At 41.9% G+C, this 72089-nt stretch overlaps 4 protein-coding genes across 4 annotated transcripts; all 4 read left to right on the top strand.

The window, feature by feature from the left end:
- The first annotated feature begins 39890 nt into the window (after positions 1-39890).
- LOC140542232 (cyclin-dependent kinase 5 activator 1-like) lies at positions 39891-40523 on the top strand. Its single transcript, XM_072665123.1, has one exon. The coding sequence runs from the start codon at positions 39891-39893 to the stop codon at positions 40521-40523; it is 633 nt and encodes a 210-aa protein (XP_072521224.1).
- A 7179-nt stretch (positions 40524-47702) lies between these two features.
- Positions 47703-48335, top strand: LOC140542224 (cyclin-dependent kinase 5 activator 1-like). The gene has a single exon (XM_072665117.1). The coding sequence runs from the start codon at positions 47703-47705 to the stop codon at positions 48333-48335; it is 633 nt and encodes a 210-aa protein (XP_072521218.1).
- Positions 48336-55514: 7179 nt separating this feature from the next.
- Positions 55515-56147, top strand: LOC140542223 (cyclin-dependent kinase 5 activator 1-like). The gene has a single exon (XM_072665116.1). It carries the CDS (start codon positions 55515-55517, stop codon positions 56145-56147), a length of 633 nt encoding a protein of 210 aa, XP_072521217.1.
- Positions 56148-63338: 7191 nt separating this feature from the next.
- LOC140542261 (cyclin-dependent kinase 5 activator 1-like) lies at positions 63339-63971 on the top strand. The gene has a single exon (XM_072665167.1). It carries the CDS (start codon positions 63339-63341, stop codon positions 63969-63971), a length of 633 nt encoding a protein of 210 aa, XP_072521268.1.
- Positions 63972-72089: the final 8118 nt, after the last annotated feature.

Genomic DNA, 72089 nt, shown 5'->3' with positions numbered 1-72089 from the left:
CCTCATTATGATAATTATCAATTATTAATTATACAGGCTTTTGTCCCCTTGGTAACACTTTACTCCCTGCACTAATTATGAAACTATGGGTTTTACACCTAAATAGTGCACATGTTACACAGGGAGCGAATTAAACCGCTGACCAATTACACATTTAGTAGACTATTTCAGAGTAAAATATGTTATTTCACAACTGATATGGTGCACTACAATAGAGAATAAGAAGCAACTAGAGAGTCAGGCTCAGATCAGAGCAGCTGGCATAGATCAGCATGGAACTAAGGATGGTTTTAAAGGTTAAACTAGGAACGTGTATTAACAAGCCTTGTTTGACAGGGTTAGTTAACTGGAAAAGTGCATTTCCTAAAGAAAACTCTGAATGATTGGTAGTGTGATGCTTAGGCAGTCGCTAGACTGTTGCTATTTGGTCACTAGGGTGCTAGGTTGTTGCTATTGTATCCCAGTTGGTTGCAAGGGTGTTCATGGCCGATGTTTCCCAATGGTAAACAAGGGACTCAGATTATAATTTTTTAAATGCTGAATTTAAAGGTCTGTGCATCAAAAATCATGTGACATTTTGGGGTTATTTTGGGGTTAAATTATTGAGCACCATCCATCATTTCAGAGAATACAGTTCCTCTGCTCCACAGCTCAATGCTGGATGAGGCTTTATACCACCCAAGCTCATTCCTGGCATTAGGCTTGCTGCAAATAGGTTCATGTTGAGTCCTATTCTATTGCCAATACTTCTCTATAGGTTCTAGACAAGCTGTGTCAGCAATGGGTGCAACTTAAAGTAGCTAAATGCATTCATGCGAAGGGGTGTCCACAAACATTTGGACATGTAGTGTATTTAAAGAGCAGCACAATTTTATACTGTACTACCCTCCCAGATGTTGTGCCTGATAACATCATGCTAAAATAAGTCACATTTTCAAGAATGCATTGCCAGGATTCTGCATAAGAATTCTGGGATGCTGATAATTCAGTCTTTAGGTGCACAGAGTGACCTGTGGGCAATTTTCATGCATACTCTGAGCTGTGGCCTTATCAGTAAGACACATCCTGCAATAATAGTTAGCACAGAAAGAAATCCACATTGCCATGTATATCATTCTAACCTTAATAGTCACCAGTCATCTATGAAATGGAACCCACAAAGAGGTTGCTCAGAAATGACTTGCTTTCCAGTGTCTGTCAACACTTTAACATCTTAAATAAACAGGCTTAATGTGATACTAGTGCCACACTTCTTGGCATCTCTGTACATATAACTCTGGTGCAATAATGTCCCAACTGTAACAACTGCAATTTCCCTCCTGGGATCAATAAAGTAGTCCTGATTCTGATCTTGAGAACGAAACAAGGCAAAGAGGTTTCTATGAGTTACATAAAAGCATCCAAGTCTATGAATGCATTGTTCAGATCCCGAGGGGGTTGCTGTTTCAAGTTCATCATAATAAACTTGAATTTGTGAGGCTGCCTGATGACTGACTATGACTGCAGACTTTCTCGTTCTTGATAAAATGTCTTCCGTGGGGGTATATATGAAAAAGGGTACTTGTTCTTACAATTGCTATGCCTCTGTTTTCTTCTTGAATCATATCTTACACGTACATTAATTTCACTAGGCTCCCTACTGTAGCTCCCCACCCCCCAACTAAAATTATTTCTCCACTAGCATCCATGTTTAAAGCAGCATTATGTAGCATTTTTACCCTAAAGTAACAACTTCAAACTCATGTTACTGCTTCAATGACGTGTAATAAGGAGAATAGCGAATCTGCCGTTGCTACTCCAGGCTCTGCGCGCTGATAACTGCAAAAGGTGAAGCGGGCAGACCAACATTCACAAGAACTGCATAACACTGCATAACCTGAGTCATATAAGACAAAACAAGACAGTTGCAGTGAACACACACATACACACCAGTGAAACACGCACAGTGGGCAGTGAGCACACATGCCCGGAGCAGTGGGCAGCCATTGCTACGGCACCCGGGGAGCAGAGAGGGTGAAGGGATTTGCTTAAGGGCCCAACAGTGACAGCTTGCAGAGCCTGGGTATTAAACCCATGACCTTGTCATCAATAACCCAGAGCTCAAACCGCTGAGCCTGGAGCTGTAACTGCTGAGCATTATACATAAGCGTAAAATCCTATAATATTATTCCACCACCTCAGTCCACATGCTTCAAAGCTTGAACTCATTTATCTTCTATAGGGGGAGCCCAGAAGCAAGAAATACCAAATCACCTATTCTCTATTAATTACATTAACTGTTAATGTAATGAACTGTCCCTTATCTCCAAGCAAGAACAAAATCCAGGACTGGAAACTGGATTGACTTATTAATAATATATTTCATGTATATTTTAGTACATTTATAATACACTCAGTGTATAATAGTGATGCACTTGCAATATACATTAAATGTGTTTTTATTAACACTTCTATTTTTGTACAATTAAAGTATAATAAGTATTAAATAGTTCAATAAAAAATCATACTTTAGCAATTGCACTGATGATCACTGTTGCTACAAGTACACTTTAGTGCACTGTAGCATAATCAAGTTTGGGCAGCCATGCTGAGCACATATATTAAACTTCTCTGTAGGATATAAACCATGCACTAACTGAATATGCTGAATTGATGTATTGTGCAAACATTTGCAAGGCTATCAGCTATATTCATTATTCATAAACGTTGCCCTCAGTGCAGTACAGTGTTGTCAGTTCTTTGCATACACACTACTCATAGTAACTCATACTGGTGACTCAAAGTATGATATTCAAATAAAGTGTTCTAGACATTTTACTAGTCTAGACAATGAGTAATGACTTATGTGAAGCAAAAATGTGTCATAGAGATCAAGGAAAATCTGAGATACTCTGTAAATTATCATAAAATGATTCATAGCCTGGTATGCACTGATCTTCTAAGCATTTTTTTTCTGTGAAGATACTGGTGTGGCCTGCTTTTTTCTCTAATACACAAGTAATACAACGACATTTAAAGGTTTGTCATGGCAAGAAGTGCCATGCAGAATTTGTGCACCCAAAGACATTTGAGCTCTAAGATAAAATTTACCAAGGTCTCAGACCTTAATTAGCTTGTTTGTTAATTGCAAGTTTGCTCCCCAACAATCAGCAGCCATGGGCTCTTGGAAGCAGCTGCCTAACACTCTGGAAAATAAAATGACTGATGCCCACAAATCAAGAGAAGCCTAGAAGACAATTCTTAGACAAAACTTAGCTACTCACACTAACAGAACTTTTGACCAGGCGCGCCTAAACCTTTGCAGAATCAGTTCTTCTCTTCTATCTTACTTGTTTTTGGAGGTTCACTGTGACTGTCTTTGCTTGAGAACGGCAGGGACATCATATCCGTCAAGCTGGGTAGGATGGGTTTGTTACAGAGGCTGTAAAAACAACATATTTATAGAAACAAAATTATTTATACATATATTTATATAGCAAAATTTGACTACACAAAGACTTAAGTAAAATGACAAAGGATCGATTGGTATAGTTTATGAATAAGCCTATAATGACTCATGTAACAAGAACCATCCTTACCATGCTGAATGACAAAGTAGATCCAAATCTCTCCCAGCCTCTTCTGTCAGTAGCAGTTTGTTCACTGTAAGAAATAAAATAATTTTTGTATTTGTTTTGTCCACAATGTTAATGTAAAAACTTATACTTAACGTATGATGTTCCAGAATATAATTTTTGCCAAAAACCTGTCCAGTCTTCAGTACATAAATAAATAAACACATTTTTATTTATTTATTTCTACTTCTACTGACTTTACAACAACTACACCATCACCAGACAGCCAGCATGCTCTAAGGAAATCTCCCCAGATCCGATACAACAGCTAACATATGCCTGTGCTGACTAGCTGACCAGTAATGATGTGGGGAGGAAGTACCATCCACCCACTCCTGAGAGAGCAAGGCCAATTGCATTCTCACGGACTCCAGCTGTTGACCTGGGATTTGAACCAGCGATCCTGGATTATTTCAGTATTTTAGTCCAATGAACCACTTGTAGCCCAAAATGCATAAATTTAACCATTTAAAGCCCAGTGTGTCATTTTTAATACACATTTGAAATTCTGCAACATCAGTGTGATAATTAAGTCTTTCATTGCATTAAATATGATATACATAACAACAATAATATATAATATGTTCAATAAATAATAATAATTACTACTCTGCAATGGACTGGCGCCATGTCCGGGGGGGTGTTGGGGGGGGGGGGGGGTGAGGGGGGTTGTGCCTTGCGCCCATTAATTTCAGGTAAGCTCCAGACACACTACAGCCCTGATCAGGTTGAAGTGGATTTAAACATGAATGGATAATTAATTACACAGATAAGAAAATAAAATCAGACAATAAAAAACTAAAATAAATGCTGTAACCAATTAATTCTAGACGTATAAAACAAAATAAAAGTCGCAAAATAAGTGTTTTTTTTATAATTGGTCAAAGGGGCAAATAAACTAATAAATAAAAAAATACTATTTTATTTAAGAGTTCAAGCATTAAAGGGTTAAATGTTTAGCATAACAAAGGGCATAACGAAATACCGCTTAAAGGATCCGTTGAACATTGAACTTAAACTTCATTTTTGATCAGGTTGAAGTGGATTTAAACATGAATGGATAATTAATTACACAGATAAGAAAATAAAATAAGATAATAAAAAACTTAAATAAATGTTGTAACCAATTAATTCTAGACGTATAAAACAAAATAAAAGTCGCAAAATGAGTGTTTTTTTTTATAATTGGTCAAAGGGGCAAATAAACTAATAAATAAAAAAATACTATTTTATTTAAGAGTTTAAGCATTAAAGGGTTAAATGTTTAGCATAACAAAGGGCATAATGAAATTCCGCTTAAAGGATCAGTTGAACATTGAACAGCAGTCTTTTCCTTTACTGGACACAGTTAACACGTGTTAACATATCACATGTCAGTTTCATTTTAGATAATGCAAAACTGCAAGCACAAAAATGCCATTTCCAAATGGAATCAGAGCCAAAAGCACTGACTGAACGTTTGCTGGTTTGGAGTATCACGCATGGATCTTCTCAGTCTTCTCTGCGCAAGCGAGAGCATTAAGCAGGGCCAGAATAAAGGTGAGCGGAGACAAAACTTGGAGCAGAGAGCTGGGCTTATCTTCCAGCTGCAGACACTCCATGCAGACTTCGTTCTCCTCTTCTCACAGCCTGAGCTGAAGAGAAGCCTGCGTACCTGTGCAAAATAGGGGGGGGGGGGGGTTTATTATATAATGATGATGATGATAACAGTAAATGTATATTTTAAATGAGGTAGGATGGCATTGTGTATATGCCAAAGCTGAAGTTAATCTAACACCATTTTCCCAAGTATTTTTGGAATATTACTGTTGTAAAAATGTTTAAAGAATATAAAAAAAAGAAGTGAGAAAGAATCTAAAGGTGAAAACCTACAAATGCTTTGGGGCTGGAAGCCTTGCAACCATTGAAGGAACTAGGGACTTCAAAGATGCATCATAACATTTTACAAGAGAATGTAAAAATAATGTAAATCAAGCTGAAGAAACATTTAGTGATGCAACAAGGCAACGACCCAAAGCACACAAGTAAAGCAACAAAAATGGAGATGTCTTGAAATTCCGCATTTTCAGAGTCAGAGTCCTGACCTTAACCCTATTAAGATGCTGTGGCATGACCTGAAAAGCACTGTGTACACAAGACATCCATGAAATACTGATGAACTGAAACATGTCTGCAGGGAGGAATGGTCCAAAACCGCTCCTCAGCACTGAACAAATCTTATTTGCAGCTACCGGAATCATTTAGTGGAGGTGATTGCAGCTACAGTGGGATCTACAGGTCAATAAATTCAAGAATTCACTTACTTTTTCTAGCCTGCACAGTGGATGCTTACTAAATGTGCTCAATAAAGGACATAGACTGTACCACTGTCTACTAACTACAGTGGGGGAAAAAGTATTTAGTCAGTCACCAATTCTGCAAGTTTTCCCACTTAAAAAGATGAGAGAGGCCTGTAATTGACATCATAGGTAGACCTCAACTATGAGAGACAAAATGAGAAAAAAATTCATAAAGTCACATTGTCTGATTTTTAAAGAATTTATTTGCAAATAATGGTGGGAAATAAGTATTTGGTCAATAACAAAAGTTCATCTTAATACTTTGTTATATATCCTTTGTTGGCAATGACAGAGGTCAAACGTTTTCTGTAAGTCTTCACAAGGTTGGCACACACCGTTGTTGGTATGTTGGCCCATTCCTCAATGCAGATCTCCTTTAGAGCAGTTATGTTTTGAGGCTGTCGGCGAGCAACACAGACTTTCAACTCCCTCCAAAGGTTTTCTATGGGGTTGAGATCTGGAGACTGGCTAGGCCACTCTAGGACCTTGAAATGCTTCTTACGAAACCACTCCTTTGTTGCCCTGGCAGTGTGCTTGGGATCATTGTCATGCTGAAAGACCCAGCCACGTTTCATACTTAATGCCCTTGCTGATGGAAGGAGGTTTGCACTCAAAATCTCACAATACATGGCCCCATTCATTCTTTCATGTACATGGACCAGTCGTCCTAGTCCCTTTACAGAGAAACATTCCCAAAGCATGATGTTGCCACCCCCATGCTTCACAGTTGGTATGGTGTTCTTTGGATGCAACTCAGCATTCACTCTCCTCCAAACACAATGAGTTGTGTTTGTACCAAACAGTTCTACTTTGGTTTCATCTGACCATAAGACATTCTCCCAATACTCTTCCGGAACATCCAAATGCTCTCTAGCAAACTTCAGAAGCGCCCGGATATGTACTGGCTTAAGCAGGGGAACACGTCTGGCACTGCAAGATCTGAGTCCCTGGCGGCGTAGTGTGTTACTGACGGTAGCCTTTGTAACGTTGGTCCCAGCTTTCTGCAGGTCATTCACTAGGTCCCCCCCTGTGGTTCTGGGATGTTTGCTCACCGTTCTTGTGATCATTTTGACCCCACGGGCTGACATCTTGCCTGGAGCCCCTGATCGAGGGAGATTAGCAGTGGTCTTGTAGGTCTCCCATTTTCTGATTTTTACTCCCACACTAGATTTCTTCACACCACACTCCTTGCAATCAATTCATGTATGTCACACAGTTTAATCCAGATCCTACACCTTTTTTCTTTTTTCTTCGGTTTAGGAAATTAGTAAAGTTAGATCATCTAATTGTTTCCCAAGTGCAACACTTCATCCCACAGTTTGAAGACTGGACAAACAGTATTTAGGAAAGGGGCTTAGTTCGTCTAGCAAAAGAGACAATGCACATTAATTCAGAGTAATTCAATCTTCATGTCTAGGCTGACAACTCGTTTGTCTAGTTTAGCTTTTAGTAGTTAGTAGTTTCCCTTTAGACAGAGGTTGCAGATTCAGGGGTTCATAGACACAGAGAACTATGGTAAACTGATATGCTGGTGCTGGATACCACTGTTTTAGGGTGCTCCCGTGTCTGTGTTACCTTCTGGCTCTGTCTTTTCAATTAGACTGTCATAGTCAGATCGACTGGAGCTTTATATTATTATTTTTTGTTTGGTTTTGTTGTTCTCTTGTGCTATTACTGGATTTCTGTAAAGCTTTGTGATGTCACATTTGACACATTTTGATTCACCCATCCAAATATTTTACTCAGGGTAAAAGGGTGTGGTGTTTATCAATATCAATAGATAGAGTACCTTTAACAATTCATTTTGTGGGGGGAAACTAATCTAGCTCTTTGTAAAAGTACAAGCAAACTAAAATGCATAATTGAAAGTCAAAACCATAGTGGGGGGCAGGCTCTTACTGAGGTGGTCATGCCCTCTAGTTTTACAGCATAACAACATAGCAATATGTACATATATATCTTTTTAAAAATTACAAATAATTATCTCAAGAATAAACCAGTATATTTAAAGCTTGTTAACTGATCTGGCAAAAAACAATAGCTAGCAAGTAATGTTTTGGTTCTCATGCATTTTGCATTTTGCAAGAAAATGCATTTTTTTTCACAATCATGGATAAAATACATAAAAGTTCAGGATGTTTTTGATGTTCCTTACTTTGTGTGATTACAAAGTAATGCGAAATTTGATAAGTTGTCTCACTGTTACAATTTTAACATCTTAAACTTAGATATAGATTAGCCCTGTGGGCTGTGGAAGCTGTTGTGATGAGTGGTGTCAGCCACACCGCTGGAAACTCCCGAAGTAAGGCAATGCAGGTCCTACAATAGACCTGAAGCATATTTTTGGAGCAAGATGCTTTACTGAGGAACTGAGGAACTGCTTTTCTGTTCCAGTTATCAGATTTGCAGAAGGATAATAATAAGAATAACCTTGTAACCTTGCCCTGCACTCCAATTACAGGTCTGCCCTGGAATGAAATTGAAGTCGGAACCCAACCAGCGCCGACTACTGCTGCTGAACGTGAAAACCAGGCCCAAGACCTTAACACCTCCAAAAGCTACATCACTGAAATTTATTTCAGAGAATGGCTATGAATACGCCACCTGGAGACTAATCTGTTTCACAATAGCTTTACAAAAGCTTTTGGCCCAAAACATAGAGTATATTCCTTAAATAATGAATCCCTATTCACAGCAGAGGTACAGGTGGGACACTGTAAGGTAATCTGCATAAAATGTGAGAGACATATTCATTCAAATAGAAACACATCTACTATGAACAAATCACTCATTAGAAAACAATGCCAAGCCCAACCCGAGCCCAATGCTGTATGTGAAAAATTGGCCCCCATTACAGGTAGCAAACCTCTAACTCCAATATGCTCCCTCAAAAGAAACAAGGCAATCATGCTGCTTGGGTAATACACAGTCTTTCTAGTGGTAACAGAATATTTCAGAAAGGTTACGCTGATACACGACAAAGAGCAGCAGCACTGATATGGAGCTGTCTTTTTTTAATGAAAAATAATAATACTGCTGACTGCTGGATGAATGACTTGGGTGAGTCACGGCATTGATGTGTATAGAATAATATCTGTGACCACTGAGACTGACTCACCTGAAAAAAGATTTGACAAGGGTAACTGAAATTGCATGCAGGGTGAATGTAGAAAATTATATTATGTGTGTGTGTGTCTGTGTGTGTGTACAACAGCTGCATTCGAAATGATTCAACCCTCATTGCCAATGTCATGTTTCCAAATAAACCAATCGAAAAAGTTCACACAAAATAGCACTTTTAATGACAACTGCAGTCTCTGAATTACCCAACCCCTTCATGACAAGCTTCTTTTCTACTTAGTAGGGCCCTCTTCTGCTGTTATGATCCGCTGTAAGCGTGATGCACAGCGTTTCTGAGGAATCTTAGCTTATTCCTCATGGGCAGTGGATTTCAGTTCACTATGGGCATTTTGGCATTTTCACCCTTGTCCTGAATATTTTTGGAGGAGAAGGACCATTTTTGGAGGAGAAGGTTTGATAGCTTCCACACATGCAGCAGACCGAACCACTTGCTTGAAGCGAACCCCGCACCACTGATTTCAGGAGGACCAGAAATGGGTCCTCTGGACTGCTTTCAAACCTGATCAAACGTACAGAACATTCAGAGCAAGCTTTCCTACTGATTGCTGATTGCTGATACAAATGTGCAAATGCACACACACAGCCTGCCTTGTCTCTGTAGATCGGTACAGCCGATAGAGTAGGATTCTTAGGAAGCAGATACACAAAAATCTATAGGGTATAAGGCCCCCTCCCCACAGCATTGAGCTGAGGATCAGTGGGGAACTGTGTTCCTTGGAATGATGGTTAGTGCTCCATCCTTTTGGGAGGAGCTTGGGAGCTGAGGATGAGGTGGGGTGGTGATCATCCAACATCCTGACCTCACTGATGCGCTTGTCACTGAATGTAATTTTCAGATCTTCACAGAAATGCTGATTTTTTAGTACCCTTGAATGAATAAGCAGGTGTCCCAAGGTTGTATGAGCATCTACGAACAGGTAAGAACTTTACTGATTCTCCTTATCTGTGCTGGAACAGTCCTGCACATGTGCTTTTTAGCCCTTATGTTGAAAAATGCTTAATGCTGATCTGTAAACAGTTTGTACTTAATGGCCATCTTGATTGGAAATGTGAATGGTGGGCTATCTAATAACTGCATCCAGCTACTAATGCTCTTGTCACTGAATGCAATCAGATCTTCACAGAAATGCTCCAAAATCTAGTAATCACAGGACAGTAGAGACAGTTACTTCAACAAAAGCAGGATAAACAATTTTTTTAACACTCTTGATTTAAGAAAAAACAATGAATGAGCAGGTGTCCCAATACTTTAGTCCATACAGTGTATCTGAGTTTGCATGACCATCTAGGAATGGGTAAGAATGCTGGGGGAGGGAAAACATCCAGCGATAATACTGGTGGATATAAATTCCCTCGGCTCCAGCGTCAGAGGCGTTTAGACGTGGGTAAAAGTCCCTGTACCACAATTAAGATTACAAAGAAACAGGAATTCCTTTCTTCTGAGTGACATGAAATAAAGGGTTTTGCGTAATATGATCACAAACATGAACTAACAGAGTAAAACATTTGCTCAGTTAGATTGTCACGTCACAATTGATCACTTTAAGTGCTTTCACTGCAGAAGACTTTTGTGAAGAGGAATTCTTTAGACATCAGTCAGTCAAGTGAAAAGAATACTTTTATTCCCCCATTACTTCCAGCCTCACCTGAATACAGCACATAATGAGAAAGGGCCTCTGAAGAAGGCCACCCTTAAATTTTTTCGCTTTTCAAAGAAGAAATGTCAGCAGTGACCTCTAACAGACGCGTGTAGCTCTATTGTCCTGAACCTGCAAAAAAAAAAGGCTGTCATTTTTCCTTCCGTTCCTCTCTGTTGTGTGGAAAGTGTAAGTGGGTGGCACACTGAACATACTGAACATTCCTACGCTGTGCAGTTCTATGAGGATGACAGATTCAGAGTGGTGCTCCTGACTCCTGTCCATGGTGAACAAATGCCCTCTGATACAGAAAAGCCTGTGTAGTGACACCCTGAAGCCAGAAGAAAAGCAGGTGAAGTGCTGCGATTTCTTTTCCGCCTCCTTGGTGGGGCTGAGTTCCCTTGAATGTTGCTTGTATACAGCGGAAAACAGATGATTATGTTAATTATGTATGTGGCACTTTCTGATAGGATCAAATGCTTTCACTGACGGATTTGTTTACGTTCTGGGTCGACAAGGTCAAGCGGTCTTACAATCTCTCTTAAAAGCTGCCCGTGGCCGGACATAGGAATGTGAGTAAATAAGGATGAATGTGAAAGAGATACTTTTCATTTGAACCCTTTATGCTCTGTGACTTTATACCCTAAGGATTTCTAATGGGTAACTACATACAAAGCAGTGCAAACTGGCTAATTTAACAGGTCGTTTGAGAGGAGCAAAACTAGCCCAAAAACTAGCCCGAACTCAACCCCAAACACACACACACACACAAACACACACACATATCAATATATAGCACTAAATGAAGCCACCCCCGCAGGTTATAAATATGTACATAGCCCTAGGTTATCAGGCAGAGGAGGTGGAGTGTGTATAATCTACCAGAATATACTAGATATTATTGAAAAACACTGTAACACCTTCACTTCTTTTGAGATTCTCTACATTAATATATCAAATCCAGCCACAAATAAAAATGCATTCACACTAATTAATATCTATAGGCCTCCAGGGCTCTATTCTGAATTTTTTAAAGAATTTGGTGATTTTGCTGCAGACTTGGCAGTGTGCAGCAAAAAGTTATAATAGTAGGGGACTTTAATATTCATTTTGAAAAACCAGACGATCCATTAACAAAGGTGTTTGTATCAATTTTAGATTCTGTCAGAATCACACAAAACGTAACTGGACCCACACATTACTGTAACCATACCCTAGATTTAGCCCTGACCCTGGGTGTTAGCATTGATCATCTAAATATTGTACCTCAAAGCTCAGTAATATCAGACCATTATCTAATCTCCTTTGAGATACATCTTAGGCAAAATGTTAATTTGGCCCCCAAACACTGTCTAAAGTGCGCAATAACCCCAATGACAGCTGTACAGTTTACTGAAAACCTCCCACCCCTATCGACCTTAGCTTACACTCCATCAGACCAAACGGAGCTAGTTAAATTAACAAACGATCTAGAAAATACCCTACGATCAACCCTAGACAAAGTAGCAGCATTTAAAAGTAAAATGACAAGGCAAAAAAGGCTCGCATCGTGGTACAGTGATCAAACTCGTACCTTAAAACAAACAGTGCGGAAACTAGAGTGTAAATGGCGGACGACCAAACTAGAGGTGTTCCACTCTGCGTGGAAGGACAGCCTTAGTCAATATAGAGAGGCACTCATTAAAGCTCGCTCAGCATATTTGGCCTCGCTGATCGAGAAAAACAAAAACAATCCCAGAGTTCTTTTTAGTAAGATCTCCAAAATTACTAAAAGGCAGATACTCAACCCCAGATTCCAACATCTTTAACTAGTCATGTTTTTATGAACTATTTTAATAATAAAATAGCAAATATAAGACAACAAATCCAACCCTACTTATTAAATCAAACATGGCCTGGTGTAGCTGTTTTAGAACATGACTTAGTTGTAGAACAAAGGCTGGAGGCCTTCTACCCACTTCCACAGCCAGAACTAGAAAAAATTATTTCCTCATCAAATTGTACAACCTGTCCACTCGACCCAATTCCCTCTAAATTGCTAAAAGAAATGCTCCCAATCATAATCAGACCTCTTTTAACAATAGTAAACTCATCCCTTAGCCTCGGGCATGTACCCCAAACCCTTAAAATAGCAGTCATAAAACCTTTAATCAAGAAACCAAACCTTGACCCCAGTGTATTGTCTAATTACAGACCCATCTCCAACTTAACATTTGTATCCAAGATATTAGAAAAAGCTGTGGCCCAACAACTCTGCTTATACCTGAGTAAGAATGACATGTATGAGAAATTCCAGTCTGGATTTAGATCCAATCACAGCACAGAGACAGCCCTAGTGAAGATTACAAATGATCTCCTTCTTTGATCAGCCTCTGATCAAAGCTTTGTATCTTTATTAGCCCTACTAGACCTTAGTGCAGCCTTTGATACAATAGATCATACTATATTACTAGAAAGATTAGAGAAAATGGTTGAAATCACAGGAACAGCCCTATCGTGGTTCAAATCATATCTAACAGGACGCTATCAGTTCGTAAGATCAAAGATTTATCTTCAAATTACACAGAAGTAAGATATGGAGTTCCTCAAGGCTCTATTTTAGGACCGCTACTATTTACATTATACATGTTACCACTGGGCTCAGTTATAAGCAGACATGACGTTAAATTTCGATTTTTATGCAGATAACACACAGCTCTATATATCAGCCAAACCTGACGATAAATTTAGATTACAGAAAATGGAGGACTGTGTAAAGGATATAAAACTCTGGATGTCACATAACTTCCTTCTCCTCAACAGTGACAAAACCGAGGTTCTCCTTTTAGGTCCAGAAGACACTAGAAATAAACTATCCGACTTAATGTTAGACTTGGCTGATGCTTCCATTATTCCTGGTTTAGCTAAAAATCTTGGCGTCATATTTGACGATTTGAGCAGCATATAGCCAATATTAGTAGGACAGCCCTACAGCTGTACAGCTCTACAGGACGCGGAAAAGCTAGTACACGCTTTTGTTACCTCAAGGCTAGATTACTGTAATGCACTTCTATCAGGTTGTTCCAGCAGGAACCTCAATAAACTTCAGCTGGTTCAAAATGCTGCAGCCAGGTTCCTTACTAAACCTAGAAAAGTGGACCATATCAGTCCAGTTCTATCAGCACTTCATTGTCCCAGTTAAATCCCGTATTGATAACAAAATTCTTCTATTAACATATAAAGCCCTACATGGCCTCGCTCCTGAGTACCTGCAGGATCTTATTACATATTACGAACCATCAAGACTACTTAGATCTCAGGGTGCTGGACTCTTACTCGTTCCCAAAATTCAGAAAACCTCAGCCGGCGGAAGAGCCTTTTCTTATAAAGCCCCCCAACTCTGGAATAACCTTCCAGATAATGTTCGGGATTCAGACACAGTTTCAATCTTTAAATCTAAGCTGAAAACTCATCTGTTTAGCTTAGCTTTTGGTAATTAATGTTTTTTAGATAAAGGTTGCAGGTCCAGGGGTTCACGGACAAAGGGAATTGTAGTACACTGAGATGCTGGAGCTGTCGTCTCACTGCTTACACGCAATCACTCAGGTTTGTTGACGGTGGAGCAGATAGATGCAGGCGTTTTCAGGGTGCTCCAGTATCCGTGTTACCTTCTGGCTCTCTCCTTTTAATTAGGCTGTTATAGGATAAAGGATAAAGGTGCACGTATTTGTCACTGTACAGTGTGGACTGTACAGCGAAATGTGTCCTCCGCATTTAACCCATCTGGTAGTGAACACACACTCACACACACACACGTGTTAGGGGCAGTGAGTACACACACACACACCCAGAGCGGTGGGCAGCCAACTCCAGCGCCCGGGGAGCAGAGAGGGTAAAGGGCCTTGCTCAAGGGCCCAACAGTGGCAGCTTGCCGAGCCCGGGAATCGAACCCACAACCCTGTTATCGATATCCCGGCGCTCTAACCGCTGAGCCACCACTGCCCCTAATAGTCAGACCTGCCGGAGTCGTCAGACACACTCTGATACTGCCCAACATTCTCTGCTCTCCATAAAATTCCTCTCAGAACTAACTTTCTCTTTCTCTTTTTACCTTCTCCGAGTAAATGGCCACCCGGCCCGACCTGCTGGAAGATTGCCCACTGAGGTCCCCTCTACCTTCGTCAAACCAGGCCCCTTACCCACCACCACACATAGCAGACCAGCGGCTCACCCGCCTACCACTGCTACCTGCTTAGTGACCTTGTTAAAACCATTTTTAACTATCTGTTATACCTGGCTTGGTAATTTTTATCATTAATGTTTAAATAGCTCTGACCAGAGGAGGATGGGTCGGGTCCCCCTTGTGAGTCTTGGTTCCTCCCAAGGTTTCTTCCTCCAGCTCTGAGGGAGTTTTTCCTTGCCACTGTCGCCGTTGGCTTGCTCACTGGGGGTCTTTGATTCATCATGTCTTACGTTATTTCTTCTTTCTTCTTTGTCTCTGTCTTTTATTAATCACTATTTATGTAAAGCTGCTTTGTGATGACAACAGTTGTAAAAAGCTATACAAATAAATCTGACTTGACTTGACTTGACACTAGAGAGGGAGAAACTGGCCCAGTTTTTGGTTTTGTTTTCACATGATGTCAAAATGACTTAAATAATATATAGCCTGCCTGTTGTGCCCCGACCCTCTGGCCAGGCTCCACATAAGCTCCCACATCTCTTCCTGAACCACTTGAAAAGCCTTTGAAGTGTCCTGGGTCCTTCAGTGATTCTCCTTAGCTGTGCTGGATCAGCCCTGCACATGTGCTTTTAGCCCTGATGCTGAACAATGTTTAATGCTGGCTGACTTAATGGTCATTTTGATGGGAAATTAGCAATAGCAATGTACATCAAGTGCCACAACATCGCAATGACAAAGATTTTAGTTCTATTGGCTCATTCATCAAGAAAAGTTCACAATAGGAAGAACTGTCAGATTAAAATCATAGGCAAAAATAAAAGGCAAGATTTTTTTTGCATAATGGAAATGAAGGTCAGTATAAAATTGGGTTTACAATGGCTTTCAACAGATTTTTTTTTGGGGGGGGTCAAAATTATACTATTATATACTATTTAGAAAAGTATACAGGGTATACATACACATATAGCACACCTAACCTAACGTTAAATGTACCTTAGCAAGCTGTCCCCCTTTTAGAAGCCATTGTCAAGTTTCTGGCAGAATTGTAGTTAGATATCTGACCACTCTTTATAGTAGAATTTGTATAATACAGCAAAATTTCTGTTTTCTGACACAGAACTGACGTTAAGCACAGCCTGGACATTTTCGAATAGGTTCGATAAGGTCCAGACTTTGGTAAAGTTATTAAGCCAAAGGCTTAATGTTAGCCTGTTTTATCTATTCCACAACCGCCTATGGTGTGTGTTTGGGGTCCCAATCCAACTGTGTCCAACTTTCAGTACTACTGAACTCTCTAAATGGGTGTACATATACAGGGTGCCGCAAAAATAAGGAAGCCTCGAGTTTGGTCACAAGCTGTTGCTGAAAAGGGAAACCTGTTAGGCCAAGTGGTTCAGGTCCTCAACAGGACTGTCCTATGAAGACTCCTTTTTAATGGCCTATTGGTAAAACAAATAGAACAGTCTAACAAGGCACTGTGGTGACGTCATCAAAAAGGTCTCACCTCCTACAAATTTCAGAATCTCCAGTACTGGTTGGACTGGACCGCAAGGGTCCAATCGAGTAATTCGCTAATTTAACCCATTGGGATTTCTATCTGTGGGGTCATGTCAAGGCACTTGTTTACTCTGTGAAGATACAGAATACTGTTCACTTCTCAGACTATGCTGTAGCATGTGTGGTGACTATAGTCCAGTCTTTAGGCCTCTGATCTCCTCCCAGTGCAGTCAGGGTCTCGTGGATTGTAAATTGTAAATATGAAACATGTTTAATGACATACAAGCTGAACCAAACTCTTCAGATACAATCAGCAGGACTTCTACACTGTGACCTGAGCCTGAGGTGAATACACACATGAGGAGAACTAACACAAAGAGGCCTAGGTGCACTAAAATAAAACCAGAATTTCTGATTCTCAGATTAATATTTGATGTCTTTCAGGCTAGAGGTATGAATGTAGCAGCGATGTAGCAGTTTGTGAAAAACTCCCACGAGAGTTTGAGGTTAAGAGCTGCACGTCAGGACTGTGTGCATAATGTGAAAGTGTGTGGTGTTTCATTCAGGGCAGACTGTGTAGTGAGGACTTTAATGACTAACAGCGATGAAGGACAGACATATCTGTGAACAAGGTGAGAGACCTCACACATAATGACGTTTTCAGCATCGCTTAGGATTTTTAAAATCCTATAATGTGGGCCAGGCAGAAGAGGGTTAAATACCTCCTGAACGCAGGAGTCAGATGGTAGCGCCCAAAAGGAGGCCTTATCTCTTCTCTCCAGTCCTTCAAACATACACACTCCATCCCTTTATGAAGAGAGGGTGAGGGTGAGGGTGAGGGGGGAGGTTTAAAGGGTGAAGTGTGAAGCACACATACTAATGCACACAGTGCCTATAGAACATTAAGCTTGGGCTTAGTGCCAGAGCTCCGCCATCCACATGAGAGAGACATCTAGCACTTATATCAGCTGCTGCCGTGTTAGTCGCTCCTACACTCCTACACTTTATCCTCCTTCTTAAGAGGAGAAAGTGGCACACCTCACTCAAGAGCCATCCAACATGAGCAGGCGCATATTTACCTTCTGGCATCACATATGCACATTGGGCAATTATTTATAATTTAAGCTCTAATGGAGAATAATGGGGGTGTATGAAAGAGATGGCGCACGAGTGAGTGGGCAGTAATAAACAAAAAAGTGAAAGTGTGCGAGAGAAAGAACGAATGAAAGAAAGAGAGCACTTATCAGCTGTAGTTGTTCTCTTACCGACTGCTGTTAAATGTATATACTGTATATTTATGCTGTATTAAGGTCACTGTTGTGCAAAAACCTTGTATCTCAAAAATGGAAAGTTCACAGGAGAAGGAAAAAGCATAAGTTTAATGTAGGTTTTTCCATAATTCCATCATTTTTCTTGCCACTTGATGTCACTGTGTAAAAGATTGAAATTATGACAAAAAGCGATCAAAAAAAATTAATTTAGAAAAAATCTAAAATGCAGCCATATTTGATTCAACTTAAGGTCATTAAAGTAATGTAAGTTAGGTGTGTGACACATCAAACTGGTGGGGAATTTCACCAAACGAACAGTGGTGCTCTGTTAACTTGTATTTATTATCATGTTCAAACAGTAAAAATTAACCATATGGTCTACAGAATGTACTCAATATGTTGTCCACCATGTTCGAGTGTTAAGGCTATACCTTTCTCCCATTCTTGATGAACGTTCACCGAGGCAATCGCAAGCATCGACAATTCTGTCTTTAAGTTAACAGTATTCTGTACTGATAACTGATTAATGGTTCTTTATTGAAAAAAGAACACCTGTCCAACTGTCAAGCAAGAGGTTGATCAAGAATGCTTTGGGCTTGTGTTGTAGCCAGTGGCATAGGGACCATTTCACTGATAGAAGATAGAATGGATAAGTAAGGCTGCTGCAACTATAATATAATTATCTTAAACACACCTCAAATCCACAATGGACTGTGTTTAAGACACACAAGCCCTTACAGTCCCCTGTCCTAAACATTATAGCAAATCTGTGATAGACCTTAAACCAGCAGTGCAGCAAGACCGAGAACTAGAAGCCTTTTTCAAGGAAGACAGAGCGAAAATCTCACAAACAAGAAACCAACTAGCCAACTAGGTACACAAGACGTTTGGCTACAGAAGGAGAAACCAAAGGGTACCCTCCAAGGGCAGTACACTGGAAGGTCTAACACATGAAGAGAAACATAGATCAGGACTCACAGTAAAGTAAATTTCCTCCTTTTACTAGGATGCAGGAGTGAACAAAGTATGCAATTCTTGTACTTGAAGGTGCAAGTAGTTTTTGTAAGTCGAAAAACTAACCAAGGGGTTGAGGCAGACTGCATGTGCAGCTTGACCTTATTAGGGCAAATCTAACACTCATCATCAAGACAGGCAGGGATCAACACACAGGCAGGCGGGTTCATCGCAGCCATATCCACAGAGATAATCCAAACAGAGCAGGGGTCAGCAAACACGGAAACCAAACAACAGACCACGGCTCAGAGCTCACCGAGAACACACAGAAGCATCCCCAGCGGCCAGGCTGCAGCTGAGGTAGGCCAGAGCTTGCTAGCACCTGTGTACAAACTCTTGTGTACAAAAGAAGGCTCTACCTCAGGTCTCATTCATGCACATTTGAAATGGTGTGAGGAGGCTGTTTTTAAAGGATCCTACACAACAGAACAGAACAGAACAGAGCAGGACAGCCATAACAGCCAAGAACCGCAGCCTAGGCTTTAGGACACAGATAGAGACTTGACAAACATGTGCCGAAATGCAGGGGGTTATATGAGTGTCCTCATTAGGGCAGGACCGACTTCATGTGTGCTGCGTGGTGTGAGTGGGAGGAGCCCAAAAGGAGCCTGGTAGAAAAAAAACAGGTGTGGGAGAAGCAGCTTGTGCCAAAAAATCAGAAATGTTGTCTATACTTAGATTTAACTCAGCAGAGCTTCTGTTCAGAAACCTGCATGTTGCAGTCCTAATTACAAAATCAGTAGGGCTCAGGATTAGTGAAAGATGAAATCTGTTTCCCCCAGATAGACCTGTTTTCTCCCATCACACAAGAGTAATGACGTCACAGAACCTAAAACACAGAGCCCTGCTGGTGACGTCCCATTTTGTAAGGCGCTGCAACAAGTTAATTAAGTAAAGTAAGTGACCACAGTGACTTAGTAAGACGCGGGAATGAGATCATTAAATCGTAACTATAACTTTGTAAAGAACAAGGTGGGAATAAGATCTTGTCTTAATCAGATAGAAGTCAGATAGTTACTAAGTCCTGGCCACAACTCAATTATCTCATTCCAGCACCTTAATAAGTCGTGGCCACAACTCAATTATCTCATTCCAACACCTCACTAAGTCCTGGCCACAACTTAATTATCTCATTCCAGCACCTTAATAAGTCGTGGCCACAACTCAATTATCTCATTCCAACACCTCACTAAGTCCTGTCCACAACTTAATTATCTCATTCCAACGCCTCACTAAGTCCTGTCCACAACTTAATTATTTCATTCCAATGCCTTACTAAGTCCTGGTCACAACTTAATTATCTCATTCCAAAGCCTTAATAAGTCGTGGCCACAACTTAATGCTCTCGCTCCCACGCCGTACTAAGTCATTGCCACGAAAATACAAAATAAGCATTTTTGAATATGTACACTGCTAAAATATTATATAAGTATATATAAGTAATATATAAGTTATTTAATCCCCCACCTATCATGAGTACAAGTATGTGCAGAAAATGCTTAAATTCGATGTTACAACCCTGTAAATCACTGGCGAAAGCCTGAAAACCCCACATTTTATAGATCAGCTAACCTACACTGTTCTCAGCATGCTTAGCCTTTAGCCTTGCCCTTACTTTCTTCCCTTCTGTCCTTTTCTTTTTTTTTTCATGGTTGACAGCTCTGCCTTCAACCCCATCATCCCATTCAGACTGGTCTCCAAACTGACTGGATGCCCACAAGGCTAGGTTCTCTCACCCATGCTCTACACATTGTACACCTACAACTGTTTTGCAGAACACAGCTTCGACACAATCATCAAACGTTTGTCGATGACACAACAATAATCTGCAACATCACCAGCGATGATGAGGGACCATACATGGAGAAAGTGAGGCTCCGTGCAGAGTGATGCACCGCCAACAACCTCTCCCTCAATATCAGCAAAACCAATGAGCTGACTGCTGACTTCAGGAGAGGAAACAGAGTGCACACACACCCCTTGGCATCAAGGAGACGGTGGTGGAGAGAGTGAGCAGCATCTGAGGATCTTACCTGGTCACTCAACACATCACACATCGTCAGGAAGGCACAGCAGCAGTGTTTAAGGTCATGGTTTATCACTTCTATGCACCAAAGTTATTGGAATTCTGGAATTCTGGAGATTAGGAGCCTGACAAGAAAAGGACTTACTGAAATGCAGCTTTCATAAGGTCATGTGCGGTCAACATAAGCTTTTTATGACTGACAAAAGTACATTAATACTTATCAAGTTATATTTTACCAAGTTAAATCTGCTTTTCTCAACATTTAAGACATTTCACCTCAGGTAATGCTTCTAGGGTTACGTCAGCTGTCATGACAGGTTTATGTAGATGTTGTATAGACCAGCAAGACGTGCCATTAAGGGCTTTTAGTGTCATCGGCCAGACTTTGTAGTCACTGTGGAGCTTTACAGAAAGGCTGTGTGACTTGAATAAGAAGGCGGTGTAATGTATTCAGACTCTTTTCCAGGTAAACACACATTCCATTCCAGGCTGCCACATTCCAGAACTAGTTCGAGCCAATTTAGAGAGACAGCAGGGCAACCAGTCTTTTGCAGGAGTCTAATCCAGATGTTCTGAAAGCATAAACTCATTTCTTGAATCTTGTTGGGTTAGCATGGATCTTACTGTGGTGTCTTAAGTGATAAAATGAAGCCTCAGACATGGGTGTGAAAGAACTCTCTTATACAGATGTCACTGCTTGTTAGATGTTATTATTTATGGCTAAAAGTGAGAAGCTATGTATGTGCAAGTTGTGCAACATTATATTTTTCCATTTAGGTTGCAACAGCTGCACCCACCCATAGAGTGTTTTTAAGGTGAAGCATTCTCTATTCTCTGGGTGATCTCATGGAATTTCCACCACATATCTCTGAAGTGATATACCAACATCCAGGGTAACATCAATGTTTTTCTCCTTTCACCTTGTACCAGCTAATAGACGCCTGTGCCGGCCAAGCCAACATCACCTAAGAGTGATGAGGCGAGAGGATGCCATCTACCCATCCCGATTTCAAGCCAGAATATGCGACTGGCGATCAGCTGCTATTTCTCTAATTAGCTGATCCTGAGAGGCAATCGGATGATTTTTGTGAGTTAAGGATTCCAGCAGCTCTGCTCATGGCTGCAGACACTCATTAACCCCTTAAAAAGCCTATGGCCTGCCGAGGGGCCAAAAGTGTTATTACTTATTAGACTCTAAGAATGACTAAAGGGGGTGTGTTTTAGTGGTAACGTGATGTCAATGAATACCCTCTATTGGCGGGATAGGTATCCCCCAACCCAAAACAAACAAACAAACAAACAAAAAAAAAACACTGATCTCCTGTTAAAAAGGACAGCGAAGTGATCCTCTAGATCAGTTACCCTATATTACTGTTAAGAGGGACAGCAGAGTGATCCTCTAGATCAGTTACCCTATATTACTGTAAAGAGGGACAGCAGAGTGATCCTCTAGATCAGTTACCCTATATTACTGTTAAGAGAGACAGCAGAGTGATCCTTTAGATCAGTTACCCTATATTACTGTTAAGAGAGACAGCAGAGTGATCCTTTAGATCAGTTACCCTATATTACTGTTAAGAGAGACAGCAGAGTGATCCTTTAGATCAGTTACCCTATATTACTGTTAAGAGAGACAGCAGAGTGATCCTCTAGATCAGTTACCCTATATTACTGTTAAGAGGGACAGCAGAGTGATCCTCTAGATCAGTTACCCTATATTGCCGTTAGGAGGGACAGCAAAGTGATCCTCTGTATCCGCTAACCTACATGACCGTTATGAGGGACAGCAGAGTGATCCCCTAGATCAGCTAACCTACATGACCGCTATGAGGGACAGCAGAGTGATCCTCTAGATCAGAGAGCATGCATTATCATTATGAGACACAGCAGAGTGATCCTCTAGATCAGAGAGCATTCATTATGACCACAAGTTATTCCTAATGTTTGACAGCCGAGTGATCCTCTAGATCAGCTTGCCTACATTATTGTTATGAGGGACAGCAGAGTAATCCTCTAGATCAGCACCTTATCCTACCTGATTACAGTCAGAAGAATAAAATTCTCACAGCATTTAGTGTAATGCTGCACATCATACATAAGCTACCTAAAATGTCAGCCCCATCTAAGATTGCCTTCCCACGTCGCAGCCAGCATGATGATAAATGTTGAAGAAAGGACAATTTGCTATTCCATTGTATGCTATTGTTAAAAAGGCTATTGTGAAAGAAAGAGGAATCAGAGCTGGATTAGCTCAGACAGAGTTCTGTGAAGCCCTGAAGCAAACTGCTTGATTGTGCTTGACTGTAATTAAATTTAGCCTAGAGGAATACATTACTTGACATTAAAATCCTGTATGTAAGATAATTTAATACTCAAGCTCTCAAGTCCTCAAGCTCTGTGCTTCATCTTTTCATCTCGAGTGAGGTTTGTATTTACCTCAAAACACCACCATCCAGCAATTACACAGAGCCATAATAATGCTGTGCTAAGGTATAACTGAAATGTCCTGAAACTAAACTGGCCAAGAAACCTGGATTGGGTATATATTTTTAAATATATGTACATATATGTGAGCATCATATATTGGGCACACAGGAATAATATACGGATCAAACATATTTTTTTATCAGTAGGTAAAAAATATGTACAGATGTACATATATGTAGTAAACATGAGTCAATTTCAATTAAGATATATGTATGACACATATCGTCGCTGTCCCAAACAAATCTGCATTTTGTAATTTTTCACAATTTGAATGTGACTGAGATATATATATATATATATATATATATATATATGCCCCCCCCCCAAAAAAAATATATATATATATTGTTTATTGCCATTATTATGATGAGGCAAAGGCCACAATTCACAGCTCTTATGCTTTAAAAAAATGGGGCAGTGATGGCTCTGTGGTTAAAGCACTGGGCTATTGGTGTCAGGGTTTGGCAAGCTGCCACCGTTGGGCCCTTGAGCAAGGTCCTTCATCCACCCAGCAATGGCTTCCCACATGCAATGGCACGTGTGCTCACTGTCACTGTGTGTGTGTGATCACTAGTGTGTATGTGTGTGTTCACTGTTGGGTTAAGGATGGAGGCCAAATTCCATCTGCGTCCACTGATTGTGCACTATATATTAAGGTGCATTGTGGGACTGTTACCTGGCACTGAAAATTCACCACTATGTTTTCGGACACCCCCAGCTAACATGCCCACATGAGGCCTGTTTAGTAAGCCCATATAAGGGCTGTAACAATGGGGCCTATTTGAGAACCCCAACTGGGTCCCAGAACAAACCCACTAAGAGACCTCCTTACTTTCATCACTTTCATCCTAAACAGCTCCTTGTCATAAGAACGCGTACCATCTGTCTTCCTCTCAAACATTCTTAAGCATTCTGTCTACAATAAACTGCAGAACAGAACACCCTCCAGTAACCTCAAACCAGACTCCTGTCTGTCATCACTGTTCTTGAATCTGCAATAGGCAAGCAGCTTGGTGTGAAGTAATCTAGTGTGGGAGCAATAATCAGAAAATGGGAGACCTACAAGACCACTGCTAATCTCCCTCGATCAGGGGCTCCACGCAAGATGTCAGCCCGTGGGGTCAAAATGATCACAAGAATGGTGAGCAAAAATCCCAGAACCACACGGAGGGACCTAGTGAATGACCTGCAGAAAGCTGGGACCAATGTTACAAAGGCTACCGTCAGTAACACACTACGCCGCCAGGAACTCAGATCTTGCAGTGCCAGACGTGTTCCCCTGCTTAAGCCAGTACATATCCGGGCGCGTCTGAAGTTTGCTAGAGAGCATTTGGATGTTCCGGAAGAGTATTGTGAGAATGTCTTATGGTCAGATGAAACCAAAATAGAACTGTTTGGTACAAACACAACTCGTTGTGTTTGGAGGAGAGTGAATGTTGAGTTGCATCCAAAGAACACCATACCAACTGTGAAGCATGGGGGTGGCAACATCATGCTTTGGGGCTGTTTCTCTGCAAAGGGACTAGGACGACTGGTCTGTGTACATGAAAGAATGAATGGGGCCATGTATTGTGAGATTTTGAGTGCAAACCTCCTTCCATCAGCAAGGGCATTGAAGATGAAACGTGGCTGGGTCTTTCAGCATGACAATGATCCCAAGCACACTGCCAGGGCAACAAAGGAGTGGCTTCGTAAGAAGCATTTCAAGGTCCTGGAGTGGCCTAGCTAGTCTCCAGATCTCAACCCCATAGAAAACCTTTGGAGGAAGTTGAAAGTCCGTGTTGCCCGCCGACAGCCCCAAAACATCACTGCTCTAGAGGAGATCTGCATGGAGGAATGGGCCAACATACCAGCAACGGTGTATGCCAACCTTATGAAGACTTACAGAAAACGTTTGAGCTCTGTCATTGCCAACAAAGGATATATAACAAAGTATTGAGATGAACTTTTGTTATTGACCAAATACTTATTTTCCACCATTATTTGCAAATAAATTCTTTAAAAATCAGACAATTTTTAAAGAATTTAAAAATTCAGATTTTCTGAATTTATTTTTCTCATTTTGTCTCTCATAGTTGAGGTCTACCTATGATGTCAATTACAGGCCTCTCTCATCTTTTTAAGTGAGAGAACTTGCACAATTGGTGACTGACTAAATACTTTTTCCCCACTGTATTTTCCACCATTATTTGCAATAAATTCTTTAGAAATCAGACAATGTGATTTTCAATTTTTTTTCCCCACTGTATGTATGCCACAGAGGGGATTCAACTCTTCCCCATGTAGACTTTCCACTGGTGTCCCACAAAGCTTGGTGCTGGGTCCTCCTCTTTTTTCATTCGACATTTGATCTCTGGGTGCAGTAATGCGTTCTCCTAGCTCCTTTCCCAACTTCTGACTTTACAGGTCTCGTCACATATCTCGTCATGGATCACAGCCCATGACCTGAAGCTCAACCCCAGCCAGACTGAGCTGCTGCACATCTTTAAAACGACCGCCTCAATGTGATCTTGCCATTTCTTCCAATAGCTTCAGCTGCTGGCACCAAGGTGGTGGAACCTCCCCCTGTGCGTCCGAACATCCCAGCTACTTGATGTATGTCTGCATCCAGCCATTGAGTATTTTACAGATTCCGTATCTAGGTCTCCATCTTTTAGCCTATTTACACTAGCTAGGGATATTTTATAAGTGGACAGACAATATCCAGACAAACATGTGTGATTGTAAAAATGATACATGTCAGTAATTACAATATTAGAACAAAAGAAATTCACTGGGGAAAACTGTACAAATTAAAAGGAGGCCCTAGGACCCTGCTGGATACAAGACGGCCATGGAGGAATACAGGTTCAGTATGGCATCCTGCGGCACATCTGCCCACAGATGTTGCAGCTGCGCCTGTAGATCCAGCACACTCGTCGGTCACTGGAGATGGCGTCCCAGCGGGTCCCACAAATGCTTGGTTGGCGGTAAATCTGGTGACTGGGTAGGCCAAGAAAATGTTGTGTGTTGCTTGTTGTGTATTGGTGAGCATTGTCCTGCTGAAAAATGACAGTTGGAAGCCCTGCCATGAGAGGCAACACGTGTGGCCGCAGGACGCCCTGCACATATCGCTGATCTGTTAGTGTCCCTCGTATCACTACTAGGGGTGACCAATTGTCTTAGGCAATGATCCCCAGATCATGGGGCAGTGTGTCGCTCCACAGCAAAGGCAGGATTGATTGTGCACCATGAGGCCTCCTTATTCAACCTCGACTGCATTATTTTCCTCATTTTTTTACTTCAAATAAGAGAATCTGATGTAGTGTCTCAACATTATTTATTGCTATAGCTTGTACATTGTTTTGTAATGGCATAAATGAATGTAGTTAAACAGCTTCAATCTCATAATTCTGTAGCAGCATTATCTGCCATTTACCCCCCCCGATTCTGCCAAAGGTCTTTTATATAACATAACATTTTATATAACATAACTTCTTTCAGTGTAAATGTTCCCGAGTTGTGTGTGTAAGTCAAAGAATTCACACCTATTTTATTTTAATCTCTCTCTTGGTGACAGAAATGTAGCACCAGTTTGAAGCATGTAAACAACTCAGAGAGCGCTGGCCAGGCTGAAGCATGGCCGCCACATGGGGTTTTAACACACTGTTACAACTAAGCCTCCCAATGTAAACAAAGATAAGAGGCATCAACAGGTGAAATGGCAGGTAAATAAAATATATTCCTGTTTTATCACGCTGATAATAGATGATCCTACAATTTCGGAACAAAATTGTATGTATCATGTCCAGGGGGTATTACTGCCAATGATTCCGGATAAGCTCCGGACAAGGGTTGGGCGGTATCCACTTTTTTAATATTGCCATACAATCTCAAAGTATTACCACGGTATGCCGTTTTAACCGAGTCGAGGGCTATAAGTTGCATTAATATTAAATGGTAACATCATATCACAACATATCACATCAATTTAGTGGATTAATGGACAATCAAATAAAAGAAGGCGACTTATTAAAGGGTTGAAAACGTTATGCGAGGTCAGTAGAATTCCAGCCTCAGCAAATCATATATATATAGTGAATTACAAGCAAATCTGTACCTCTAGGCACGCATGCTGCGTTTATCACTGACACCGAAATTCCATTCAGCAATAGGGAACAGCTGCCCACCTGTACAAACCGTGGACTGTGATTGGTTGTTTGGTAGGGCTGCACCAAATGACTATTTTGACACTTAAATAATTTATCAATTATTTAAACGATTAATCAATCATGCTTACTTACTTAATAAAGATAAATACAGTGTTTTAATGGGCTTTAATGTTATGTTATGTTTTTGCTGTCAAAATTTTAAACCAAGAATGTGCAAAGCAGCAACAATAACTAAATTGGTTTCCCCCTAATTATTCAAAACAGCATAAAAGAAAAAGGGAGACAAACATGAGACAGTATTTTTGGCTTCCATTTTACTGTTTTTTTTTTTTTATTAGTATCTAGAGTTATTGCTTTGTTTGTATTAGTGACTTTTATTTTGACACGGTCTGGCCGGAGTGCCGACCTGACTGACAATGTTTTGTTAAAGGGCGGGGCATTATCTGTACACAGACGCCGTGCTGGTTGTTACGAGAACCCCAGCTGATACTTCACGGAAACAGTTCCTAGTCAGCGAGAGAAAAAAGCGCAATGATATCACCAAACTAATCGATTATTAAATTCCTTGGCAACTAATTTGGTCGTTGATTTTAGCTGATTAGGTCGATTAGCTGTTGCAGCTCTATTGTTTGGCATACCACTCGAATGGCCTCTTCCTGTCAAAGTAGGCCAGTTATAGCGACACATAGTGTAACAAAAACAAAAAAAAAAAACACCAAAAAAACCCACCAAAAACTCTGATAAAAGGTAAGCAGCTGTTTTAATAGCTGCTTGAGCCAAACAGCTCTTCTGCTTTGATAGCCTGCTGTTATTGTAATTGTAAGTTGCACGGCTGGATCTCTGATTTGCTTTGTGTAACTGTCAGGCTGCACTAAAATTATGCTGCATGCAACTCAAACATTGCTCCTAATGGCATGGGGACAGTTTCACAGTCAGCCTAATTTTTCTCTTCATTTTTGCCACGCCGATTCTTATACTTCAAAGAGGATTCTTCTATGGCCTGTGGATTCATTCAGGACTTAATGGCAATATGGCTGACACTTCTATCTTGAAAGACTGCATTTGATGTTACACAGGTCGGTGCATGTAGTGATGGGAGTCTTGCCCAAGGGCAGTAATCGGTAAAGTGTGGTGTGCTCGCCCAACTGGGGAATCCAACCCTAGCCTCCCACAGGAAGGCGGTGCCATTACCCACCAATGCGTTTGCAGGAGGGAGGTAATTAATGCGCCTCCTCTTATTTCAGGAACATGTATCTCACAAAAACACACTAGCATCTTTCTAAAGCATTAAAAAAGTGCAATTTGCCTGCAACTCTGTCTGTTTAAACTAAGAAAGCCTTCACTGCCTTTTCCACTTCATCAACTGAGAGCCGTCACACCAGCTTTGGTGCTCAATGTCAGGGCAATAAGAATAAAGGCTGTGGAAGTGGGTCGAGACAGCAGTGCTAGCTAGCAGGAAGGGATGAATGCGATGTGACTTGCCAGGAGCCTCTCCTGCTGCGTACGCACTTGACATACAATATGAAGCCTGCATGGGAGGCCGCTGATGGAGAGGGTTCACAATAAATAAAGCCTAGACTAAAATGCTTCCTCTCTCCCACTCTCCAGCTCTACTTCTCGCTCACTTGGCGAGAAAGAGAAACAGTGTTAAGCCTTACATTCCTGGAGTAATTGGACCCAGAAGTCTGAACTGGTGGGAATGGACAGGGATGAGCAAAGTAAAAGTTAATTAAGATTAAGGGGATGAGTGAGGCCAAACTGAATTTGTTATGTAAATGGTAGACACTCTTATTATTAAACGCTGAGAGGGAAAAAAAAGTTTGAAAGCTCTGGAGAAATGTGAAATCTTCCTCGGCTGGGTTCGGAAGGTGAAGAGGTTTCTTTCACCCCCAGCTGATAGACCGAATAGACTCTTAGACTCTCACAGAATACGAGAGTGCCCTGCAAGAAATGAGATCTTGCTGAGTGAGAACGATATATCTCAGCATGTCTACACCTCAATACAGCTAAACTTTTTGATATTAAACTTGTTGTAAGAATATCAGATCATATTTATTTAACTTGTCTTTTACTTTTATTGTTTTTAGGTTTGAAGACAATAAGGCATTCAAAGACTGTATCACTCATAATCCCCAGCTGTGTCTGAATCTGAATCTTAAAACCCTGACGCTGGCCTACAAAGCCAAGAACGGACCAGCCCCTCCGTATCTAATGGCAATGGTCAAAAGCCGATCCGCACCAAGAGCCCTTCGAGCTTCAAGTACGGCTCGGCTCGACCCACCATCCCTCAAAATCCGTGGAAGACAAGCGTCCAGGCTTTTTTCTGTCCTGGCACCAAAGTGGTGGAACGAGCTGCCCCTGGATGTTCGAACGGCCGAGTCGCTCGCTGTCTTCAAACGCAGACTGAAGACCCACCTCTTCAGAGAGTACTTGGACGAATAGTTCTATGGTCGCCTTATTGTATTGTGTTTAGCAATGTCTAAGCTTGGAGGTATCTTTTGTATTAGTCTATTCTAACTAGCTGAGGTTTTCTTGGGTAAATAGCAAAGCACTTTGTAAGTCGCTCTGGATAAGAGCGTCTGCTAAATGCCGTAAATGTAAATGTAAATGTAAATGTGGCCTATTCACTATCCGCTACATGGAAAAAAAAATCTAGCTCACTATACAGTCATGGCCAAAAGCTTTGGCACTTTGACACAAAGTTTGCTGCTTTAAGTTTTATGGTGGCAATTTGCATTAACTCTAGACTGTGAAGAGTGATTAGGCGAATTGCGATTAATTGCAAAGTCATCTGAAATCAATCCACTGCATTTCAGCCCTGTCACAAACCGGCCTGCTAACATCATTCACTCAAATCATCCTGGACTTCAAGGAGAGAAGTTCAACAGCAGTGAAGGAGGCTTCAGGGCACCCAATAAAGTCAAGCAAGTGCCAGTCTCCTAAAGAGGATGCAGCTACGGGGTCGGGTCTTTACCAGTGCAGAGCACTGCACGCACAGTGAGGTGAAGGCTTTTGGAGGATGGCTTGATGTCAAGAAGGGCAGCAAAGAAGCCAAGAACAAAACATCAAGGACAGACTGACATTTTGCAGGAAGGATAGGGAGTGGGCTGCAGAAGATTTTCTATGATGAAGCCCCCTTTAGACTGTTTGGGGCAACTGGAAAAATGATCGTCCAGAGATTAAAAAAGGTAAGCGTGAAAAGTGAGTCCTGTGTCATGCAAACAGTGAAGCATCCTAAAACCATTCATGTGTGGGGTTGCTTCTCATCCAGGGAAGTGGGTTCGCTCGAACACTGCCATGAGTAATGAATGGTCTCGAACCCTCCTCCAACAGCAACTTCTCCCAATGATCCAGGAGCAATCTGGTGATGAACAATGCTATTTCCAGCATGACGGAGCATCGTGTCATAAGGCAAGAGTGGGTCCATGGCCAGGAAACTCTCCAGATCTCAACCCCATTGAGAACCTGTGGTCAATCCTCAAAAAGAGGGTGGTTGCCATCAGTTGAGATTTTGCACTGAAGCTGATTTCCAAAATGGCAAGACCAACTGCAGATGTCTTCAAAAAGAAGGGCCAACACTGCAAATGTTAAGTTTTTTGCTTAAACTGGATGTAAACTGGATGTATTTGTCAATAAAACGGTTAAAACCTATGAAATGCTTATTACTGTACTTCAGTATACCATATAAACGTCTGACTAAAGGATTAATAAAAAAAACTGAGGCAGTACACTTTGTGAAACACATCCCTTGTGTCAGTCTCAAAACTTTTAAAACCATGACTGTTTTAAGCGCTATTGTAGGGAACAGAATTTGACAAGAAATTTGACATGATGGTTTCTGCCAGATTGCTACAGCGGATTTCAGGAAAAACGTGGTTCAAAACCACCATAATGCAAATATCAAAAGCAGCTGCTGATGTTTAGCATTTCAGTAACAGTAAAGAAAACCAACCTGGCCTAAATGGCCTAAATATAAACTGTCGATACCATGTTAAGTCCTTTGCCGCTTTTAGTGTCGGGAGCATTGGCGGTGCATTCCTCAGAGTTACGAATGGGTGGGTTAATTGGCAGTACCAAATTGGGAGGAAAAAGGAAACATTCAACAGACATTATACAATACAAATAATAACAATAATAAGCTAAACACTTTTTGATTTATTAGATATATCAACTATTTCTAAGAGGGTTTCACATCCTAAAATAGGCCAAATGGCAAAAATGCAACATCTGATATAATTTTGTTTGTGCTTCGGCGTTAACAAATGTCAGAACGACTTGGATGGTAAATGCTTTAACAGACTGATGCTAAACTTTTCCTTTTTTGATCAAAGTTCGGCTACTTGTTCGAGCATACGGCCATTTTGTGATGAAATCAGGTGTAAAACTACAAAGAAAAGTCTTTGGAAAGAGCACTTCAAACCGAGCTTACGTAAGGACTTTTTGAAAGGAAAATGAATTCTTTTGAAAAACATGAGACTTGACTTGAATATATTGACTGAAGCTGTGGCTGAACTCACATCTCAGAGGACCGTTCCATGTATATCAATATCATGCAGTATTTCTTATGTTTGCACTTGAGGCTAACAAAATTGCCCTCTATAGACTAAAAAAAAAAAAGTGTTCCCAACCAGCCTCATTCTATACCGTTGCGTAAAGATGTGTCTCAAGGGCTCCTTAGTGCTTAACAGTTCCCAGCTGGAGTCTAAATCTCTATTTATCGTTATTATTATTATCATTTCAAGTCTAAAACAAGTTTTCATCTTCAAAGTTCGTCCTAGTTTGGCCTCTTGCCCTCCTCTGTATTAATCACTGATTAGGAATAGAGGTCATGTGTGTCTAGCACATGTGCTGGATACATATATTCCATGAGTGGGAGCGTGATTTCCGTTTTGCTTAGCATGAGGTTCCTCTGCCCTTGTGGATGACAACAGCTTGATGTGTGGCTCCAAGGGTGCCCGGTCCACCAGGAGTCTTATGACCTTGTGTGTGCTAATTCCAAGGCATCCCTATTGAGAACTCTGTTCCAGCTGCCGGTCGACATACTCGTCACCCATTTTTAAGGCTGGATGTCTGGATAGCACCACAACGTCTGCTCCAGGCAGGCTCCACTCCACTGAGGTGCCCGTGCTGACTGTGAGTCATTACTTTGAGTCTAAATGTGTCTGGCTTGTCGGCAGAGCTTTACCTCACAGAGAAGCTGGAGACAAGTTTCTATCTCTGCCTGTTATCAAGACATTTTAAACAAACACAGCATTACAGGCATCCTAGGAAAAGATAAGCAAAAAAGTGCCCTGCGGAATTATTGACAGTCTTGGCAAAGATACTAGTATTAGGCCGGTTGAGGCAACATTCAAATCAAGCAGTCAATCAATAAATACACAAGGCAAGAACCGTTAAGATTGAGCAAAACTTTCTCCAAGGATCAGAGTTAAATCGTTGCAGGATTTGGTTTTATTCTAGGGTCACCCCAGGCGTCATGGAGTCTACAAAGTATATGAAACAGAGGCTCCTCATGCTAACAGACCAGAGCAAAAACATACACACCTGGAATTCACTAAACATCACAGGGACTCGAAACTACTGAAACTGGGTTACAGTAGTTTCGACTATGGTCACATAAGGCAAATATACAGTGGGTTTAGGGTAATAGCTCTGCAAGCACCTCTTTGGTATTTTTGCTCTGTCACTTCACAGCTAACAATTGCCTGTGCTGGCCAATATTTCTTCAAGAGTGATGAGAGAAGAGAGCACCATCTACCCACCCAGAGAGAGAGAGAGAGAGAGAGAGAGAGAGAGAGAGAGAGAGAGAGAGAGAGAGAGAGAGAGAGAGAGAGAGAGAGAGAGAGAGAGAGAGAGAGAGAGAGAGAGAGAGAGAGAGAGAACTTTAATGAGATTTGTTTCTGCCCCTTTCTAATGTTTTTAAACATATGTTAGTCCATAACGGCTAATTAATGTAAACACCAATATATAATCAGCCAGAACATTAAAACCACCAAAACAGATAGACTCACCTTGCAGTGTGAGTCTAAAATGCAAATGAGTCTGCAGTTAAAAGGAAGCGCTTGTAGCTTCTTAGTGAGCTGTCAGACGTGGCTAATTAAGGGAAAACATGGCCCCAACAACAGATTTGTCAACTGAAATCATGGAAAGGATTATAAAACTGCGTCAAGAAGGGAACACTACGCAGAGGGTGGCAAAATATGTTGGTTGTTCAAAGTCAACTGTTTCAAAACTCAGGTGCAAGTGTAAACAAAATGGGGAAGGTCATAAAAGCTAAAATTTGGGGGGAATCAAACAGACATCAAAGCGTCAGGACTTTTAGAAACTCTGTTACTGAAAATAGAAAACGTGCAACGAAACAAATGGGGGACAGGAGTCAGTGTCCGAGACGGGACTGTAAGAAATCAGCTGGATAAAATAGAAAAGCCAAAGGAAAGCCAGCACTAACCCCTAACCTGAAAAACACAAGGATGCAGTGGGCTGAAGAGAAGCCTTCATGGACTGCTGGTGATTGGATGAAGGTGATGTTCAGTGAAGAATCTGCATTGGCCAAGGAGAGGGGCCTGAAAGTTCGGTCTGGTGCCATCCTAAAGAAACACATAAAGAAGAAGTTTGAAGAAGACACTCACTTATTAACAGTACATCAGATAAATGACCAGGGCAGATTGCAGTTAGAGAATTTTCGATTCAAATCAAAATGATCTGATATTGATTGGTATAAGCCAGAGATCGATCTTTAAAATTAGCATACTCACCCCAACCCCCCCCATCCGCAGCCCCCCCTATGCGTCACAAGTTTACTTAAGTCGACAGACAGAATCGCCCTTACTTAGAGCAAAAGGATTCATACCCAAACATTACGGCTTACTATATCGATGACGAACCGAGACTCACATCTTATGTTTTACAGACAAGTGCAACTGAATCCAGTTACACAACCAGTAAATTACCTGAACTACTGCCCGAAGCCGTACAAGAGTTTGCAAACAGAGACCCAGCTATCATTACAGACAACGTGGATGTTTCTCGCCCACACACTTAATTTAGCCTCACAGCCAGCTCTCAAAAGTTCACCTTTTGTGCGTTTGCTTGGCCGAGTGAGACGCACTGCATCATTTACTCATCGTAGCACTACAACAAGCTACAAACTCAAAGGGTTCATATAAATGCTGTATTTTTATATTTTAACACTTCTTATTTTATATAATCTTTTTAATAATGGTAGGTTGAGTGTTCCTTATACATGTACAACATTAGTTATCTGAAAATCAAAAAAATATTCAATATACAAACAAAACATATTGTAACTAAAAATATCCCTAGATGAATCAATATTGAATTGAATACAATCGAATTGAGTTGGGAAATCAGTGGTGATACCCAGCCCTAACTGCAGTCATTACCTCAAGGGTCAATGCGAAGATGTACACTGAAATTCTGGACAGTTTTCTCATTCCATTGATAGATATTATAGGCTTACAGATGTCATTTTTCACAATGATAATGAACCACTGAGTTCTTCTTTGAGAAGTCTCATTAGGATACCACCAGACCACAGTTCCAGCACCATCCCATTGGCCATAAACATAGTGTATAATATAGTATAGTGTGTGTGTGTGTATAAAGTATATGTATCATATAAGCCAACATGTATATATTCAGTATTTCTATTTTTGGAAATATCTGTGTTTTTTTACTACCATTAGGGACTATACACCTTTACCCCTGTGTAATGTCACTTCACAATAAGCGTGATTTGATTTGAGCATATCAGCTCAATGACATGGCCAGCAAACTGTCCGGCCCTTAATTCGATTGGACCTTCATGATGGAAATGGAATAAAAATAGTCTATGAAAAGTTTCCATTCTGCAAATCTGTTCTGTCAACTGCTGTTCGAGAGCTGGAACCAGCCATTTTCATTACTGATGGCCATGCCTCAAATAATTCAGGCCTCATAATGTTTCCATTCTGTGATTCCATAGTTTCCCCCTTTAGTTCATCTTTAAAAAAGGTTTTTTTTTTTTTTACAACAATTTCATTTAATTTTTGAAGGAATATCACAAAGCCAGAGTGTTCAGCTACTGGCCAAAATTGTTTTGCATCATACATTTATTTGTTTGCTATGAAGTAAAAAAGCTGCCTGTAAATCCTTTATCAATTTGGCCAGGGGATGTAGTCATCACAATTAGTCCTCGGTCTACCCTGTTATAAGTCCTTGAGGAACTTTTGGAGAATCTTTCTGTTATGGTGTGGTGTGGGGTTTGGATTCAAGTGCAGTTTAAACTTTTTGATTTCTTATTATTAAATGAAACTGCCCCTCTTATGGTGGTGACTGTTGGGCTTGAACTCCCAACCTTTGTATTTCCACTGCGCCACCACAGCTGTGAGAGGTGGGCAGTATAAAACACTGATCATAAGCAACATAGAAAACGGCTGGAAAACAAACCAGGAGCGATGTTTACTCAAACAAAAGACAACAACTCAAATGCTTTTCTCTTTTAACCTCAGCTTTTCGCTGTTCACAACATAACATGTTTCCTCTTTTCACTTCAGCTTCTCTTCTCTGTTCACAACATAAACTGTTTTCTCTTTTAACTTCAGCTTCTCTTCGCTGTTCACAACATAAACTGATTTCTCTTTTAACTTCAGCTTCTCTTCGCTGTTCACAACATAAACTGTTTTCTCTTTTAACTTCAGCTTCTCTTCGCTGTTCACAACATAAACTGTTTTCTCTTTTAACTTCAGCTTCTCTTCGCTGTTCACAACATAAACTGTTTCTCTTTTAACTTCAGCTTCTCTCTTCGCTGTTCACAATATAAACTGTTTTCTCTTCTAACTTCAGCTTCTCTTCGCTGTTCACAACATAAACTGTTTTCTCTTTTAACTTCAGCTTCTCTTCGCTGTTCACAACATAAACTGTTTCCTCTTTTTAACTTCAGCTTTTCTTCGCTGTTCACAACATAAACTGTTTTCTCTTTTCACTTCAGCTTCTCTTCGCTGTTCACAACATAAACTGTTTTCTCTTTTAACTTCAGCCTCTCTTCGCTGTTCACAACATAAACTGTTTCCTCTTTTAACTTCAGCTTCTCTTCGCTGTTCACAACTTAAAACCACTGTTACCATTCGCCCCTCTACAAGGGTGCGACGGGGAATTGTGTTTGGCTGGGTATATTTAAACCGTGCCACACAGGTGGGTCTGGTCAGCGTTGATTACCGCTGGGGATTCTGGGGCTTGGAGTTTTTTGCTCCAACCCCACCAGCTTTCATACTTTGTTGGCCAGGCCCCCTGCTGGTGGCTTACGGTACATGCTGATGTAATGACTGTAATGACCCCTGTAATGATGATCAATGCTTTCCTGTATTTACAGGAAATATCTTGAGGATATATCAATATATCATAAGAATGCATTAATACAGGTTTTCAGGATTCAGATGAAGAATATGTTTCTGCTTAGTTATGGTTTAATAGAAGGTCAAAGTCATCAGTTCAGCCAATCCTGTTAAACAGACGTACGACTGTTAAACACTACTGGCCACAATAAGAAGCTGTAACTACACTGTAACAACCAGCAGGTAAACCCCAGTAACCCTCATTTGTCCAGACACAGACCTACATCCCTTCTAGAAAACAACACACATTCAGGAAGGTAAACTACTACTGCAGATGGAGGAGTGAGGAGGAGTGAGTCTCCAACTAAGATCAAGATGACAACAAACAGTCCTCGCTCTGAAAGTCCGCTCAGTCTCCAGTACTTCACCTGTGCAAAGCTACAGCCCAGTAACCCCCCCCCCCCCCCCCCCCTTGCTGGCAGCACCACAGTTTAACCAGTGGCTGCGTTTGGGTCTACACACATAGAGAGGGAGTTAACTTCAGTAATGTGTTCAAGAGACTAGAGGATTTAGTCACTTAGTGCCAGTTAGAATATGGGGTTTGTCCAGGGGTGCCCAAACTTCTGCATTAGACTGTACTCTGAACTTTCGATGCAGTTTATGATTTTATTGTATTCCATAAAGCTGCAGCTGGTTTTCAAACACATCTTATATATACAGTATAAACAGTGCATTATTCACATACAGAGCTTCATTTCTGAGCTACAGGATGTGTTATTAACTGCTTATAAAACTGGGGTAGTGGTGGCTCAGCGGTTAGAGCACTGGGCTACTGATGTGTGTGTGTGTGTGTGTGTGTAGTAGTAGTAGTAGTAGTGGCAGCAAAGAGAACGGATACACTGATACCATGAAGTTTACTGATGACCCACTTTTTTTTTACGTTTTTTTAACTAGTTATAACCATTAAACAGACATTTTATGAACTTTTACATTTACAGCACTTTCTCTTATATATATATATATATATATATATATATATATATATATATATATATGCAGCACAAAAACTTACGAGTTCCAAAGTACGACCTTCCAACCTGGACAGCATCTGAGTTTGGAAAGCCGCAGCACACCTGGCCGCAATCAGCACGCGCACTGCTGCAGCATTTAAGGTGGAATTGAAAAGAAAGGTGTTTTAATAGACCACCAGCCTTTCATGTGGTGGGGTGCTGAATTTAACAGAGCGATTTAATATAATCTTTCTCTCCCTCCATCACCAGTCACCAGTCCACCTGATGATGTCAAACACTGTATTCACCCACCTGAGGAGTGTGTCAGTCCCGCTGACATCACCTATAGTGCAGTTGTGCAGGCTTCTTATATTCAGTACTTTTAAGAATCCCAGTAAAACCAACATACACCTGACCTTACCAGTCTGACAGGATTACTGGTTTCCGATTTCTGATGTTTAGATCCACCTTAAGCGCTGCAGCAGCACCACCCTGCTCCCTTATTTAACACCACGCCCACAACCCAACAACTCAGTTCTGTTCAAACTGTAGGAAATGATTGAACTTACTCAATATTCATTTTACTTCCAGCACAACTACATCCCATAATAAGGCGGAATCTCATGGCAGCCATGTTTGTTGTGGCTTTCCAAACTCAAACTCCTATAATCCTTTGCGGAGAAAGCCTCCATCTGTGCAGCTTCAACAGTGCAGCTTATTGATCATTACTTTAAAAATATGATTTCATTTGAAGGTCGTATTTTTTGTATTTTTATTTTTTAAGATCTGTTTTTGTCCTGTGTGTGTTTTTATTTTTGTGTTTGGCTAACAATGTTTTAATATCTCCTTTTTACATGTTATTTTGTATTGTGTCACTTTTTATTTATTTATTATTATTATTATATTTATTTTCTCAATATTTTTTAATTTTTGGGGTTGTTTTTTTTGTGTTTTTTTTTTTTTTTTTTTACTTTTTGGTTTTGTGCTACAGGGCCACCGTAATAATGATTCAAATGTTCTATAATATTAAAGTAATGTTATCTTGTATCTAATAAAACTTTACTGACTGATTATAATGAAGGAAGATCAAAGAATCTTTATGTTCATTTAAAAACAAACAGTGGAACTCTGAGCACGGCAGAATTCCATCATCACCATGGCAGCACTATGAAAACACCTGCCTTTCAGCATCAGATCAGACCAGCGCTTTACTGAAGCAGTGATACCCACGATCTACAGCTCTCTCTAACTCAGCTCTCTAACTCTACTCTCCAACTTCACCAACTTTCAGCACACTTCACCAGACACTCTACAACTGCTCCACCCTTCAGCACACTTCACCAGCCACTCTACAGCTGCTCCACCCTTCAGCACACTTCACCAGACACTCTACAACTACAACCTTCACACGTGAGTGTTTCCACATCTCTTCATTAAGATGTTTCTTTATTTCTCTGTTAAAATCATAAACATACGACACAGATCACAGATCTATTGAAGCACTAATGATACTCTTTTAAACTGGGAGGCTGTTATTATTATTATTATTATTATTATTATTATTATTATTATTATTACTATTTATATTATTATTGTTGTTGTTATTATTAAAAGGTGAAAATGAGTCCAGTTCAGTATACAGGAGTTAAGTTAGCTGCATGTAAAGCAAGTTGATGTGAAATGAAGTGAGATTATAGTGATTGAAGTGGATCTGGTGAAAATTCATGATTTTTTAATGAGACTATGTAAATATTTGATGTTTTATTAAAAACAAAATAAATCCCTCTACTAGAAGGTGCTGTTATGGAGATATGAGGTTTTTGCTGGTCAGAGATGGTATATTACATCAAACTCTTTAATAGTAGAAAAGTGAAATGAGCTTTTCCATGATAGGAGTCCTGTAAGATCAGCACACCCAGATGTTTAACTGTAAACTGTCCTCATGTAATCCCACACAGAAAGCTTAGGTCAGGTGTAATGGGAGCTGGGATAGAATGAAACTGTGCTCCAGAAATACTGAGTTACTGATCTGTCAGGAAACTGGACTTTATCTGAACAGGTTCCATCTCAACTTCATTCACATCCAGTTCCACTCCAGCTACACTACACCAACAGCATTCTCCACCTTCTACACCACACACTCCCTCCACATCCACTTCCACCCATCTACATCTACAGCAGGAGGATCATCTACGTCATCATTTACGACATGGCCAGTTCATCTCGACGCGTAGAGGACGTCATTCGTGGACAGGAAGAAAAGAAGACCCGGGGCACGAAGAGGTCTGCCGTCCAGCTGTTACCTGCTCCCACTGACGCTAAGAAGAAGAAGACCCTGAAGACTTCAGCGACCACAGAGGCCATCACGCACGAGAGGGTGCTCAGGAACGTCTACTCTCCTCAGCTGCTCCGGTTGCTAGGCGAATTCCTGTGTCGCCGCTGCACCCGCATCAAGGACCTCTCTCCTGATGACCCACCAACTTGGCTCCGTGACGTGGACGAGCTCTACATCTTGGTCAGAGGGTATCATCGCCGTATCATCTGTCCAGGCATCGTGGTCTTTCTCTACATGCTGTGCCGTGACGCTGTCTCGGCGGAGGTGGCCAGCACGGAGGAGCTGCGGGCAGTGCTGCTCACCTGCTTGTATGTCACCTGTTCATACATTGGCCATGCGCTCAGCTACACAACGTTTCCTTTCATGGTGGAGGTGAACAGACACGCATTCTGGAAGCGCACTTTGGACATCAGCCAGCGCCTGAGTCAGCAGATGATGAAGATCAACACCTCCCCGCAGTTCTTCGCCCAGGTCTTTTCTGACCTGAAGAAGAGGACGGACCGCTGAAGGAGCCAGTTGAGGAAGGAAGTAACGGACAGGATTCAAAGAGGATGGGACAAAATAAACTGAGTTAACAATTTTCTAATTAACGCTTAATAGAAAACTCTTAACTACTAAATTATTACTACTAGAAATAAACGCTTATTACGAGTAGAGGTTACAAACTAACCAACATTTGCTGGACAGAGGAGGGGCCCAGTACAGGCACTAGGACAGGACAAGACCAGGCTTGGTGGACTGGACAGGATCGGACAAACAAGACACAGGATGGTGGACCAGGGACAGGACACAGAGGACCGAGCTCACACAGTCTCAATGACTGGATGGACAGGAAACTGGTTGGCTGGCAGGACAGGAGTCTTCCAAGCACGTACAGCTGTCTAGTGAAGTGTCGTCAGCGACAGTTCAGGAAGCTGCAGTGTCTGGCTTCATGTGTCTTGGAGGCAGCACATGCTAGCCTTCACTCTCCCAGCTTGGAGCAGCGTATGTGATGGGAGACGACTGCTGATGCAGCAAACCTCCACCTGCAGTCCGGCATTGAACTCTGTGATCTACTGTTAGCTTTTAACTCCTTAAACTCTTCACATAGACACACACTTCAGACACAGACAGTAAAGGAGGATTTCTGAAGGACAGAAACGTGGACTGAGATGAGGACAGAGACTGAATGGAACAGCATTGGATACAGAAAGATCAGGACAGGCATGGTAACATGGATGGGAGCATGGATAAATGACGGGACCGGACACAGACTGGATACTGAAAGTGGACCCAAGGACAAGACATGGACTGGACACAGGTGGATCAGGTTTTGGCAGCAAACTGAGGACAAGGATAGTAAGACATAGAGACACTGGATGGTAGACCAAAGACAGGAGACAGAGGATAGGATTGATGCAGAACATGAGACAGGGGGGATGGAGACTTGATGACTGGCTGAAGCGGAAACCCGTTGGCTGGCAGGACAGGAGTCTTCCAAGCACGTTCAGCTGTCTAGTGAAGACAGTTCAGGAAGCTGCAGTGTCTGGCTTCATGTGTCTTGGAGGCAGCACATGCTAGCCTTCACTCTCCCAGCTTGGAGCAACGTATGTGATGGGGCACGACTGCTCATACAGCAAACCTCCACCTGCAGCCCGGCATTAGACTCAACAATTTAGGAGGAGGATTTCAACAGGACATCCACATGAACATACACAAAAGAAGACCCAAGACAGGGATAGTATCGTGGGTGGGAACATGGACAATTATGAGACTGGACACAGACTGGATACTGGAACTAGACCCAAGGACAAGATATGGGCCGGAGACTGAGGTGAGATGGCCTCCGGTAGACCTGGAATGGCTTGTGGACCTAAACGGACATAGAGACAGGAGACAGGACAGACACAGAGGACGTGGCAAATGCAGAGACATGAGAATGGACGGCTGGCTTGACAGAAAAATGAGTGGCTGACTGATCAGGAGATGGAAAGCCAGCTGGGCAGCAGGACAGGAGCTGCTGGCTGAGCGAGACAGGAGCAGTAGAGTGATGTCACCTTGAATCAGGAGCCAATCAGGAGTGGCAGCTTCAGTCAGTTGCAGGGAGACTGGAGTGACCGTAGGAAGGGGGACTGGAGCAGCTGCAGCAAGGCCGCACCTTCAGGCATGAGTAGAACTGTGGTGCTGTGTCTTTGTAGCGAGCAGTCTCTTTGACAGCGGTGCTTCAGACCACAAGGGGAAATGGTGACCACCAGGACAAGTCAGCCGTAAGGAGAGGATCCTCTGCACTCTGTACACATCAGTCACTTTCCAAAACTCCAATAATAATAATTATATTAATAATATTCAATAATATTAATATTGTGCCACTCAGACAGCATTACCCATAATTATACAGTATTTTATTTATTAGAAATATTTAGTTATTTAACATGCATAACAATCTTCCAATAAAATGATATTAATGCCATAAAAACTGCCTAGTGTATTTATTAAGACTCACAGTGTCAAAAAGAAACAATGATTTTCTGTAATTTAATATAAACATTAATCAATAATCTCATATTAATCAGTAATTATTGATCAATATACTCAACATATTAAATGTAGATATGTGCTTATTAAATGAGATTTACAGTATTTTTACATTTGAATATCAATGTATTTAAAGCCATGTTCCAATACAGTAAATACTAGTAGATTGATTATAAGCTTATTAGGTTTATTAGAGGCTTTTCCCCCAACAGACACAAACATAAACACAACATAGATAAGTAATTACCAAGCAAACATACACACTACACAGATCTAACTAAATCAGCACAGGGTACGGCAGAGAAAGGGGAGGAGCCTGACCAGGGAATCTCACTAGCAGGAGGCCAAACCCCCACACCACCCTTCTTCACCATGTGCTACTGAGGAAGTGACACAGCTGTCTTAGGGTTGGCCCTGTCATCAGCAAATCCGCAGTTTGGAACCCAGCAATGCTACAGCCCTCCGTGGCCTGGAGGATAAGAGCTCGCTGGGTGAAAAGGATGTTCCCTCTCCCTCTAACTTTCAAGAAGACTAGAGCTAAAGGGAACGGCAGCACCAGAGTCCTCCTCATGGCAGCCAAAGGGAGGTTTCTCTGCTGGATCTCTAAACCTTCCTGTCTTGGGGAGCAATTATTAGGGTCAAATGTTTTAGCTCTGTCTGCAGATTCTTAATAAACTGTAAAATCTATTCAACCTAAAACTCCTCTGTGTGGCCTCTGTTTATAGGGTGAATAACTCCACCATATAAGGGGTTAATCATTTGTGTTCTATTTGGTTTAGTTTGTAAATGAAATCAATTCCTGTTTGTATCAAAAAGGCAAATATTCTAGAGGGGGTGTGGCCAATACTACAAGCTTTAATGGGCAGAACAGATGTAGGTTTTTAACAATGGGAAGGTTAAGAACTATTTACTTGGCCTTTTACTGTTAAATACAGGTAACCTAGTCTAATGTGATCTTAGCTGAAGGCTACACTGAATAATAAACAGGGACAGTGCAGATGAGATAACATCAAAATGCTAGCTAGATATGAGCCTAGAGTATTGGCCCCAAGCACAAACACAGAAAACAGCTGTTAGCAGATGTACAGTGTGTCTGAATGTTATCAGGGTTTGGGAGGTCAATTCTAAATCTTATAGAAACTATCTGGCAGGACCCCTAGATTGTCATCATGGCACCCGTTGGGGAAAGACTGCCCAAGAGGGCACAATGTGGGGGTGTCTGTAGAGGACGGTGTAGGGGTCACTGTAGGGGACAGTGTAGGGGACACTGCAGGGGTCACCGTAGAGGTCACTGTATCTTATTTTCCTCAGTGTTTTTTATCCTCTCTGCATTGCAAGAGCACTTCATTGAGTTTTTTCACTCAGAAGTGAATCTCAGACGGCACTTCATGAGTTTTTACAGAAAGGAACCTGTAGGGATCACCAGGTTTATCCTGTTGTGAAGGCACCTACAGAGCACCCCATCCCATTTTCTCCACTGAAGGGCCTCCATTAGGAATCATCCTCTCATCCTCACACGTGTCCAGACACCCTTCATCACAGCACTGCATCACATTTTCTCCACTGTAGGGAATCTTCTCCATTAAAGGAGCTCCTAGTTGGACACTTCATCATGTTTTCTCACCTGTAGGAGAACCCTTTACACCACTGGATCACATTATCTCTATTGGAAAGGGCAGCCTATGGGACACTGTGAATAAGGGGGGACATGGAGGGCACTTCATAATGGCCCCGTTCTGTTGGAAGGGCTCCCAAAGCAGGGCACTTTTTGAGACCCTCCTGAGTCTGCCAATGATTTGATTGTGGGAATATAGCCTTGGAGGGAGTGGGGGGGGGGGGGGGGGGGTCTTATATTAGAGCAGTACTTTCTTTCTCTGTAAAATAATTTAAATATAAGGATTCTGTCATTATTTAGCTACTACTGAATTAATACTACTACTATTAATAATAATAATAATAATAATAATAATAATTAAAAATACTACATGATACTTATATAGTGCTTTTTTAAAAATCCAAAAACACTGAAAGATGAAACCCCAGAGAGACTGATAATACAGCACACAACACCAATAGACAAACACAGAAGCACAGGGACAATCAGCACTGGAGGAGATAGCGTAGAGCTTGAGAAAAAGCTGGGTTTGAGGTTTGTTTAATAGAATAGTTAACAGATCAGCTGACGAGGAGCGTAGAGTACGGGTAGGTGTGTAAGGAGCAAAAACAGAGAGGAAGGAGTGAAGTTTTTAGAGGAAGCGAGCAGGAGAGCTGTGAAGTGGATGCGCTACCTGAAAGAGAGCCGGTGGAGATCATGGAGAACAGGAGTGAGGTGGTCATGAACAGAAGTACGACTGAGAAGACAGGCAGCGGAGCTCTGCACCATCTGAAGTTCATGAAGAGGTGAAGAGCTGATTCTAGCCCAGAGGTCTAAAGAAGAGACTAAAGATGAGAGCATGAATGAGAGATTCAGTGATTTTCTGTATTTACAGGCAACAGCTGATGTGCAGGTTAAGCACCATGGACAGCATCCTATGATCTTTTGAGAGGAACCTGACTTTCAATGTATTAGTGAAGACAGCCGGTCCCTGATCACTCTCTTTCTTTACTAGGCCGTATTGAACGTATACGTATGAAGGTTTTGCCCAGGCTGCTTTACTTATTTCAGATGTTACCAATTAAAGTCCCACAGTCTTCATTTGACCAGTTGGATAAACTGATCTCTAAGCTCATAGTTGGTCTCCAGTCAGAGTTGGTATCGGTATTGTGAGAGAAAAAAGTGGTACCGGTGCATCCCTAATTAAAGGTGGAGACCAAATTCCATCTGTGAGCAAAACTAATGGTAAATATGGTTGTCTTGTCTAAAATTATACCAACATGATTCAAAAAGATTTCAAATATCAATAATAATAATAATAATAATATTAATAATAATAATAATAATAATTTACTGTGGCTCTGAGGAATAAAAGCACATCATTAAAATATAGCCAAACAAATACGATCTACTATCTACATCTACAAAAAAGAGCTCTTCCCTATTAAAACAAGCCCCTCTCATGATAAAAACACTGTCCTCCTGCTGCACAGATGGGGCAGCATGTCTCCCAGAAACAAACAGCACCTCTGCAGAAAGCTGCTGCAATCCAAACCAAAGGAGTTCAGGCTAACTGCTAAAGCTAGCACGAGTCCTGCTGCCTTTAATATGGGAAATCTGATGTTCAGATCCACCCTAAATGCTGCAGCAGTACCACCCTGCTCCCTTATTTAAGGTGGAGGGGAGGAGTCTGGCTGCAGTCGCTCTCTCTCTCAGCTGATTGGCTAACTCGCTGTTCAGAGATCAGATTTTAAACAGAACACAAGCAAATAGTTCTCATATTAAGACTGTACACACACACACACACACACACACACACACACACACACACACACTCTCACACACACACACTAACACCACGCCCACAACCCAACAACTCAGTTCTGTTCAAACTGTAGGAAATGATTGAACTTACTCATTCATTCATTTTCCTTCCAGCACAACTACATCCCATAATACGGCAGAATCTCATGGCAGCCATGTTTGTTGTGGCTTTCCAAACTCAAACTCCTATAATCCTTTGCGGAGAAAGCCTCCATCTGTGCAGCTTCAACAGTGCAGCTTATTGATCATTACTTTAAAAATATGATTTCATTTGAAGGTCGTATTTTTTGTATTTTTATTTTTTAAGATCTGTTTTTGTCCTGTGTGTGTTTTTATTTTTGTGTTTGGCTAACAATGTTTTAATATCTCCTTTTTACATGTTATTTTGTATTGTGTCACTTTTTATTTATGTATTATTATTATTATATTTATTTTCTCAATATTTTTTTATTTTTGGGGTTGTTTTTTTTTGTGTTTTTGTGTTTTGTTTTTTTTTTACTTTTTGGTTTTGTGCTACAGGGCCACCGTAATAATGATTCAAATGTTCTATAATATTAAAGTAATGTTATCTTGTATCTAATAAAACTTTACTGACTGATTATAATGAAGGAAGATCAAAGAATCTTTATGTTCATTTAAAAACAAACAGTGGAACTCTGAGCGCGGCAGAATTCCATCATCACCATGGCAGCACTATGAAAACACCTACCTTTCAGCATCAGATCAGACCAGCGCTTTACTGAAGCAGTGATACCCACGATCTACAGCTCTCTCTAACTCTACTCTCCAACTTCACCAACCTTCAGCACACTTCACCAGACACTCTACAACTGCTCCACCCTTCAGCACACTTCACCAGCCACTCTACAGCTGCTCCACCCTTCAGCACACTTCACCAGACACTCTACAACTGCTCCACCCTTCAGCACACTTCACCAGACACTCTACAACTACAACCTTCACACGTGAGTGTTTCCACATCTCTTCATTAAGATGTTTCTTTATTTCTCTGTTAAAATCATAAACATACGACACAGATCACAGATCTATTGAAGCACTAATGATACTCTTTTAAACTGGGAGGCTGTTATTATTATTATTATTATTATTATTACTATTTATATTATTATTGTTGTTGTTATTATTGTTGTTATTATTAAAAGGTGAAAATCCAGTTCAGTATACAGGAGTTAAGTTAGCTGCATGTAAAGCAAGTTGATGTGAAATGAAGTGAGATTATAGTGATTGAAGTGGATCTGGTGAAAATTCATGATTTTTTAATGAGACTATGTAAATATTTGATGCTTTATTAAAAACAAAATAAATCCCTCTACTAGAAGGTGCTGTTATGGAGATATGAGGTTTTTGCTGGTCAGAGATGGTATATTACATCAAACTCTTTAATAGTAGAAAAGTGAAATGAGCTTTTCCATGATAGGAGTCCTGTAAGATCAGCACACCCAGATGTTTAACTGTAAACTGTCCTCATGTAATCCCACACAGAAAGCTTAGGTCAGGTGTAATGGGAGCTGGGATAGAATGAAACTGTGCTCCAGAAATACTGAGTTACTGATCTGTCAGGAAACTGGACTTTATCTGAACAGGTTCCATCTCAACTTCATTCACATCCAGTTCCACTCCAGCTACACTACACCAACAGCATTCTCCACCTTCTACACCACACACTCCCTCCACATCCACTTCCACCCATCTACATCTACAGCAGGAGGATCATCTACGTCATCATTTACGACATGGCCAGTTCATCTCGACGCGTAGAGGACGTCATTCGTGGACAGGAAGAAAAGAAGACCCGGGGCACGAAGAGGTCTGCCGTCCAGCTGTTACCTGCTCCCACTGACGCTAAGAAGAAGAAGACCCTGAAGACTTCAGCGACCACAGAGGCCATCACGCACGAGAGGGTGCTCAGGAACGTCTACTCTCCTCAGCTGCTCCGGTTGCTAGGCGAATTCCTGTGTCGCCGCTGCACCCGCATCAAGGACCTCTCTCCTGATGACCCACCAACTTGGCTCCGTGACGTGGACGAGCTCTACATCTTGGTCAGAGGGTATCATCGCCGTATCATCTGTCCAGGCATCGTGGTCTTTCTCTACATGCTGTGCCGTGACGCTGTCTCGGCGGAGGTGGCCAGCACGGAGGAGCTGCGGGCAGTGCTGCTCACCTGCTTGTATGTCACCTGTTCATACATTGGCCATGCGCTCAGCTACACAACGTTTCCTTTCATGGTGGAGGTGGACAGACACGCATTCTGGAAGCGCACTTTGGACATCAGCCAGCGCCTGAGTCAGCAGATGATGAAGATCAACACCTCCCCGCAGTTCTTCGCCCAGGTCTTTTCTGACCTGAAGAAGAGGACGGACCGCTGAAGGAGCCAGTTGAGGAAGGAAGTAACGGACAGGATTCAAAGAGGATGGGACAAAATAAACTGAGTTAACAATTTTCTAATTAACGCTTAATAGAAAACTCTTAACTACTAAATTATTACTACTAGAAATAAACGCTTATTACGAGTAGAGGTTACAAACTAACCAACATTTGCTGGACAGAGGAGGGGCCCAGTACAGGCACTAGGACAGGACAAGACCAGGCTTGGTGGACTGGACAGGATCGGACAAACAAGACACAGGATGGTGGACCAGGGACAGGACACAGAGGACCGAGCTCACACAGTCTCAATGACTGGATGGACAGGAAACTGGTTGGCTGGCAGGACAGGAGTCTTCCAAGCACGTACAGCTGTCTAGTGAAGTGTCGTCAGCGACAGTTCAGGAAGCTGCAGTGTCTGGCTTCATGTGTCTTGGAGGCAGCACATGCTAGCCTTCACTCTCCCAGCTTGGAGCAGCGTATGTGATGGGAGACGACTGCTGATGCAGCAAACCTCCACCTGCAGTCCGGCATTGAACTCTGTGATCTACTGTTAGCTTTTAACTCCTTAAACTCTTCACATAGACACACACTTCAGACACAGACAGTAAAGGAGGATTTCTGAAGGACAGAAACGTGGACTGAGATGAGGACAGAGACTGAATGGAACAGCATTGGATACAGAAAGATCAGGACAGGCATGGTAACATGGATGGGAGCATGGATAAATGACGGGACCGGACACAGACTGGATACTGAAAGTGGACCCAAGGACAAGACATGGACTGGACACAGGTGGATCAGGTTTTGGCAGCAAACTGAGGACAAGGATAGTAAGACATAGAGACACTGGATGGTAGACCAAAGACAGGAGACAGAGGATAGGATTGATGCAGAACATGAGACAGGGGGGATGGAGACTTGATGACTGGCTGAAGCGGAAACCCGTTGGCTGGCAGGACAGGAGTCTTCCAAGCACGTTCAGCTGTCTAGTGAAGACAGTTCAGGAAGCTGCAGTGTCTGGCTTCATGTGTCTTGGAGGCAGCACATGCTAGCCTTCACTCTCCCAGCTTGGAGCAACGTATGTGATGGGGCACGACTGCTCATACAGCAAACCTCCACCTGCAGCCCGGCATTAGACTCAACAATTTAGGAGGAGGATTTCAACAGGACATCCACATGAACATACACAAAAGAAGACCCAAGACAGGGATAGTATCGTGGGTGGGAACATGGACAATTATGAGACTGGACACAGACTGGATACTGGAACTAGACCCAAGGACAAGATATGGGCCGGAGACTGAGGTGAGATGGCCTCCGGTAGACCTGGAATGGCTTGTGGACCTAAACGGACATAGAGACAGGAGACAGGACAGACACAGAGGACGTGGCAAATGCAGAGACATGAGAATGGACGGCTGGCTTGACAGAAAAATGAGTGGCTGACTGATCAGGAGATGGAAAGCCAGCTGGGCAGCAGGACAGGAGCTGCTGGCTGAGCGAGACAGGAGCAGTAGAGTGATGTCACCTTGAATCAGGAGCCAATCAGGAGTGGCAGCTTCAGTCAGTTGCAGGGAGACTGGAGTGACCGTAGGAAGGGGGACTGGAGCAGCTGCAGCAAGGCCGCACCTTCAGGCATGAGTAGAACTGTGGTGCTGTGTCTTTGTAGCGAGCAGTCTCTTTGACAGCGGTGCTTCAGACCACAAGGGGAAATGGTGACCACCAGGACAAGTCAGCCGTAAGGAGAGGATCCTCTGCACTCTGTACACATCAGTCACTTTCCAAAACTCCAATAATAATAATTATATTAATAATATTCAATAATATTAATATTGTGCCACTCAGACAGCATTACCCATAATTATACAGTATTTTATTTATTAGAAATATTTAGTTATTTAACATGCATAACAATCTTCCAATAAAATGATATTAATGCCATAAAAACTGCCTAGTGTATTTATTAAGACTCACAGTGTCAAAAAGAAACAATGATTTTCTGTAATTTAATATAAACATTAATCAATAATCTCATATTAATCAGTAATTATTGATCAATATACTCAACATATTAAATGTAGATATGTGCTTATTAAATGAGATTTACAGTATTTTTACATTTGAATATCAATGTATTTAAAGCCATGTTCCAATACAGTAAATACTAGTAGATTGATTATAAGCTTATTAGGTTTATTAGAGGCTTTTCCCCCAACAGACACAAACATAAACACAACATAGATAAGTAATTACCAAGCAAACATACACACTACACAGATCTAACTAAATCAGCACAGGGTACGGCAGAGAAAGGGGAGGAGCCTGACCAGGGAATCTCACTAGCAGGAGGCCAAACCCCCACACCACCCTTCTTCACCATGTGCTACTGAGGAAGTGACACAGCTGTCTTAGGGTTGGCCCTGTCATCAGCAAATCCGCAGTTTGGAACCCAGCAATGCTACAGCCCTCCGTGGCCTGGAGGATAAGAGCTCGCTGGGTGAAAAGGATGTTCCCTCTCCCTCTAACTTTCAAGAAGACTAGAGCTAAAGGGAACGGCAGCACCAGAGTCCTCCTCATGGCAGCCAAAGGGAGGTTTCTCTGCTGGATCTCTAAACCTTCCTGTCTTGGGGAGCAATTATTAGGGTCAAATGTTTTAGCTCTGTCTGCAGATTCTTAATAAACTGTAAAATCTATTCAACCTAAAACTCCTCTGTGTGGCCTCTGTTTATAGGGTGAATAACTCCACCATATAAGGGGTTAATCATTTGTGTTCTATTTGGTTTAGTTTGTAAATGAAATCAATTCCTGTTTGTATCAAAAAGGCAAATATTCTAGAGGGGGTGTGGCCAATACTACAAGCTTTAATGGGCAGAACAGATGTAGGTTTTTAACAATGGGAAGGTTAAGAACTATTTACTTGGCCTTTTACTGTTAAATACAGGTAACCTAGTCTAATGTGATCTTAGCTGAAGGCTACACTGAATAATAAACAGGGACAGTGCAGATGAGATAACATCAAAATGCTAGCTAGATATGAGCCTAGAGTATTGGCCCCAAGCACAAACACAGAAAACAGCTGTTAGCAGATGTACAGTGTGTCTGAATGTTATCAGGGTTTGGGAGGTCAATTCTAAATCTTATAGAAACTATCTGGCAGGACCCCTAGATTGTCATCATGGCACCCGTTGGGGAAAGACTGCCCAAGAGGGCACAATGTGGGGGTGTCTGTAGAGGACGGTGTAGGGGTCACTGTAGGGGACAGTGTAGGGGACACTGCAGGGGTCACCGTAGAGGTCACTGTATCTTATTTTCCTCAGTGTTTTTTATCCTCTCTGCATTGCAAGAGCACTTCATTGAGTTTTTTCACTCAGAAGTGAATCTCAGACGGCACTTCATGAGTTTTTACAGAAAGGAACCTGTAGGGATCACCAGGTTTATCCTGTTGTGAAGGCACCTACAGAGCACCCCATCCCATTTTCTCCACTGAAGGGCCTCCATTAGGAATCATCCTCTCATCCTCACACGTGTCCAGACACCCTTCATCACAGCACTGCATCACATTTTCTCCACTGTAGGGAATCTTCTCCATTAAAGGAGCTCCTAGTTGGACACTTCATCATGTTTTCTCACCTGTAGGAGAACCCTTTACACCACTGGATCACATTATCTCTATTGGAAAGGGCAGCCTATGGGACACTGTGAATAAGGGGGGACATGGAGGGCACTTCATAATGGCCCCGTTCTGTTGGAAGGGCTCCCAAAGCAGGGCACTTTTTGAGACCCTCCTGAGTCTGCCAATGATTTGATTGTGGGAATATAGCCTTGGAGGGAGTGGGGGGGGGGGGGGGGGGGTCTTATATTAGAGCAGTACTTTCTTTCTCTGTAAAATAATTTAAATATAAGGATTCTGTCATTATTTAGCTACTACTGAATTAATACTACTACTATTAATAATAATAATAATAATAATAATAATTAAAAATACTACATGATACTTATATAGTGCTTTTTTAAAAATCCAAAAACACTGAAAGATGAAACCCCAGAGAGACTGATAATACAGCACACAACACCAATAGACAAACACAGAAGCACAGGGACAATCAGCACTGGAGGAGATAGCGTAGAGCTTGAGAAAAAGCTGGGTTTGAGGTTTGTTTAATAGAATAGTTAACAGATCAGCTGACGAGGAGCGTAGAGTACGGGTAGGTGTGTAAGGAGCAAAAACAGAGAGGAAGGAGTGAAGTTTTTAGAGGAAGCGAGCAGGAGAGCTGTGAAGTGGATGCGCTACCTGAAAGAGAGCCGGTGGAGATCATGGAGAACAGGAGTGAGGTGGTCATGAACAGAAGTACGACTGAGAAGACAGGCAGCGGAGCTCTGCACCATCTGAAGTTCATGAAGAGGTGAAGAGCTGATTCTAGCCCAGAGGTCTAAAGAAGAGACTAAAGATGAGAGCATGAATGAGAGATTCAGTGATTTTCTGTATTTACAGGCAACAGCTGATGTGCAGGTTAAGCACCATGGACAGCATCCTATGATCTTTTGAGAGGAACCTGACTTTCAATGTATTAGTGAAGACAGCCGGTCCCTGATCACTCTCTTTCTTTACTAGGCCGTATTGAACGTATACGTATGAAGGTTTTGCCCAGGCTGCTTTACTTATTTCAGATGTTACCAATTAAAGTCCCACAGTCTTCATTTGACCAGTTGGATAAACTGATCTCTAAGCTCATAGTTGGTCTCCAGTCAGAGTTGGTATCGGTATTGTGAGAGAAAAAAGTGGTACCGGTGCATCCCTAATTAAAGGTGGAGACCAAATTCCATCTGTGAGCAAAACTAATGGTAAATATGGTTGTCTTGTCTAAAATTATACCAACATGATTCAAAAAGATTTCAAATATCAATAATAATAATAATAATAATATTAATAATAATAATAATAATAATTTACTGTGGCTCTGAGGAATAAAAGCACATCATTAAAATATAGCCAAACAAATACGATCTACTATCTACATCTACAAAAAAGAGCTCTTCCCTATTAAAACAAGCCCCTCTCATGATAAAAACACTGTCCTCCTGCTGCACAGATGGGGCAGCATGTCTCCCAGAAACAAACAGCACCTCTGCAGAAAGCTGCTGCAATCCAAACCAAAGGAGTTCAGGCTAACTGCTAAAGCTAGCACGAGTCCTGCTGCCTTTAATATGGGAAATCTGATGTTCAGATCCACCCTAAATGCTGCAGCAGTACCACCCTGCTCCCTTATTTAAGGTGGAGGGGAGGAGTCTGGCTGCAGTCGCTCTCTCTCTCAGCTGATTGGCTAACTCGCTGTTCAGAGATCAGATTTTAAACAGAACACAAGCAAATAGTTCTCATATTAAGACTGTACACACACACACACACACACACACACACACACACACACACACACTCTCACACACACACACTAACACCACGCCCACAACCCAACAACTCAGTTCTGTTCAAACTGTAGGAAATGATTGAACTTACTCATTCATTCATTTTCCTTCCAGCACAACTACATCCCATAATACGGCAGAATCTCATGGCAGCCATGTTTGTTGTGGCTTTCCAAACTCAAACTCCTATAATCCTTTGCGGAGAAAGCCTCCATCTGTGCAGCTTCAACAGTGCAGCTTATTGATCATTACTTTAAAAATATGATTTCATTTGAAGGTCGTATTTTTTGTATTTTTATTTTTTAAGATCTGTTTTTGTCCTGTGTGTGTTTTTATTTTTGTGTTTGGCTAACAATGTTTTAATATCTCCTTTTTACATGTTATTTTGTATTGTGTCACTTTTTATTTATGTATTATTATTATTATATTTATTTTCTCAATATTTTTTTATTTTTGGGGTTGTTTTTTTTTGTGTTTTTGTGTTTTGTTTTTTTTTTACTTTTTGGTTTTGTGCTACAGGGCCACCGTAATAATGATTCAAATGTTCTATAATATTAAAGTAATGTTATCTTGTATCTAATAAAACTTTACTGACTGATTATAATGAAGGAAGATCAAAGAATCTTTATGTTCATTTAAAAACAAACAGTGGAACTCTGAGCGCGGCAGAATTCCATCATCACCATGGCAGCACTATGAAAACACCTACCTTTCAGCATCAGATCAGACCAGCGCTTTACTGAAGCAGTGATACCCACGATCTACAGCTCTCTCTAACTCTACTCTCCAACTTCACCAACCTTCAGCACACTTCACCAGACACTCTACAACTGCTCCACCCTTCAGCACACTTCACCAGCCACTCTACAGCTGCTCCACCCTTCAGCACACTTCACCAGACACTCTACAACTGCTCCACCCTTCAGCACACTTCACCAGACACTCTACAACTACAACCTTCACACGTGAGTGTTTCCACATCTCTTCATTAAGATGTTTCTTTATTTCTCTGTTAAAATCATAAACATACGACACAGATCACAGATCTATTGAAGCACTAATGATACTCTTTTAAACTGGGAGGCTGTTATTATTATTATTATTATTATTATTATTACTATTTATATTATTATTGTTGTTGTTATTATTGTTGTTATTATTAAAAGGTGAAAATCCAGTTCAGTATACAGGAGTTAAGTTAGCTGCATGTAAAGCAAGTTGATGTGAAATGAAGTGAGATTATAGTGATTGAAGTGGATCTGGTGAAAATTCATGATTTTTTAATGAGACTATGTAAATATTTGATGCTTTATTAAAAACAAAATAAATCCCTCTACTAGAAGGTGCTGTTATGGAGATATGAGGTTTTTGCTGGTCAGAGATGGTATATTACATCAAACTCTTTAATAGTAGAAAAGTGAAATGAGCTTTTCCATGATAGGAGTCCTGTAAGATCAGCACACCCAGATGTTTAACTGTAAACTGTCCTCATGTAATCCCACACAGAAAGCTTAGGTCAGGTGTAATGGGAGCTGGGATAGAATGAAACTGTGCTCCAGAAATACTGAGTTACTGATCTGTCAGGAAACTGGACTTTATCTGAACAGGTTCCATCTCAACTTCATTCACATCCAGTTCCACTCCAGCTACACTACACCAACAGCATTCTCCACCTTCTACACCACACACTCCCTCCACATCCACTTCCACCCATCTACATCTACAGCAGGAGGATCATCTACGTCATCATTTACGACATGGCCAGTTCATCTCGACGCGTAGAGGACGTCATTCGTGGACAGGAAGAAAAGAAGACCCGGGGCACGAAGAGGTCTGCCGTCCAGCTGTTACCTGCTCCCACTGACGCTAAGAAGAAGAAGACCCTGAAGACTTCAGCGACCACAGAGGCCATCACGCACGAGAGGGTGCTCAGGAACGTCTACTCTCCTCAGCTGCTCCGGTTGCTAGGCGAATTCCTGTGTCGCCGCTGCACCCGCATCAAGGACCTCTCTCCTGATGACCCACCAACTTGGCTCCGTGACGTGGACGAGCTCTACATCTTGGTCAGAGGGTATCATCGCCGTATCATCTGTCCAGGCATCGTGGTCTTTCTCTACATGCTGTGCCGTGACGCTGTCTCGGCGGAGGTGGCCAGCACGGAGGAGCTGCGGGCAGTGCTGCTCACCTGCTTGTATGTCACCTGTTCATACATTGGCCATGCGCTCAGCTACACAACGTTTCCTTTCATGGTGGAGGTGGACAGACACGCATTCTGGAAGCGCACTTTGGACATCAGCCAGCGCCTGAGTCAGCAGATGATGAAGATCAACACCTCCCCGCAGTTCTTCGCCCAGGTCTTTTCTGACCTGAAGAAGAGGACGGACCGCTGAAGGAGCCAGTTGAGGAAGGAAGTAACGGACAGGATTCAAAGAGGATGGGACAAAATAAACTGAGTTAACAATTTTCTAATTAACGCTTAATAGAAAACTCTTAACTACTAAATTATTACTACTAGAAATAAACGCTTATTACGAGTAGAGGTTACAAACTAACCAACATTTGCTGGACAGAGGAGGGGCCCAGTACAGGCACTAGGACAGGACAAGACCAGGCTTGGTGGACTGGACAGGATCGGACAAACAAGACACAGGATGGTGGACCAGGGACAGAACACAGAGGACCGAGCTCACACAGTCTCAATGACTGGATGGACAGGAAACTGGTTGGCTGGCAGGACAGGAGTCTTCCAAGCACGTACAGCTGTCTAGTGAAGTGTCGTCAGCGACAGTTCAGGAAGCTGCAGTGTCTGGCTTCATGTGTCTTGGAGGCAGCACATGCTAGCCTTCACTCTCCCAGCTTGGAGCAGCGTATGTGATGGGAGACGACTGCTGATGCAGCAAACCTCCACCTGCAGTCCGGCATTGAACTCTGTGATCTACTGTTAGCTTTTAACTCCTTAAACTCTTCACATAGACACACACTTCAGACACAGACAGTAAAGGAGGATTTCTGAAGGACAGAAACGTGGACTGAGATGAGGACAGAGACTGAATGGAACAGCATTGGATACAGAAAGATCAGGACAGGCATGGTAACATGGATGGGAGCATGGATAAATGACGGGACCGGACACAGACTGGATACTGAAAGTGGACCCGAGGACAAGACATGGACTGGACACAGGTGGATCAGGTTTTGGCAGCAAACTGAGGACAAGGATAGTAAGACATAAAGACACTGGATGGTAGACCGAAGACAGGAGACAGAGGATAGGATTGATGCAGAACATGAGACAGGGGGGATGGAGACTTGATGACTGGCTGAAGCGGAAACCCGTTGGCTGGCAGGACAGGAGTCTTCCAAGCACGTTCAGCTGTCTAGTGAAGTGTCGTCAGCGACAGTTCAGGAAGCTGCAGTGGCTGGCTTCATGTGTCTTGGAGGCAGCACATGCTAGCCTTCACTCTCCCAGCTTGGAGCAACGTATGTAATGGGGCACGACTGCTCATACAGCAAACCTTCACCTGCAGCCCGGCATTAGACTCAACAATTTAGGAGGAGGATTTCAACAGGACATCCACATGAACATACACAAAAGAAGACCCAAGACAGGGATAGTATCGTGGGTGGGAACATGGACAATTATGAGACTGGACACAGACTGGATACTGGAACTAGACCCAAGGACAAGATATGGGCCGGAGACTGAGGTGAGATGGCCTCCGGTAGACCTGGAATGGCTTGTGGACCTAAACGGACATAGAGACAGGAGACAGGACAGACACAGAGGACGTGGCAAATGCAGAGAGATGAGAATGGACGGCTGGCTAGACAGAAGAATGAGTGGCTGACTGATCAGGAGATGGAAAGCCAGCTGGGCAGCAGGACAGGAGCTGCTGGCTGAGCGAGACAGGAGCAGTACAGTGATGTCACCTAGAATCAGGAGCCAATCAGGAGTGGCAGCTTCAGTCAGTTGCAGGGAGACTGGAGTGACCGTAGGAAGGGGGACTGGAGCAGCTGCAGCAAGGCCGCACCTTCAGGCATGAGTAGAACTGTGGTGCTGTGTCTTTGTAGCGAGCAGTCTCTTTGACAGCGGTGCTTCAGACCACAAGGGGAAATGGTGACCACCAGGACAAGTCAGCCGTAAGGAGAGGATCCTCTGCACTCTGTACACATCTGTCACTTTCCAAAACTCCAATAATAATAATTATATTAATAATATTCAATAATATTAATATTGTGCCACTCAGACAGCATTACCCATAATTATACAGTATTTTATTTATTAGAAATATTTAGTTATTTAACATGCATAACAATCTTCCAATAAAATGATATTAATGCCATAAAAACTGCCTAGTGTATTTATTAAGACTCACAGTGTCAAAAAGAAACAATGATTTTCTGTAATTTAATATAAACATTAATCAATAATCTTATATTAATCAGTAATTATTGATCAATATACTCAACATATTAAATGTAGATATGTGCTTATTAAATGAGATTTACAGTATTTTTACATTTGAATATCAATGTATTTAAAGCCATGTTCCAATACAGTAAATACTAGTAGATTGATTATAAGCTTATTAGGTTTATTAGAGTCTTTTCCCCCAACAGACACAAACATAAACACAACATAGATAAGTAATTACCAAGCAAACATACACACTACACAGATCTAACTAAATCAGCACAGGGTACGGCAGAGAAAGGGGAGGAGCCTGACCAGGGAATCTCACTAGCAGGAGGCCAAACCCCCACACCACCCTTCTTCACCATGTGCTACTGAGGAAGTGACACAGCTGTCTTAGGGTTGGCCCTGTCATCAGCAAATCCGCAGTTTGGAACCCAGCAATGCTACAGCCCTCCGTGGCCTGGAGGATAAGAGCTCGCTGGGTGAAAAGGATGTTCCCTCTCCCTCTAACTTTCAAGAAGACTAGAGCTAAAGGGAACGGCAGCACCAGAGTCCTCCTCATGGCAGCCAAAGGGAGGTTTCTCTGCTGGATCTCTAAACCTTCCTGTCTTGGGGAGCAATTATTAGGGTCAAATGTTTTAGCTCTGTCTGCAGATTCTTAATAAACTGTAAAATCTATTCAACCTAAAACTCCTCTGTGTGGCCTCTGTTTATAGGGTGAATAACTCCACATAAAACCATATAAGGGGTTAATCATTTGTGTTCTATTTGGTTTAGTTTGTAAATGAAATCAATTCCTGTTTGTATCAAAAAGGCAACTATTCTAGAGGGGGTGTGGCCAATACTACAAGCTTTAATGGGCAGAACAGATGTAGGTTTTAACAATGGGAAGGTTAAGAACTATTTACTTGGCCTTTTACTGTTAAATACAGGTAACCTAGTCTAATGTGATCTTAGCTGAAGGCTACACTGAATAATAAACAGGGACAGTGCAGATGAGATAACATCAAAATGCTAGCTAGATATGAGCCTAGAGTATTGGCCCCAAGCACAAACACAGAAAACAGCTGTTAGCAGATGTACAGTGTGTCTGAATGTTATCAGGGTTTGGGAGGTCAATTCTAAATCTTATAGAAACTATCTGGCAAGACCCCTAGATTGTCATCATGGCACCCGTTGGGGAAAGACTGCCCAAGAGGGCACAATGTGGGGGTGTCTGTAGAGGACGGTGTAGGGGTCACTGTAGGGGACAGTGTAGGGGACACTGCAGGGGTCACCGTAGAGGTCACTGTATCTTATTTTCCTCAGTGTTTTTTATCCTCTCTGCATTGCAAGAGCACTTCATTGAGTTTTTTCATTCAGAAGTGAATCTCAGACGGCACTTCATGAGTTTTTACAGAAAGGAACCTGTAGGGATCACCAGGTTTATCCTGTTGTGAAGGCACCTACAGAGCACCCCATCCCATTTTCTCCACTGAAGGGCCTCCATTAGGAATCATCCTCTCATCCTCACACGTGTCCAGACACCCTTCATCACAGCACTGCATCACATTTTCTCCACTGTAGGGAATCTTCTCCATTAAAGGAGCTCCTAGTTGGACACTTCATCATGTTTTCTCACCTGTAGGAGAACCCTTTACACCACTGGATCACATTATCTCTATTGGAAAGGGCAGCCTATGGGACACTGTGAATAAGGGGGGACATGGAGGGCACTTCATAATGGCCCCGTTCTGTTGGAAGGGCTCCCAAAGCAGGGCACTTTTTGAGACCCTCCTGAGTCTGCCAATGATTTGATTGTGGGAATATAGCCTTGGAGGGAGTGGGGGGGGGGGGGGGGGGGGGTCTTATATTAGAGCAGTACTTTCTTTCTCTGTAAAATAATTTAAATATAAGGATTCTGTCATTATTTAGCTACTACTGAATTAATACTACTACTATTAATAATAATAATAATAATAATAATAATTAAAAATACTACATGATACTTATATAGTGCTTTTTTAAAAATCCAAAAACACTGAAAGATGAAACCCCAGAGAGACTGATAATACAGCACACAACACCAATAGACAAACACAGAAGCACAGGGACAATCAGCACTGGAGGAGATAGCGTAGAGCTTGAGAAAAAGCTGGGTTTGAGGTTTGTTTAATAGAATAGTTAACAGATCAGCTGACGAGGAGCGTAGAGTACGGGTAGGTGTGTAAGGAGCAAAAACAGAGAGGAAGGAGTGAAGTTTTTAGAGGAAGCGAGCAGGAGAGCTGTGAAGTGGATGCGCTACCTGAAAGAGAGCCGGTGGAGATCATGGAGAACAGGAGTGAGGTGGTCATGAACAGAAGTACGACTGAGAAGACAGGCAGCGGAGCTCTGCACCATCTGAAGTTCATGAAGAGGTGAAGAGCTGATTCTAGCCCAGAGGTCTAAAGAAGAGACTAAAGATGAGAGCATGAATGAGAGATTCAGTGATTTTCTGTATTTACAGGCAACAGCTGATGTGCAGGTTAAGCACCATGGACAGCATCCTATGATCTTTTGAGAGGAACCTGGCTTTCAATGTATTAGTGAAGACAGCCCGTCCCTGATCACTCTCTTTCTTTACTAGGCCGTATTGAACGAATACGTATGAAGGTCTTGCCCAGGCTGCTTTACTTATTTCAGATGTTACCAATTAAAGTCCCACAGTCTTCATTTGACCAGTTGGATAAACCGATCTCTAAGCTCATAGTTGGTCTCCAGTCAGAGTTGGTATCGGTATTGTGAGAGAAAAAAGTGGTACCGGTGCATCCCTAATTAAAGGTGGAGACCAAATTCCATCTGTGAGCAAAACTAATGGTAAATATGGTTGTCTTGTCTAAAATTATACCAACATGATTCAAAAAGATTTCAAATATCAATAATAATAATAATAATAATATTAATAATAATAATAATAATAATTTACTGTGGCTCTGAGGAATAAAAGCACATCATTAAAATATAGCCAAACAAATACTATCTACTATCTACATCTACAAAAAAGAGCTCTTCCCTTTTAAAACAAGCCCCTCTCATGATAAAAACACTGTCCTCCTGCTGCACAGATGGGGCAGCATGTCTCCCAGAAACAAACAGCACCTCTCTGCAGAAAGCTGCTGCAATCCAAACCAAAGGAGTTCAGGCTAACTGCTAAAGCTAGCACGAGTCCTGCTGCCTTCAATATGGGAAATCTGATGTTCAGATCCACCCTAAATGCTGCAGCAGTACCACCCTGCTCCCTTATTTAAGGTGGAGGGGAGGAGTCTGGCTGCAGTCGCTCTCTCTCTCAGCTGATTGGCTAACTCGCTGTTCAGAGATCAGATTTTAAACAGAACACAAGCAAATAGTTCTCATATTAAGACTGTACACACACACACACACACAAACACACACACACACACACACACTCTCACACACACACACACTAACACCACGCCCACAACCCAACAACTCAGTTCTGTTCAAACTGTAGGAAATGATTGAACTTACTCATTCATTCATTTTCCTTCCAGCACAACTACATCCCATAATACGGCAGAATCTCATGGCAGCCATGTTTGTTGTGGCTTTCCAAACTCAAACTCCTACAATCCTTTGCGGAGAAAGCCTCCATCTGTGCAGCTTCAACAGTGCAGCTTATTGATCATTACTTTAAAAATATGATTTCATTTGAAGGTCGTATTTTTTGTATTTTTATTTTTTAAGATCTGTTTTTGTCCTGTGTGTTTTTATTTTTGTGTTTGGCTAACAATGTTTTAATATCTCCTTTTTACATGTTATTTTGTATTGTGTCACTTTTTATTTATTTATTATTATTATTATATTTATTTTCTCAATATTTTTTAATTTTTGGGGTTGTTTTTTTTGTGTTTTTTGTGTTTTTTTTTTGTTTTTTTTTACTTTTTGGTTTTGTGCTACAGGGCCACCGTAATAATGATTCAAATGTTCTATAATATTAAAGTAATGTTATCTTGTATCTAATAAAACTTTACTGACTGATTATAATGAAGGAAGATCAAAGAATCTTTATGTTCATTTAAAAACAAACAGTGGAACTCTGAGCGCGGCAGAATTCCATCATCACCATGGCAGCACTATGAAAACACCTGCCTTTCAGCATCAGATCAGACCAGCGCTTTACTGAAGCAGTGATACCCACGATCTACAGCTCTCTCTAACTCTACTCTCCAACTTCACCAACCATCAGCACACTTCACCAGACACTCTACAACTGCTCCACCCTTCAGCACACTTCACCAGCCACTCTACAGCTGCTCCACCCTTCAGCACACTTCACCAGACACTCTACAACTGCTCCACCCTTCAGCACACTTCACCAGACACTCTACAACTACAACCTTCACACGTGAGTGTTCTTCATTAAGATGTTTCTTTATTTCTCTGTTAAAATCATAAACATACGACACAGATCACAGATCTATTGAAGCACTAATGATACTCTTTTAAACTGGGAGGCTGTTATTATTATTATTATTATTATTATTACTATTTATATTATTATTGTTGTTGTTATTATTGTTGTTATTATTAAAAGGTGAAAATCCAGTTCAGTATACAGGAGTTAAGTTAGCTGCATGTAAAGCAAGTTGATGTGAAATGAAGTGAGATTATAGTGATTGAAGTGGATCTGGTGAAAATTCATGAATTTTTAATGAGACTATGTAAATATTTGATGTTTTATTAAAAACAAAATAAATCCCTCTACTAGAAGGTGCTGTTATGGAGATATGAGGTTTTTGCTGATCAGAGATGGTATATTACATCAAACTCTTTAATAGTAGAAAAGTGAAATGAGCTTTTCCATGATAGGAGTCCTGTAAGATCAGCACACCCAGATGTTTAACTGTAAACTGTCCTCATGTAATCCCACACAGAAAGCTTAGGTCAGGTGTAATGGGAGCTGGGATAGAATGAAACTGTGCTCCCGAAATACTGAGTTACTGATCTGTCAGGAAACTGGACTTTATCTGAACAGGTTCCATCTCAACTTCATTCACATCCAGTTCCACTCCAGCTACACTACACCAACAGCATTCTCCACCTTCTACACCACACACTCCCTCCACATCCACTTCCACCCATCTACATCTACAGCAGGAGGATCATCTACGTCATCATTTACGACATGGCCAGTTCATCTCGACGCGTAGAGGACGTCATTCGTGGACAGGAAGAAAAGAAGACCCGGGGCACGAAGAGGTCTGCCGTCCAGCTGTTACCTGCTCCCACTGACGCTAAGAAGAAGAAGACCCTGAAGACTTCAGCGACCACAGAGGCCATCACGCACGAGAGGGTGCTCAGGAACGTCTACTCTCCTCAGCTGCTCCGGTTGCTAGGCGAATTCCTGTGTCGCCGCTGCACCCGCATCAAGGACCTCTCTCCTGATGATCCACCAACTTGGCTCCGTGACGTGGACGAGCTCTACATCTTGGTCAGAGGATATCATCGCCGTATCATCTGTCCAGGCATCGTGGTCTTTCTCTACATGCTGTGCCGTGACGCTGTCTCGGCGGAGGTGGCCAGCACGGAGGAGCTGCGGGCAGTGCTGCTCACCTGCTTGTATGTCACCTGTTCATACATTGGCCATGCGCTCAGCTACACAACGTTTCCTTTCATGGTGGAGGTGGACAGACACGCATTCTGGAAGCGCACTTTGGACATCAGCCAGCGCCTGAGTCAGCAGATGATGAAGATCAACACCTCCCCGCAGTTCTTCGCCCAGGTCTTTTCTGACCTGAAGAAGAGGACGGACCGCTGAAGGAGCCAGTTGAGGAAGGAAGTAACGGACAGGATTCAAAGAGGATGGGACAAAATAAACTGAGTTAACAATTTTCTAATTAACGCTTAATAGAAAACTCTTAACTACTAAATTATTACTACTAGAAATAAACGCTTATTACGAGTAGAGGTTACAAACTAACCAACATTTGCTGGACAGAGGAGGGGCCCAGTACAGGCACTAGGACAGGACAAGACCAGGCTTGGTGGACTGGACAGGATCGGACAAACAAGACACAGGATGGTGGACCAGGGACAGGACACAGAGGACCGAGCTCACACAGTCTCAATGACTGGATGGACAGGAAACTGGTTGGCTGGCAGGACAGGAGTCTTCCAAGCACGTACAGCTGTCTAGTGAAGTGTCGTCAGCGACAGTTCAGGAAGCTGCAGTGTCTGGCTTCATGTGTCTTGGAGGCAGCACATGCTAGCCTTTACTCTCCCAGCTTGGAGCAGCGTATGTGATGGGAGACGACTGCTGATGCAGCAAACCTCCACCTGCAGTCCGGCATTGAACTCTGTGATCTACTGTTAGCTTTTAACTCCTTAAACTCTTCACATAGACACACACTTCAGACACAGACAGTAAAGGAGGATTTCTGAAGGACAGAAACGTGGACTGAGATGAGGACAGAGACTGAATGGAACAGCATTGGATACAGAAAGATCAGGACAGGCATGGTAACATGGATGGGAGCATGGATAAATGATGGGACCGGACACAGACTGGATACTGAAAGTGGACCCGAGGACAAGACATGGACTGGACACAGGTGGATCAGGTTTTGGCAGCAAACTGAGGACAAGGATGGTAAGACATAGAGACACTGGATGGTAGACCGAAGACAGGAGACAGAGGATAGGATTGATGCAGAACATGAGACAGGGGGGATGGAGACTTGATGACTGGCTGAAGAGGAAACCGGTTGGCTGGCAGGACAGGAGTCTTCCAAGCACGTTCAGCTGTCTAGTGAAGTGTCGTCAGCGACAGTTCAGGAAGCTGCAGTGGCTGGCTTCATGTGTCTTGGAGGCAGCACATGCTAGCCTTCACTCTCCCAGCTTGGAGCAACGTATGTGATGGGGCACGACTGCTCATACAGCAAACCTCCACCTGCAGCCCGGCATTAGACTCAACAATTTAGGAGGAGGATTTCAACAGGACATCCACATGAACATACACAAAAGAAGACCCAAGACAGGGATAGTATCGTGGGTGGGAACATGGACAATTATGAGACTGGACACAGTGGCTGACTGATCAGGAGATGGAAAGCCAGCTGGGCAGCAGGACAGGAGCTGCTGGCTGAGCGAGAGAGGAGCAGTACAGTGATGTCACCTAGAATCAGGAGCCAATCAGGAGTGGCAGCTTCAGTCAGTTGCAGGGAGACTGGAGTGACCGTAGGAAGGGGGACTGGAGCAGCTGCAGCAAGGCCGCACCTTCAGGCATGAGTAGAACTGTGGTGCTGTGTCTTTGTAGCGAGCAGTCTCTTTGACAGCGGTGCTTCAGACCACAAGGGGAAATGGTGACCACCAGGACAAGTCAGCCGTAAGGAGAGGATCCTCTGCACTCTGTACACATCTGTCACTTTCCAAAACTCCAATAATAATAATTATATTAATAATATTCAATAATATTAATATTGTGCCACTCAGACAGCATTACCCATAATTATACAGTATTTTATTTATTAGAAATATTTAGTTATTTAACATGCATAACAATCTTCCAATAAAATGATATTAATGCCATAAAAACTGCCTAGTGTATTTATTAAGACTCACGGTGTCAAAAAGAAACAATTATTTTCTGTAATTTAATATAAACATTAATCAATAATCTCATATTAATCAGTAATTATTGATCAATATACTCAACATATTAAATGTAGATATGTGCTTATTAAATGAGATTTACAGTATTTTTACATTTGAATATCAATGTATTTAAAGCCATGTTCCAATACAGTAAATACTAGTAGATTGATTATAAGCTTATTAGGTTTATTAGAGGCTTTTCCCCCAACAGACACAAACATAAACACAACATAGATAAGTAATTACCAAGCAAACATACACACTACACAGATCTAACTAAATCAGCACAGGGTACGGCAGAGAAAGGGGAGGAGCCTGACCAGGGAATCTCACTAGCAGGAGGCCAAACCCCCACACCACCCTTCTTCATCATGTGCTACTGAGGAAGTGACACAGCTGTCTTAGGGTTGGCCCTGTCATCAGCAAATCCGCAGTTTGGAACCCAGCAATGCTACAGCCCTCCGTGGCCTGAAGGATAAGATCTCGCTGGGTGAAAAGGATGTTCCCTCTCCCTCTAACTTTCAAGAAGACTAGAGCTAAAGGGAACGGCAGCACCAGAGTCCTCCTCATGGCAGGCTAAGGGAGGTTTCTCTGCTGGATCTCTAAACCTTCCTGTCTTGGGAACGATTATTAGGGTCAAATGTTTTAGCTCTGTCTGCAAATTCTTAATAAACTGTGAAATCTATTCAACCTAAATCTCCTCTGTGTGGCCTCTGTTTATTGGGTGAATAACTCCATACACTGCCTGTGTTTCTACTGTAAAAGACGCTTTAGCCTGATATCTTATTCTAATTGGATCTAAAATGATGCCAAAGGGACTCTTACACAGTGTTGACCCCTACACTGTCATCATTATACCAGTTGGGAAAAGACTGCCTCAGAGGGCACACTGTAGAGGACACTGTAGTGGATACTATAGGGGTCACTGTAGGGGTCAGTGCAAGATCAAGCTCAGAAAATAAGTTTTACTAAAGGTGCCAACAATTCTAGTGGGTGACAGTTATTAGCACAGGGACCTTGATATAAGAAGGCAGCGGTCTTTCTGATGGACTGATGGCTAAAAGCTTGATTGACGTTACTCATCTATAGTTGGCGTCATCTCTCCTTTCTTCCTTCTGTCAGAAAGGAAGTTTTATGCAAACCATTAGTTCTCTGACTCTTCTGTCAAGGCTCGGTTAGTTCAGGCAGCTGATGGGAGATGTGATCAGACAGAACAGACAGCGTACGTATGATGGTGCGGGTTGGCGCTATGGGGTGGGGTGGATGGTGTTTGAATGCACATAACAAGGGGACAGATTTACTGATGGCATTTGGGTTACATACAGCATTTGTAACAGACAGAGCGCCCCATGCATCTCTTCTCTGAGGCAGTGGTTGTTTTTCCTGCTGACATTTGAGACAAATTCCCCAACATCTCTTTCCCTTCTCAAGCTTTCTGTCCATTCCAATTTACATAAAACAGATGGCGGTTCACATAAACCATAGAAAACTAATTCTTTCTTTTTTTACACCGTAAATCCTGCTTATATAACTGCAGTTAACCATATTGGGAATATTTATTATCAAAACAGGCTGGAAACAGAATCATTTTTTTCTTCAGATCTCTTGTGTCTTAATTTCTTTCGAGTATTCAAAGAAAGTGAACATATCATAGCTTCTTAGCGAGCTGTCAGATGTGGCAAATTGAAGGAAAACATGGACCCAACAACAGATTTGTCAACTGAAATCATGGAAAGGATTATAAAACTGAGCCAAGAAGGAAACACTAGATGGAGGGTGGCAAAAGATGCTGGTTGTTCAAAGTTTACGACGTGGGCTTGAGGTACACTGACATTCTGGACACTCAATAGAAAATATAGATTCAAAGAAGTAAAGATGTAAGCATGTCCACCTGCATAGTGAAAGTAAAACAGCAACCACAGTCCAATGTGGATTTTTGCAGCCTTTGCATTCTTGCCACTTTATCCCCATCAGAGTGCATTTTCTTGCTGGCTCAGTCAAGAAGACCAGACTCATTTTCAGAAAATGTATATAAGGAGTGTGTAGGTAAACTTATGGCGTAGTCAAATGATAGCTGTGTGTTTATTTGGTTTGTTTAACAGACTGTTAAACTGTTTAACTGTTCTTATATCATCCCCCACCACTGGGGGGCAATGCTTTTTGCTGTTGATTACTTTAGTAGTTAACTTTATAACTTTAGTCATAACATTCCATAATGTATAATTTTATTGATATAATCTTTAATAGTCTATAATCTGTTAGTTTGAAGATAGTGTCTTCAATACCTTACACTGCATTCGTTTATAGATATAATCTTTAATAACCTTTAATCTGTTAGTTTGTTGATATTGTATAATATCCTATAAGGTATTGCGTCATAGATATAATTTTATTAGTCTATAACTTTGAAGATATTGTCTATAAGATCCTATAATGGTTTCAATCAATTTCCGCTTCTTTCTGGTCGGGGTTGTGGAGGGTCCAAAGCTTACCCGGAATCATTGGTCGCAATGCAGGAAAACACCTGGATAGGGTGTCAGTCTATCACAGCCTAAAATGTATTATTTTATAAATATTGTCTTTCATAGACTATAACCTGTTAGTTATAAGTAGATATTGTCTTTCATAGACTGTAGTCTGTTAATATTCTATAATTATTGGTTATTGATCATCTACAACAGCCTGAAATCTATTACTTTGTAGATATAGATAATTATTATAATGCCATATAATCTACTAAGTCTAATATAACAATGAATATAAGAATGACTATTAGAATGAGGTCTACTGACACCCTCTGTGAAATATAAAAATATAAAAACGGTTTAATTATTAGGTAGGATTGATGGTACATAACATTTCCATGTGGTAGAACTCCCCAGAGTTCATGGCTGAGGCTTTTAAGGACACTATACATGAAAAGGAATGTGGCTAATCTAAGTTTTGGGTTCCATACATGTTTTTATTTATCAGTTGAATTTGATAAGCTGGATTAATTTTTGACCACGTTTCTTGGACATGATGAGCATATATCATGAGCTCAAGAGAGAACTGGCCTGTGGTAATGACCTGGATGTTGGAGAGTGACTCCATGTCCTGCAGAGTCTGTGATGGCGTAGCTGAGATCGCTCAGCTCTGCTGGCCAGCCCTGATTTCCCCAGTGTAAGCAGATGGGCAGTTATACATTCGGACACTGAAAGGCCAAAGGCTCCGGTCTCACCTAAATAAGCAGAACAGGGGAAATGCTGTCACACTCCTTCTGGTATTCCTCCCTTTCTGGACCCATACACATAGAACAAACCTGGGGTTAATTATGGATTGGGCAGTATAGTTGAACATGAGCCTCTAGAGTACTAGAGTAGTATAGTCTAGAAAAACATCCAGTGAGCGAGAGATGTAAATAACTTCTTGATGAGAGAGGTCAATGGACAAAGGCCAGACTGGTTCAACCTGACAGAAGGGCTACAGTTACTCAGATAATCACTCTGTACAATTGTGGCAAGAGGAAAAGCACATCAGAATGCACAGAATGTTCTACCTTGAGATGAATGGGCTACACCATCAGAAGACAACTTCAGATTCCACTTCTGTCAGCCAAGAACAGAAAGCTGAGGCTGCAATAAGCTCTGGCCACCACACTGGACAGTAGAATACTGGGGAAACAGGCTGGTCTGATGAATCTTCATTTCTGCTGGGGTGCACAGATGGTGGGGTTAGAATTTGGCATAAACAGCTTGAATCCATGGATTCAGGCTGCTTGAGGTGAAGGTATGTTTTCTTGGCACCCTTGGCACCCAGCCCAGCACATTGTCAAAAGATACTGTTTATGTTGTCAATCAATCACTTAAACAACAATCTAGCCAAGTCTCCAGAGTAACCTGTCTATACTAACTCTGCATTCAACCCTGTTGACCCCTGTATATTGCTAAACCATCTAAGAGACTGGGTTGGCCTAACTGATCAGATCAGCTGAAAACCACATGCTGATGGACCCCACCACCCACATTAAAGAGTTCCAAGGCTGTCCTAAACTCTGAATCTCTCCCTCTCCCAAACTACCTGAGGGCCTTTGAGAACACTTTCACAATTTCCATCTAAATTGTTTAATTTTATTTGGGCACATTTTAGGCTTCGTTGTCTCCCGTCTGCCTCAGAGTCTGAGGACTCGCTCACGTCAACCCTCGTTCTCCATAGGGGGAGTCTTGCTAATAAGTGTATGATGTCTGTAGGTTACTCTGATCCTGGGTTATGAAGCCCCGCGGAATACCCGCGGTATGGGAATCAGGTTCCGTGAATGGATAGGCCCTTTGGATCAGACTAATTTTCCGATACCCAATCTAGCTAATTTTGTTAGTATCGGGACCAATATCCGATCCTAGTATCGGACCGGTGCATCCCTAATTTGGGATTCAGTTTTAAGAAGAAAGAGAAGTGCTAGTGTGAAGCTTTAACCTTTAAACCTGTAAGCTTCACTCTAAAGCACATGTCTGAAGCCAGGGACAATGAAGCACGCCCCTCACAGTCATTCTAATTTGACTTTCCATGCTGGTTTCAGCTGTGAGCCTGTTAGTGAATCTTTGTCTCAGCGGGATCCAGAACATGTGTCTGACGGACTTTGCGACCTCACTCTCTAAGCCATTATGCGACAGACTTAAAACTCCAACCGAATCGGATGCTGAAAATCCACCCTGCTCTCGGTTCATGGTTGATTTCTCTTTGAGATGCTGAGGTCATATTCGGCCAGAGTTCTGCTTTTTAATTAATCATACCCAGCTTCAAGGTTCAACCTGACGCAGTTCTGCTGTTCTTCTCAGACAAGAGCTGAAGGATGCATAATTTGTGGCCGGTGCAGCCCATCAGATGGGCAAGAACTAAGGAGACGTGGCAGTGCCACCCACTGTTTGTCGCAGGCCTTTACGTTATTGCCGTTATCAGCATGCCAGCCCTACTGCTCAGGATTATTTCTCTGGGCCACAATACCGTTATTTCAGAGACTGACTCAAACGCAAAGTGTCACTTTTGATCCAGAACAATATAAAACTGTTTGCTCTACCGATATCTCTCAAAGGACGCTGAACAAAGATGGCTTTGATCTAAGGGAATAATGCAGCTCTTCTTAAGACTAAAATATCTTGGTGTCACTGCTGATTTTCCAAAAGAACTGTGATAAGAGAAATTTCACTTTGTTTGGCTGAAGCCACAAAGCTTTGCTCTTTCCTGTGATCGTCGACCTTTACCCCTCCCTGGCCCTGGCTGATCTTTGCCTGACCTTGCGTTTGCTAGGAGCTCTCGTTTCCAGTCGTTCTCAAAAGGAAAACAGTCTGATGGCAAACCCAGACTGCACCTGGATACCCAGACATACCAGGTGTCTACCGTAAGTAGGTAAGGGCTTAAAATGACGGGAACTGAAACAAAGGCTGTGAACATTTTCACTTTAGACGAAGGTCATGAACACACAGAGTTGAGATCTGAAACCAGGCTAACATTTTTGCTACCGTCTGTGTCTCTCTCTCTCATTATTGAAATGTCACGGGGAACTGAGCTTTTCGCTATGACATTCAGTTCTCTTCGTTCCGCAAAGCCCTCGTCAGTTTCTCCTCAAATGCTAGGAGCCGAGGCACCACCTCAGCGCTATAATTGTGGAGAACGCGAGAAGCAAACAGCCGTTACTTTCCCCCTGAAACGACAATACGGCAGTATAAAAATATCTCCCATTCAGTGAGCTTTGCCTGAATTCCCTTAATGACAAGACGCCAGCCCAACCCCCCACCCCCACATTCCTTGTGCAATCGAAGTTGTCGGGCTTAGAGCAATTTCAGTTCTGACATCAGAGAGCTGGAGCTGCTGGCTGAAGTCTGAGTTAAAACATCTTGAAACATCTAGTTAAAATATCTACAGTCTCTATCATACTGAAACTGATTGAAGGTGAGAAAAAGGGTGTACTCACACTAGGCCCAGCTGCCTTATTTAGGGCCCCCTTCTCCAATCCCCAGCTAGCCTGTGTTTAACATTTCAGGCCCAAGCACACTTACATCATTGCGATCTTGCAAATTTTATTTACTCTGATTAGGGTTGGGACCATTCACATTTGAACTGAGACCACTACCTGAACTTTGGTACCTAGGTAAAGGCCAACTCCAGCGCGTGGGGAGCAGAAAGGGTGAAGGGCCTTGCTCAAGGGCCCACAATCGAGCCCATAACCCTGTCATGAATAGTCCGGCACTATAACCGCTAAGCCACCACCGCCCCTGTACCCAACAGTACAGCTTTTTAGGTTAATAAA

This window comes from Salminus brasiliensis, chromosome 20 (assembly GCF_030463535.1).
Source record: "Salminus brasiliensis chromosome 20, fSalBra1.hap2, whole genome shotgun sequence".
NCBI lineage: Eukaryota > Metazoa > Chordata > Actinopteri > Characiformes > Bryconidae > Salminus > Salminus brasiliensis.
The sequence above is the reverse complement of the archived record's forward strand: the minus strand, read 5'-3'. Positions and strand labels throughout refer to the sequence as shown.

Excerpts from the sequence above, each read along its gene's own strand:
- LOC140542232 (XM_072665123.1), top strand. The coding sequence starts at position 39,891 with ATGGCCAGTTCATCTCGACGCGTAGAGGACGTCATTCGTGGACAGGAA.
- LOC140542224 (XM_072665117.1), top strand. The coding sequence starts at position 47,703 with ATGGCCAGTTCATCTCGACGCGTAGAGGACGTCATTCGTGGACAGGAA.
- LOC140542261 (XM_072665167.1), top strand. The coding sequence starts at position 63,339 with ATGGCCAGTTCATCTCGACGCGTAGAGGACGTCATTCGTGGACAGGAA.
- LOC140542223 (XM_072665116.1), top strand. The coding sequence starts at position 55,515 with ATGGCCAGTTCATCTCGACGCGTAGAGGACGTCATTCGTGGACAGGAA.